At 41.3% G+C, this 72,089-nt stretch overlaps 2 protein-coding genes across 2 annotated transcripts; one reads left to right on the top strand and one right to left on the bottom strand.

Moving 5' to 3' along the window:
* Positions 1-4,460: 4,460 nt before the first annotated feature.
* GPR148 (G protein-coupled receptor 148) lies at positions 4,461-5,519 on the bottom strand. Its single transcript, XM_009505561.2, has one exon. The coding sequence runs from the start codon at positions 5,517-5,519 to the stop codon at positions 4,461-4,463; it is 1,059 nt and encodes a 352-aa protein (XP_009503856.1).
* Positions 5,520-26,527: 21,008 nt separating this feature from the next.
* On the top strand, positions 26,528-70,754 carry AMER3 (APC membrane recruitment protein 3). Its single transcript, XM_064457277.1, has 3 exons — positions 26,528-26,621; positions 33,550-36,606; positions 65,666-70,754. Exon 2 carries the CDS (start codon positions 33,571-33,573, stop codon positions 36,586-36,588), a length of 3,018 nt encoding a protein of 1,005 aa, XP_064313347.1. The 5' UTR covers positions 26,528-26,621; positions 33,550-33,570; the 3' UTR covers positions 36,589-36,606; positions 65,666-70,754.
* The last annotated feature ends 1,335 nt before the right edge of the window (positions 70,755-72,089 follow it).

Genomic DNA, 72,089 nt, shown 5'->3' with positions numbered 1-72,089 from the left:
AAAGAGTTGTTTTTATTTGTCTCCCTTCTCTTTGTGCCTTTCAGATTCATGTTGCAATCTGAAGGATTACAAGCGTATTGAAAAACAAAAACATTCAGGATCAGTAGTTTTATGAAGATGCCAAAAAATCATGAGGCTTATGAAAAAATGGCAAGAACTAGCAGTGCTGTGCCCTCAGTTACGAGCAGCGAGGTGGGGGTGGAGACAGGAGACAACAGAAATCAAATTTCAAGGAAACTTGTAATTTCCTTTTCCTATCATGGGTTCTTTCTCGATCTGTCATACATTCCTACCTCCCACAGGGAATGGCCACAATCACAGTTTCTGTCCAAAGGATACCGTACCTCGGTGTACAAAAAAAGCAAAGAGCAGACGACTCCCTGCAGGAGCTGCGTGACCCGTCTCAGGGGCAGCTGGAGCTGTTCCCCAGCACTTGGATGCAGCCCTGGGGTTTTTGGGGGTGCCTCAACTGTAACCAGGCAAATGCCAGTTTCCTTCTGACCTCATACTATATTTAACTTCCCTTAGAAAATGACACAGCCAACTGATGGAGCAGCAGTAGACATTCTAATATTAATTACTAAGACTGCAGGAGGTTAATTAGTTTGTCTGAATAATTACTCAAATCTTTGCAAGTGAACTAAACCCCAAATCCAAAGCTGTATGCTTGTTTACCTGCCTGGAGATTCTCCGTATCTCGTGACACTGAAACGGATCTCCAGTGCTACATGGCACAGGCACAGCCCATGGAATGAGGTCTGACTCCCTTCAGTCTGCGGGTTACAGACAGCAGTCAACTGCACCGTAAATCCAACTGAGAGGGAAGAGAGCAGTGGTAAGCGAAGTGACAATGTTGGCATAAGAAAAGAGGGGAAAAACTGACTAGGAATATATTTAGGCTATAAATTAGAATACCTTTAGTGATTCATGCTGTTGCAATTTATTAAAGGATTACTGCCCCCAGCTGCCAAATCACATGTTAAAGTCAACTGCTCTCCATTACACTTTAAATTAGAATGCTGGGCAGGCACAGTGACATCCAAGAAGTTCACTTATGTGACCTCGGAGAGGTCGATAACTGGGCTGTGGTAAATAGTGTCAGTCTGAATTTCCAGAGCTTATCTGGAGACATCCTTACAAGGTTGCTAATCACTACAGCCATGAGGTTCTGGCAAATAAAGAAACCTAATGATCTTTAAGACGAAACTCAAGACATTTATGAAAAGAATTATAGGAACCTAGTGCTTGTGACGTTGCACTGCTGACTCCTTTGGTCCTATTCGGATAGATTGGGGAAATCCCCAAAGGCAAATGATTCAGGTGTATAGTGTGTTTCTTCTATGCATGCTGTAACATACTGCTTTTGTATCAAACAGCACAATAATATTCCATGGTAAGAAGTTGTCTACAAGCAGTCACTTAAGAAAAACTTACCTATCTAGTGTTAAACCACCTTAAATCATCAACACGCCATGCAGATGACTTTTTTTAGAATTACATTCAACTTAACTAATTTCAGTTCAGCTAAAACCATTCTTAGGCAAACGCCCATTTTAGGGAACAATCTCAAGAACATGAATAAGATTATTTTATTTATCTTTCTTAGAAGGTCATTTCCACAAAGCAGTGTTTTGTTTGCTTGGTCCTTATGATATCACTGTAGACAGATTTCATACATACATGAACTTGCCATGATCACCATCCACTTGCTCCTCCTTTCAGTGTCCTTCTTTATGTAACCGAACTTCTAGCTGCCTCTAAATATATCCAGGGGATGTGTATGTAAGAAAAAGTTACAGAATTGGCAACATAATCTTACCCAAATCTGTCCTGGAGTTTAACTCCATAATTGACAAAGGTTAGCAGGAAGATCAAATGCTAGTAATCTGCAGCTATTCAAAGTCACCTATGGCTGTATATAGAACTACCTCACTCTATACTATTTATACAGTTTGCTACTTAGCATGAAAATTTACAATATAGTTAAACTTCAGGTAATAAAGCTTGAAAAAATTTTACATGGACAAAACAGCCTGTAAGTTATCAGCATCTTTGCCAACAGGCATTGGCATGAAGATTTGGCCCAGATTCAAGCAGCCTGGGTAGTCAAGATGCCTGGGCATCTTCCATTCTTGATTATACTGCATGCTAAAGGCATTTAGCACCTGATGCACCTGATGCCAGTATATAGCCATTTCCCCCATCCTTCCTAGTGTTATGGAAGAGCCCTGTTATAGGCTGAAACAAAAGTCTTTATACAAACAGAGCTTGTGTGCTAAGTGTCTACAGTACATTCGTCTTGGAGAAGAATAAAAGCAGCCACTAAAAAGCAACTTTTAGGTCCTAATTTTTTTTATGGAAAAGGGTTGAGAGAAATGTTTGTGTTGTGTTGTGGGATTATTTTTTGTTTGGTTTTGGTTTTTTTTTTCTGGAAAACAATGCCATTGCCCAGGAATTTAATGTTCCTTTGGGTCAAAAAGGGGAAGCGCAGAACCGCGGTTAAAGCAAATACACAATAATACAGTTTATTCACCTGCAACAACTTTACCTTAAAAATGCTTTTACACAAGAAGTGTCCCTTAGAAGCAAATCCTGTCCCTGTTCATTCCCATCTCTGAACTGGAATTTGTTACCCCCCTCAATAGTGCTTACACAGCTGTTGGCAGAACATGCTATAAAACAGATCACTGGGATAATCCTGGTTAAAATGAAAACACCGCCACTTCTCTCTGGAGGGATACTTTTAACCTGCAACCCCAGAAGCAGTTGTATCAGCAAACTGGAGAGAGCCGACACTACAGTGCGAAGAGAGTTAACAGTTTGGGTATGAGGAGAGAAGGAGATAATCAGGAACCTCTCAGACAGGCTTCATTGCCAAAAACCACTTTGTGCCACCAGACACCAATCTCCTTCTAGCTGACGCTTAGTGGAATTCTTCAGATTACCATGAAATACCAAAAAGCCATATTCAGCACTTTCTGTGTATAGCTTTAAGCAAACAATAAAGCGGGGAGTCTGCACACAAGCAAAATACTGTGTGAAATCAATGGCCTTTTTTTTTTCAAAGTCCAATGTATTTTTGCATATAAAGTAACAAATTCTAAAAATATTATCTTTAGAAATACAAAAGCTCTTTCTCAAGTTCAAGGAACAGCACCGCAATTTAAATTTCCCACACTGATACTTACGTCTAATGAAATTTTGGTTTCTTTAAAGATCAGAAATACATTTCACTCTTCTTCTGTAGGTAGGTTGCTGATCTGGAAAACCTAAAATACTTTTACAAGATATCATCTCTCTTTCCCCTGAGTATATCAACAGGCTCTGCAGCCTCTCCTGACCTTTCTACGGGTTTGGTGGCAGGTGCCCAACACCAGCTCTGGTATAGTGCAGCTATAACCTGGGATCAGGCTGCTGGAGAAGATATATGTGAGACAGACCTGGGAAATACTTCAGCAGGGACCCAGGAACAGTGTTTGTGCTTAGTCCCTCACCCCTGGTCATGTCTGAGCCATGCTATGGGTACACTTGTGCCCAGCTTTCCACCTCACTGCTCCTGCCCTGCTGCCTCAGCTGCTGGGCTTAGCCTTGGCCTGGTCACATCAGTATGGACCCAGCAGAGAATCAGGGCTCTGGGCTGACCCAGGCTCCCTGCGGCCACCCACTTGGCTCGCCCAGCACGGGCACAGCGGGACTGCACCCTGCAGGGAGGCACTGCCACCCACTGCTTCCATTTTCCCTCACTGAGCAGCCCATCTTTGTTACTCCCTGACAGCATCACATGCTGGGCTGCCCAACAGACACTTATCAAAGGTGACTTCCCATCAGACTGAGATGTTACAAAAATTCAGTGCTTTGCAGATTGTCAGGCAGGATCCATAAGGCAGTTAATATGCTGGCACACTGCACAAGATGAAGCACAGCATTTCACTGACTACAGCAGTTTCCAGAGGCACCTCTCAGTGTATGTTTTAAAGAATAAGTCATTGGCTACCAACTTGGCAAGAATACACCCTGAGTGAAAGAAACAGCTGTTGTGTTCACAGCACATTTGGTTAAGGATCCTCTCTGCTGTAGGTGACGTTGTCAAGAGACCTGTGGTTACCCCCTTTGCTTTGCACCATCTATTTTTCATTTTCAGTTTTCCAGAAAGGCATCTACCACAGGTGGGTGAAAGTGGCCTTGATTCAATATCTCGTCCAAAAGATACTGCCCTCCCACATCAGAACAAAACTTAGAACTTCTTCTAGAGTCACATTTGCTGTATTCTCAGCTGTGATGTGATGAAAGATCTGTGCCCTCCTGGCACCAAGGAGGCAATGACCAACCCATGTTTTCTCTAACATGGGTTGATCACTTCTTCAGATCACTACTTCTTCAGAAGCTGAGTGATTTCTGTCAGGCTTGCATGCTAACAAGGTAAGAACAACTCCTCTGCTGCGGCTGTGGTCTGCGTTGGCTCAGGATGGTGATGGAGCAGGTGACACCAGGTGAAGATGCTTCCTTCTGACCATGGATTTGAGAGATGCTGAGATCTCTCTGTATCGAAGTCCATACAGAAAAGGGAACAAAACCTTAGGCAGAATCATCAGGACATTGCAGACTGTCAGGGAGACCCAGATTCCCGTCTGCAGTCCGATGACAATGTTAACACACAAGAATGATTCTACAAAAAGTGCCAAGAGTGGAAAGAAGTAAAAAAATAACACAGTGTTGTGCATTAAGAATGTTACACTGGCTCTGGAGCAAATGCTCTCCCATATACCTGATTGTTTGGTTTTAAAATACAGAATAGCATAGCAACAAAATATCAGAGACAGACAGAGAAAAACAACTGTGGTAGAAAGCCAGAAACAGAGTTTCACAGCATCAGTCCCATTCAGAGTTAATATTAGTATTACCGGAACCGAGCACGTTTCCATGACACAGGGCACAAAGCTGTGAGTGCTCGATAGCACCAGGAAGAAAATCCCAGGGAAAGCCCCAGAATACATCCAGAGTAATACAATAATTTTTTTAGTTCGTGAAGGGGGCAAAATAGCAATGTAGCGCAGAGGAAACAAAATAGCTATGTATGTGTCCAAGACTATAGCAGCAGCTGTGAACAATCCTCCACAGTAAGCCACTGCCAGCAAAAATAATAGGAGGACACAAGCTTCCTTTGGGAGATGTACATGTGCTGCATTGAGAGCAGCTAACAGGGTGTAGAACAAAAGGTATATCAGATCAGAAAGCAGAGCATTTCCCAGCAGCATGTACCTTGTTTCCTGACGGATGCTAAACCTAGAGAAGATCACAAACAAGATGATAGGAATGATGAGGACACCTGCCACGAGGCAGACAACTGGAGGGATTAAAAACATCTTCATGTTTGTGCCTGATGAGTTGAGAGCCCATTCTTCCAGCAAATAGTACAAAGAAGTGTCATCCAAATTTGAGGAACTGTTGAACTCTGTCTTCCTTTGGTAATATGCAGTTGCATTTGCTCTTTTTACTAAAGCACAGCCAGAGAAGTCCATTTCCTTAGGATTTTGGGATGATTGTCTGACCTGAAGAAAGCAAAATCTTCTACCCTGAGTTCTTAGAAAGGCAAATGAACCAGAGGGTGCAAAAAGCCTGTGGAAGCAAAGTGATTCCTGTAGCAAATTCTACCAGCTCTTCTCAAGGACAGAAAGTTGAAACTTGTAAGTGAATTCTGTGGTTTCAAAAGATGTTTTTGCCTAAAGTGGAGATTTTCTTTTCTTTCTCCAAAATCTAACGTTTAGAAAAGAGAATGAATCCTTGTGTGCTTTAAAAAAAGTCTAAATCCCTCAGCTAGCTCTTTGATCAGAAATGAATGGGTTGATCATTTTCAGTAATTTGAGTTTGTTCTCATCACATTATCACTCCAATGAGGCAGATTAAATATTAGCTTGATTAAACAAATATGCAATGATACAGAACAACTTCCACGTGTACTGATGCAGGAGAGTCATAAATGTGATTGGGTGGTGTTTTGTACCAATTCGTGTGCAACAACACAATCCATTTGAAGTGATCAATAATAAAGGCTCTCAATCCTGTTGTAAAATTGTATCACAATGGCTCTGGTGAATGAAATAATCTTATTTATAGATGACAAACATTTTTGCTTCAGTGAATCAAATCATGTTATTTACAGATGATAAGCCTTCCACTGCCTTTTTAAAGGCATGACGTACAAATAACTGAATTCCCATCTATTGCAGACTTACAGTCAATTTGTGAATTTTCTGGGATAAGTGACATACCCTATAACATACCTGCATACCCTACAGCAGACTTGGCATTTCCAATGTCCATTTGGAGACCAAATCTTGGCTTGCTGACCAGCATACTGCTGCTGCACTGCACTGCTTTTACTATCAGATCTCAGTATCAGAGCTGGGGGGGCAATGACAGAACTGTGAAGAAGGAGCTCTTCAAATTCTTCCAGGCATGGTCTGATCAGAGGAAAAGCTGATTTTTTTAATAGGCCCAACACTGGCTAATAACACTTTAGTTTTAATCAGAAGGACTGTATTGATGCAGTTGTTCATCATCTGTGATGAAAAGTGGGCATGGCAGCACTATCATGTATTTCACGGCCTACCCTTCCTACAGTTGCTTACCCCTGAGTACGCCACACAAAGCAGTGCACCGCTGCTATGACATCACATTACTTCGCTGTTTACACAGGACATAAGCAGCAAAGGCAAGAGATGTGCAGAATATGCAGCTTTGTCAAGAGCTCTATGTTCTCTTCTCATCACGGATATCCTGGAGATTTTTAAGTAGTGCTAAACATCAAAGGATTACTCCCAGTATTTGAAAAATAGTGTGTGCATAAGCCAAAGGTCTAATAAAATAGTCAAAACAAGTAGTCAATGAAATCTGCTGGCTGCTCAGCTGTTTTCAAGTTATAATATATATTTAGGTGCCTAAAAATAAAAATGTCTAAATTGAGACAACCCTTTTGGTCCAGACAAGTCTACCAGGACCTCCCACATTCACCAGCATGGTCAAATCTTTGATTATTGTTTCAAGCATGATCTTCCATCTCTCAGGTAATACAGATTCCACTGCTGACACCACACGACCAGAGGGAATGCAGCTCCTTACTTAACATGGCATTATCATATTCATTATTTCCCCAGCACTACCAGCATGCTTGAACACTTCAACAGCGTCTAGCAATGCAGCATGCTTCCATCCATCGGAGACATTGCAGTCTCACCTCGAAGAAAGTCGTGCTGTGCCATGGACATGCTGAATCAGGGCATGCCAAGTAACAAAGCAGACAGCTTATGAAACTCAGCATCAGCCATCAAATCTTGTGCGCATTTAAATTCCTTACATACTGATAGCTGGCATCCATGAACCCGTATGTTAAGACAGTTTGACAGTCTGCACCATATGCAACAAAGGGATAGGAGGAAAAACCAATAATAATTTTAAGCACAGCATTTCAGTTGCTATAGTGATTGTTTTTACTCACTCAATCCTGCATCCACTGAAAAGTGTGTGAACAATATTGATGCAATTACACATTTGGCTTCAGGATCATGCCCTGCATCTGTCAGTGAGTCACAACATAGTTAATACCTTAAGTAGACAGTAGCACTCAAACACCCAAACTGTTGAATTATGCTATTATTGCAAAATGGAAGGGGAGCAATGAAAACTCAAGAATGTACAAATTGCCTCCTACTATAATTTCAGACCTCTTAATGGTGGAAGTGTTTGCTGCCTTCCAGCTCTTGGAATGCCAGGGATGTCCTATTAATGGGCAGATTCTCTCTTTTCCACATAAAATCACAACTCTATTTCCTACCAGCTGGTTAGAATAAAATGTGAACAAACAAAAGAGTTCATTGCCATCTCATCTGCAGAACTTTTGCTGATAGAAAAATAAATGCAAAAACAGTATACAATGATCTGCTGGCATTTATAGGTGTGCCTAATGCAGCCAAATATTTCAGAGTGATGTTATACAGCACTGTAACTCTGCAAAGATATATCATTTTTTATATATAGTTGCTTGATTAACAAATAGTTCTTATTTTCTCAGTCTAATTATTTTCCCCTGATGCCTGAAAACAACATCCTTATAGCAGAGCTTTTTCTTAATCTCCGATGAAAGAGCTAGTTATCATGGTCTAGAATTCCTAGCTGCACCTGGGAGGGTAACAAACACTGACAACCTCACTACTGAAAAAGTACAAAGCAAAAGTGGTAACTCTAGCAACCTTCAGCTGAACCACCTTTTAAAAATCCACTTTTATGGACATAAACGCCTAATTGTGAATAAAGTCAGGTAAAAAATGTGAAGGGTAAGCAAATGTATGAACTTGCCAATTGTTCTGCAGTAGCTGGCTGCAGGTTCACTCTCAGCTCAGAGATCCTCATGACAAATGCAAAGTAGCTCATGACTCATTTAGCCGTCATGCAGAGATCACCGCAGAGCCCATGAGACATCACAAGTTCACAGCCTTGCTCACCCTGAGATCAACTATTCATCTGCTACAGCCTATGGATGGAAGAGTAAGTCCTATGACATGAACTTATCCAGCTTTAACTGTGCTCTGTAAAGTCTTAGGAGTGCAGGCAGGCTTTAGTTTTACAAAAATGGAAAATAGCAAATAACTGAGAGACGGATACAACCCCATTAGACCTGGGAAAGTCCAGCCAAAGCCACTTTCCTCAGATTTCCACAGGGTCTTACAACTGTTCAATAAAGTTCTGCTAGATTTAAAAATGTAAAAGGTTGGTGTCTTGGCACACTGTTACACACCCAGAGTAGGTGGCTCTGGAAAATATCTGGCTGTTGTCTCTTTTCATTTTCTTGAGCTTAGGAGGCATTTCTACATCTGGACTGTTTGCAAGGGGATGGCAGCTCTGAAGACCATTCCTGAGGATGCTGAACTTAGCTCCTTGCCATTGTGTCTCAGTGGTCAATATTTTGTGGTGCCAACCTGAATGATTCTCCTGCAATTTCCTGTAAACCTGGCCTTAATGCTCGAGTTATTGATTTTTTTAAAATGTTCTCTGGTAAATTTATGTTAGGTGGTTGCACTTTTTACATATCTTGCTGATTCAGATCTACAGTATTAGCAGCACCCTCTTCTGGCTCTTATGCTGGCTCAATACTGCCTATTGATTTTCAAACTGAATCACACACTGTTAATTACTTTACTCATTTCTGCTTCAATCAACATGCCACTGAAAGCTTAGTTACCTTATCTGTTGGGTTTGGGAGATCTAAGAAAGCATGCACTTATCCATACTGAACACAGTAAATCCAGCAAAGACTGTACATTATATTCTGTTACTGACTATAAACAGATATTGTCAAATTGAACAGAAAAGGTCAGAAATATTGTCTTACAGTAGTTTGTATGGACTTAACCATGTACACACATAGGGAAGCTTCTTATTTCACGAAGAGTTTAGTCTAACCAATTCAACAAGTCAACAAGTACACTGCTGCCATGACAGGGAAGCACCACAGAAAAATGCTAAGATTTCCCCAGCCCTTTATCCCAAGAGACTGTGTTAGGAGGGGATACTCAGAGGAAGTGTGTGACTAAATTGCATACTCACATTCACTTCTGAGGTTCCCTGGGTGCCATCATGTCACTGTCTCAGTATGAGCATGGAGTCTTTGACGTGGCTGCCTGCTCCAACATCACTCACCAGGTCCTAGCCTAGAAAATGATACTGTGCTTTGGGTCTGCTCCAGAGACAGATCTGCCTGGCCAGGAGCCCAGGGAGAGCAGTGGAGAAAGGCTGCCTCAGAGTCCACCACAGCTCCTTGAACAGAAGTGTTTTGGATGAGACAGTTGGGTCCAACAAATCAACATTTTCACTGGAATGTTGTTTCATGGGAATATTTCCAGCCATGTTGTAGTAACAAAGCCTTGAGCTTAGGAGCCTTCATGTGCTATTGCAGTTTCTTCAACTTCCTTCCAAGAATGCCCCCCTTCTGGGTTTATCTAGGTCCAGAAGGCATCTCTCTTGCTGGTGAAGCTCTCTCAGCCATGAACAGCCAAGTGCCCATGAACAAGCCAGCTCCTCTCAGCAGGGCAGAGAACGAGCCATAAATATTTCCTGCCTGTATCCATATTCTCACTTTGGGGAAATGAGATGCTGTCAGTGAAAAAACAAGCAATCAGAACAGTTTAACTGTACTGTTCTTCTGGCTGAGCTTTCCCTTTTTATTCTCCTTTAAATAGAAAGTCAGTTAAAAGACAACTTTTTTTCTAAGCGTTTAGGATCCCCTCTAAACTTTTCTGTAAGCCTATTCAGGGTCAGGACCTGCAGGGGAGAGGTACAGCTTGACCGTCCTAGTCTTATTGCCCTAGTCTCCATGCCTCAGCGATCTGTCTCCGCTTGGCTCCAGAACTATTGTTCAGCACCTTGCTTGTTATTTGCTATAGATAAGAGACAGATGCATTGCTCTTGTAAATGTACAAAGTTCACAAATCAGGCACAGCAATTACTAAAGTTAAGGAAGTAAAGACATGGGTGTGAAAACTAAGCTCAGTTGACAATGATTTTAAAGGTCAAATGAAACCTGAAACAAAAGAAAACAGGTTAGAAAGTGCTGATTTGAAGATATTTTGATGAGGGTCCCAAACAAAAGAGAGGACATGGAGAGACTGGGAGTACTCAGACTTAAGTTTCTGCATCACTTTTTCTATTTCCAAATGCCATTAGGCCATGGTGATCACAAAGCCGAGGTAAATTTTGTACCAAATCTGCCTTGCAGGTGCAATATTGAGAATTAAGCTGGATGCCAAAAGAACAGAATTTTGGAATATTTGACAAATATTTCAACAAAAGGTTAGAGAATAACACAACCTGAGAAAAAGAAGTGCCTGTAAGTCCCAGACACCACCTGCTTTCCTGCAGGCCACTGCTTGGCCCTGACTGCTCTGAGCTGCAGCTAGGAGAACTCATCTGATTTCATTTTCTGAGCCTGGCAAAGCAAAACAGGACAGGTTTTCCTCTTCTGCCATAGTGCCTCTTTAGTGCTGAAAGGACCTAGATGATTCATCCACTAACATGTTTTCATGAGACAAGCTGCAGATATGACCAGGGATTTATGCCAAACCACTGCTAGTTTCACATGGTCGTTTATGGACAGATTCTTGAGACAGAGTCAAGAAATAGTCTGGGACTGTTTCTTAGCTTTAATTATCTCTCCTGCCTAACTACTTTTCATAACAATGCATTTGTGACACATGACAAATGGCCTACTAAATAAGGTCTATTTTTAAAATATCATCCTTCTTTCCTAAAACAGTTTAATTTGTGAGGAATCTTTCTAAAAGAATTTAAAACACTACACAACATTGGTGCTAACATAAGTTACCTGTAGAAATCTAAGGCCTTAGGTAAAGAACAATACCATATCCCTTTTATCTGAGGATTTAGCAACTATTAAAAGATATTAAATCCACATCCAATATTACTCAGAGTTATGAGCAGAACCAGAAATACACATCTGAATCTGTGGCTCCTTGACTCGTCCTTTAAGTCAGGGAAGAAACTCTTCCTCCTGAGAGAAAGCTTCTCAAATGGGGAAGATACATATTTCTGCCAACCTCCCAAAAGCATCCTTCCATCTCAGGCTGTCTGTGTTTCTGGTTGTGTTTGGCACCAAAAATTTTCTGTCTCTGTCCTGTCTCATCAGCAATGATCTCCAACATCACCTAGAAAGGACCACTGTAGGCAGACAGAAGCAGAAGTTGTCTGGCTCTGTCCCTGTCTTAACATGTTTGGGCTCATACAAAAGGCGAGGAGAGGTTTAGCATGGTATTTCCTTGAAGGATGATTTGATGAGAAGGGAGACAGATGGCTGGAGAGTGTAAAGTGCAAGATAAAATGAAATATCAGAAGAGCGATGGAAGGAAAAAAGTGTAGAAGAGACAGGTTGGCATATGCAGGCAGACAAGCAGGGACTTTAACGGTGATGCAGCAGACAGCAGGATCCCAGCCACAGCTGTACAGTGTCACAGTTCCTCCATGACAGCTGGGAAGCATTCGCCTGCACTGTACAAGCAAAGACAATATAGGAATCAAGATGGAAAGAAACATGCTAGAAGTGGAGAAGAAATAGAGAAAAGAGAGGAAAAAAACAGTGTGAAAGAAAATACATATCTCTTCCTATTCACACCTTTTAATGACAGACTGTGAATGAATGGATACAATCTGTACATGGCACGGACTAGCACAAGGCACAGCACCATCCTGAGGAGGAAGGAGCCTCACTGACAAAGTTAAGATGCTCCTTCCCAGCTCCCAGCACTGTACCTAGGGAGTGGCAGTCATTCCTGGGTGGCAAAGACGCTGAAGCAACATTGATTCTCTGAAATACCTCTGCCCACAGGGAGATGCTGACCTTATCTCACACTGATGAAGCAGGTGCCAGGCACAGCCGCCATATGGCAGAGAGATTAACTGCCAGCATGTGCTGAATAAGAGTCACAATCTCTTATTAGCCAAGTGGGGATATGATGTGGGTTGCATACACAGTGCCATTCACAAGCTCTGTTGTCCCTTCCCAGTAGCTCCTTTGTTACTTTCCCAGCACAGGTGCTTAAAAATTAGATTTTCTCCACATGAAGCCTTGCTCTGCCTTGTCCTCTAACAGCGTCTTTGTACTGCTCCCACTCATTTCCATAGCAATACCCTGTCCTCTCACATGGGAGATTCAGGCTTCATGGCAGGAAAGCAATGTTAGGGGGGAAGAGGAACACAAATATTGGAACACAAATGCTCCCAACTTGTAAAGAAGAGAGGGTTTGTTTTGTTTTGTTTTTTTCTTTTTTTTTAGGCAAGACTACCAGTGTTTGGGTTATATAAGCCCACATCAGTGTCACTCTCCTGGTGACCACCACAGGCATGAAGCAGAGGGCACATCACCCCCTGATATGCCCAGAACTTCTCACCAGACTGGCAGTTACAGCTCATGACAGGGAGAGATTGAGGCATGGAGAACACATTGCTGAAGGCAGCCAACAAGCTTGAGATCTTCACTAAACAGTCAATTTTATTTCTAGTTTAATTATTTGTTTCTTCTCCAATCCAAATTCCAGCTCATTAAAGGATGCATATGAGGAGCACCAGAGAAGATACGTCCTCTCTTTTCCTTTGCTATTGTCCTCAGCAGTGCCTAGAGCCAACAAAGGCTCTGTGAACAAAGGCACAATGGTACCTGATGAAGAACTGAAGCCAGATGCATTTTCAGCAATTTAACACAAATCATACTGAAAAGCAGTGGCAGAGCCAGAAATTAGAATTTCATCTCCTGAGTCTTGGTTCAGGGCCAACATATCATACTCCCTTTTCATTCTCTCTATGCTTTTGTAAGCATTGCTACCTACTAGCATGGTAGCCAGCTCCAGACTGCCTCCGGGTAGCTCAGATACAGCTCAGCTATCCACAGGCAAACGCCCACCCTGTAAGAATTCGTTATATTTACAGTTACTGAGGGCAACTAGAAAACAACTATTCTAACCCATTTTCAGCATTTTCCCAGGAATTCCTAGGTCATTTTAATCGAGCTGCTTTTCCCTCCCATGAAGCAGCAGTTTCTTGCTCCAAAGAAAACATTTCAGTGCCAGCCCAGCACAACGGATAGTAACTAAGATGAACATAAAGATGCACAAAACTGCTACAGATCACAAAAGCTGCAAGACAACATATACAGGAAGAAAATTTAAATGAGTTAGCAACCCATTTTAATGACCTGTGAGTTGAACCAGATCAGAACCGCACTGGTTCCCCCACTGAAGCCCCACAGTGATGCTCTGAGGCAGTTCAGGGGCACACCCCTCTGCGCAGCTCCCATTCCTGGAAGTGCTACCACCATCAGATATTCTGGTGGTCACCCCAATACTAGCTGCCTGATGACTCCTTCCCTTTTCAAACACTTGGCTTCCCTGGGAAGCCCACAGTATTCTCTTGGTTTTGGATACTGCCCAAGCTGTGTTCAAAACAGCGCTGTTACATCAGTGCCAGCTACAGCTCTAGCACAGCAGCTGTAGAATTGTGTGTGCCATCCCCCAGGCCACCACCTCAACCCCTGCCACTTGTGTCTTTTCATTTCCTGCCAAATATGATGCCAATTTCTCCCACATCATTTTCTGAGCTGAGACTGTCTCTTTACTTATTTCTCTCTCCTGCCTGCTATTGGAGATTGAAGTAATGATGAAAAAGAGATGCATAATGCCACTTTTCATCCTCAGCTATCTGCCCTGAAAGACTACTATACTGTCTATATTTGAACTACTTCAGCCCCTGTCAACACCCTCTGTGAGGCAGTTTCTCATACGCATCGCTGAGCCCCACTCTTAGTCAAAGCAAAAGTGTATCTGAGGCTGTTTCTGCTGTTGGCAGCCTGAGAAGCTGAGAACTCAGTCAAGGGGACACTCTTCTGCTCCCATAGCCTCTAATCTGCACCACCAGTAGTACAGGCTTTTCACATAAACCAAATGTTCTTGAACTCCTGCTGTCTGCTTGGGCTGACATAGCAGCTGCCTGCCACGTGGTCTATATTCAGTTTCACAGCAAGGATCTCACCTTGACACTTTGCTAAAAACGTTACAAAAGCAGTGACCTCAGCCCTGAAGTGAGAGAAATGGCATGTAAGGACAGACCAGGGGAAGGTAAGTGCCCTGGAGGCTACACCCCAAGCTGCTTACTGGCAAGATTCCCAGGTCCACCCATCCTGTTCCCAAAATAGAGAGAGGTCTGTCCCATGATTAGCCATCAATAAACACCAGCTTGGGGACTTTCCCCTCACCAAGCAAAGTCTTTCACCCTGCCAGAGAGCAGCTTGCAGTGTCTCTTTTTCTGACTCAAGATAGGGTCCAGAGACTCCCTCACAGAGTCTCTGCAGGGATACAGAATTATAAAAAGGTATTTGTTTTTGTAAATGAACTGGAGGAGGGTCAGCTCCTCCTACCCTCCCTACATACTGTCCTGTCTGGTTTTTAGTGTGCTATTCATCACCAGCTTCTTTGGCAATTTATGTGTAATCAGGACTGATTTCCAACAAAAGGCCCAACAAAAGCAGCTCTGAACTACTAAGTAATTCAGTATTTTTGTTTGCAGTTCATATAGTAGCCTAGGAACAAGAAGCCTGTGTTCTTTGTTTAGGCACAAGATCTCTAATCTGACAGAGCCAATCAGAGGTTAGTCTGCTGGAGAGTGGGAAGAAACATGTTTCTATACTCATGCATCTTATTTTTCTAAGGACCCCTCTTAATCTGGAAATTTTTCTCCATTTTCATCTGCTCTAGAATTTCCTTCTTCTGCCTCCAGACAATCCCTTTCCTCTTCTCAGGGAAATATCACACATGCCCTGAGCTTTTACTGGGTTGGGTTGAGTGGTTTGGTTTTTTTGTTTGTTTGTTTGCTTGTTTTTCCTGGGGTGGTGGGGGTAGAGGCTCTTCTGTGCAATTCTGTCCTAGTAGCTGATCAGCCCAGGCCTCCTCTATCTCCATGCAATCCCAGTGAAGACAGCAACATATGCAATAAGCCTATGTACAATGCCTCCAAATGAATGCAGAAATGAAGCTCAATATGAGAGGCTGTGCAGAGGAGAGATTATAGACATCTAATTCAGTGTTCTCTGGGCTCTTAGGCCAAATAGAGCATGGAAGACATCTTATCTACTTATATTTCTGCACTATGAACTTTTGTGGGAAGCAGGCATTAGGGGATTATGGCTGCTGCGAGCAGCACAGCAAAGCCACTAACGCTTCATCCCACGCTACATGTGTTTTTCCCCCCCTCTAGGCCAGAGCAGACAGGTTCTTGCTACTGGACACCAGCAGAGTTGTGACTGGCACCTCCAAGACTCACTTGGCTTGTTGAGGTACGCTTTGAACAACATCTGCCTTGTAACTTTGAAAAGGGTGGGCCAGCCTAGCTTGGAATGAGAATAGTTTGGCTCAGGATAACCGATCTGGTCTGGGCTTGGTTCTACTGCAGTATAAGCATAATTACTTTTATTGTGATGGGCCATGACTGTGTACAGGCACCCTTTTTCCCAGACTCTACTCCAATAATTAGAGAAAAGTTGGATTAATCCTAAAGCTTGCCTTTTCCTTCACAAATTCACACTGGTAGTGACTCTTAAAATTGTCTTATCTGCAATCCACATACCCACATCTCTCAGTAAGCAATCAAATCTCCCCATCTGTATTTTTACTATTTCCCTTGGCACCATGGTACGACTTCTTTATTTTAATTAACTTGAGCTGGATGCCTTGTCAAGACTTAGCTGCTCTGATTTCTCACTGTGTTATCATAATATCATTTAGCAACACCACCCTTCTCAGCAAGGAAAACTGATTCCAGCCCCTTGAAGCCAGCACAGTGAAACAAAGAGCACTCACCAGGGACCGCAGCAGTATTAGTTCACATTCTTATCAACCTGCATTTCCTTCCCAGTGAATGTACCTGTTCTTGCCTACTCACAGAAGCACATTTTCTTATTTTGTTTTTAATGGTCAAAATAACTTAATTTCAACTTTTTAACCCCTCTGTGCATTACTTGGTGAAAGCCCCCTACACATACCTTATTAGTGACAGTTTTAATTTACTTATTACCAGCACCAGTTGTTAGTGCCCTGCACCATTGTTTACTCTTTTCCTGTCAAGCAACTCATTACTTCAAATAGTCCTGAGCCTATTTCATATTTTGCAGCAGTTTAAAACCCTAGGTCCACAGGTCACTCACAAAATGAGAAGGAAGACTTTTGCTTTTGTTTAAGTACAGACATTTCCAAACCTGCCTAGCTGGGATACCATTATTAGCAGCAGCAACTCAGAGGACAGCAATAAAACCCAGCTCTGCAACAAGCTACATGTACTTCACTGAGGCAGGACACAAAACTCTTCTATCCCATCATTTTATTGCAGTCTCCAACCAATAAACCTAGCCCCAACCCCTTCCTTACCCCAGCCTAAAACACACCCAGGCTCAACACCACCTTACCATCAGTCTCACTCTATACCTTGGGCCTCTTTCCATCTCTTAAATCGTTGTGTGGTTCCTGCAGGTGCTGCCAGTTGCCATTTGTGCACAAAGCATCAAGTTGGCAACAGTGACCTGCTTCATGTTAACTCCTGGTCAGCTCCTTGTTGAAACTCTCTTCGCAAGCACCTGTGCACCAACAGAATTAGACACAGTCTCTGCTACATATCCACCATCAGGCTCATTTATAAAGCTCTGGAGTGGTTGTGTACCACTAATGGTGAGTTGTCCTCTGGGAATAACTAGCACTGGAAAGAGCTTTGTATGAAAGGAATTTGCCTACATGGAGCCCATGGCAGGAAGATGAGACTGCTATTTAACACTAGGCAGTATCAGCAAAGCATAAGAAGGACAAAAAGGTGTTATTTGGACAAACAGCAGTGACCTGGAGGAACAAATACAAGGAGTATTCTGTGCCACACTCCAAGGAAGAAACCTCCAAAAATGGCCTCCTGTTGGCTAGTCATAGGCAGAATATTTAGAGTAGATCTCTCTCAATTTTCCTTGGCCAAAGGCAAAACTGAGGTTGATTAATGCAAGTCTTTAAATTCTAATAGAGTAATGTCAGTTTACATCCTCTGAAAGTTTAGGTCTGTGTTTTTTCCCCACATGAAACCTTGCCAGATGTAAAAATTTTAAGCAGAACAGTGCAACAAGAGAAAGCACAAGGCTGTAATGTCAGTGCTTTCTCTTTTGTTCATGAACATGCGTGACAACCTCGCCACCTTAAGTCCCAGATCTCAATTTGTTATATGTGGATAAAAAGAACATTTAACAGCCACTTATATAGCTCTCATATACGAGAAGGAAGGATTTTAAGCATACATATTCTGAGTACAGGTTGACAGTAAAGTAAAGTAAAAAAAGACATGGTATTTTAATGTAGGTATTGGGTTGCAGGAACAGGGCTGCCCAGTGTCTGGAGAAGGCTTGAGTTTGGCCTATGTGAATCATGGGACAGAGATTGTTGACAAAGCTTAAAGTGAAATTCAAAGCCAAGAAATTTTTTCCATATTTACATGGAAACATATTCAATGTTTGATATGGAGGGCCATCTAGTGGAAAGTCTCGTTTGCAACAACAGCCCAAATAATAGGCAGTATTTTGCAACAGTCTGAACAAAGGCATCTTTGCCTGTAAACATCTCAGAAATGCATTTTATGATCTTTTGTTTTCAGATGGAAGGCTTCCAGGCTGAGACACTACAGCATCTACTTTGGAACAAGAAATCAAGCCTGTCTTGCTGCAGGATCCTTTGCAACAAAGTATGCATTTCCTAAAGTTAATTTCCTTTGACTAAGGACTTCAGAAAGCTTTCCTCAAGAAAAAGGAACACCACCCCCACAGTCCCCCTTGCAAAACACAGTTTCAGTTTTTGTTCTCATTAATACTAGTTCAAAAAAGGCTCCACGACACTACCAGGCAGCATACAGTGATGGTGCATAAGGGCATTAGTATATACGTAACACTGTCTCTGGTATTTGACTGAATTAATCAGATAGGTGTGCTGGCTGACAGTATTTTTTTTTTCACAGAAATATCGAGTGTTCTGAGTGAGATTCTCTGGTCAGACGACTGTGATAACCCAGAAAATACTGGAGTCTTTTCAGAGATGTTCAGACTAATTTACCCAGCTACCCATCTGTGCAGTGAGGAGGGCAAGAAGTAGGTTTTACGGCAGTTATAGGGCTACCTATAAATCCCACTGTGAATCTAGAAAACAACTACAATTTTCAAAAGCATGGAATAATCTCTCATATTTAGGTTTTTACCTTTTTCTCATATTTTATTTACTACTGCATTAAAACTTACAAAAATTGCTGCTTAACAGAGGGGGTGTTTCCCCATTGGTTTACATACAAAGTAAATAGTTCAAGCACTGGACCAAAGCCTATTTTTCTAGGGCCTTGTAATCTGTCACTGATTAACTGCTTTTGGTCTACCTGCCTGCAATGCTGCTTTTTTGATTTCTAATAAAAACTGAGTTTGTTTTCCGGCCTTTTTCCAGTGGAGGTACTTACATGGTCCCTCTCTGCCAGCTTGCCACCTAGTTTCCTGAAACCTTTAAAAAAAGGCAGTATTTTCTGAGAGCTCTCTTACTATCTCGAGTGAGGATAAACCTGGCTAATAGGTGTAGAAGTTATTCAAAGGCACAGACAAGTAGGCGGGTACAAACAACAAGATTTCATAAATCTTGCTGATCTGGAAATTAAGCTATAAAGAAGTTACAATATTGTTATAAATTTTCCTGTTAAAAATGCTTTAAGAGTGTGCAACCAATTACTTAATTCCATGAAAGCTGACTTCGGATATTTTAAATATACATAATTATTAAATATAATTTGGTTATAATATTATTAATATTATAATATCATATATTAGCATTTTATTATGAAGCAAATTAAAACACAGTTATATTTAAAAAGAACATGCAGTGTCTGAGAGTGTAGTTTGGACTGCTATCTAACCAACGAGCATCTCTCTTATAAGCACAGTACTTAACATATTAATACAAATTATGCCTAATTCAGCAAAAAGAAAAAGCCCAAAGAATTCATGGGAACAATAAATCCTCACATTTTTTTTCTGTCTAGAAAAATTTCAAACGTTTATTAAACAAGAGCTATTTTTTCTAGCTTCTTTTAACTCCACTTCCCTTTTATTGCATGAGTGCACTGTATACACACTGCCCACAAACCAGGGAGAAAACAAAAGAGACCCTAGAGCTGCTTTATGGCCTTTTGCAGCTCTCTTGCTGCAGCACCAACCGCAGGCAGCTCCCGCACATCACAGAGGCCCCAGCTGTAGATGCAGCAGCTTTGCTCCCCTTCCCTTGCCTCCTGTCCTTGGCCATGCCACTGCACAGCCAGTCTGTCACCAGTACGCTACCCACAGCTCTGAATGGGGGTGCTGGAGCACAGATGATAATCTATTGCTGGGGAGCTAAAAAGCAGTGTCATTATGCCTGTTTGCTTCAGCAGTGGATCTGGCCTCCCTCTCCTCACAGAATGTGCTGATGATTGCCATGGTCTGACAGGCATATCGTCTCCACGGAAGGCTTTTGTCCTCCTACGAACAGCTGAAGATGAGAACTCTGAAATAAAACATGTTGCTGATCCGCTCATCCCACACCCTTGAGCAGGCTAGCACCGTAATAATCAGAAATACATCAGGCATTTCAGGTGGAAACAGCAGCACACATCAGGTAGATCACGCAACAAAATTCACAACTTCAAATACCTGTTTAGGTGCTGAAGAAAGATCTATATGGGACATGGAAAATAATATTATCAGAGGATCTAGGAGCCCTGACCAGGGTGCCTTGCGAGCACTGTGCCATGCACTGGGCACACACACTCACCTGGGAGATGCTGCTGGGAAAACAGGCAATTCCTGCCCACTGGCTGCCCACTCCCCCACTCACCACTGCGGGCAGTAGCACTTGCGGGAAGAGGACCACACCGGTTAAGAGCTAGCCTCCGCCCTGACTCATGTTTCTCTGCATATTACCTGGGCCCTTCCACTACCTAGGTATTGCAGCACCTTGTTATTTTGGGTAATTTCTAATTACTGGGGCAATGATTCCCAATCTGGAGCACACTAACCTGATTTTCATCCATGCTGGCATTAGGGAAAACATCTGTAACAGGAAACAGCCAAAGGCAGAGAAATCTGCCTCCTCCAGCTCCAACCAGCAGTACTAGCACTCCTGTGACCAATTTGCAGGGTGTCCACCACAGATCCCCTGCCCTACACAGTGCGAGGAGATGCAGCAACATTTCTTGAACAGAAAACTTCATGCTAAAGCAACAAATGAGGAAATCAAGGTCCCCATCCCTCTGTCATTCTCATGCCGTTTCTGTGACAACACACGTACCTACATGTGAATCCAGACTTCATTCTTGACTGGGCAATTCATCTAATGAGCTGAGGAAGAAGTTAACTCATTTTGTGGCTGGCTTCTGTCCATTTTGGGATACCACTCTCAGCTCTGAATGGATCAGGCTTTTTGAAACACTGCCAAGCTTCAAATGACTATGTAGCAATGACCATGCAGTCAGCAGCACTCCCCACTTCATATTCTTTCATAATTTCATTTAATTCCACTCAAGCTCTGTGAACTCAGCAGTCTCCTGGTGGGTTTTTTCACAGTAAAATCATAACACATAAAGGGCTTTGAAGCACCTTAAGGTGGCTGATTTTCAAGAAGAGTTGGACTCCCTGTAAGGTGTTTCAAACCAGGTGACTAGAAACGGAGGTATTTAAAAAAGTATCTGCAGGGCAAGAAATTACCATCTCTGTATCAAAAATCAAGAATAACTTCTGAATTGCTTTTCCCAAATGAAGGCATCTTATTTCACAAGTTTACCACCCCCCTCAACACACAGCAACTAAGAACAGAGTATCCACCCTACTGTAAGATAGCGCCACTTGCATGGCCCCAGCTGAGCTCAGCTCCCAGATTTCTGTCCTCAAACACACTGTTCCTCTGTCTCCCAGCCACCATACCACCCTGGCTTGCACTGGCACTTGGCTATTGGTTGGAAAATGGCTACTGCACATTCATAAGAGAAATACGTAACAGGTTAATGTGCTTGAATACTGTCTAGGCATATCGGCTCGCTTAGAAATGTTAATAATCCCACTGTAAAAAAATCAAACAGCTGGGAGAGATTGTTTTGTTGCAGAGGTATAGTAAAAGCCAAAGCCACGAAAGGATAAAGCCCAAAGAATTGTGCTCAGCAAATCACCCCTCTCTAAACAGCCTGCCAGCTAGAAGACCCATAAAATACCATTTTTTAAAACCTGCTGGTAATTAGTGTATCTGCAAACCAAATGATGACCTTGGCAGTGTCAATACTCATGATACATTAATGGATCACTTTGTCAGAAGCTGAGTTCTTTCAGTTTTACTGCTTTATTTACTCTAACTGCAAAAACATATTCACGGTCATATTTCACTACCATAAGAGCCTTGCTGGCACGCAGGAGGTAGGAAACAAGAGAAACACCACCAAACATTATCTCTAGGTCTGCTAGCAAGCTGCATTTAAAAGCCAGTATTTTATTCAATTCTAAGATGTACAACTTGCTGCTTTAAAATGAAACTTGGCTGTGACATTACCACCACCAAGATGAATCCAGCACACAGATTTGTTTCTAAAATATATGTTCAACTGAGTAAATCAACCGTAAGCATTTCTAACTGCATTTCTACCAGCTGCACTGCTGGTGATTTCAAAGGCTTCATTTTTCGTCCATCTTCCAAATGTTTTTTTCTTTGCCTGTTTTTAAATACCAACTGGCAGGTAAGTGGGATTTTACGTACAGTAAGGTGCTGCCTGTCAGAGTTAGCAAACTAGCTGTAATGCTTTTTTCCTTGAGGTCCCACCAACTATACACTCAGCCAAGAGGTTTCTTCCCTCAGAACAGGAGTTGTGATTTGGTTCACAGCCCCCATACCACCCATGAGGTGATAACATGATTAGTCCCATCTTGAAGGCACTCCACACTCCTTCCTGCCCTCAAGGACATCACTATAGGCACTCTGAGGGCTGCCTGGCAGGCAGAACAGCCAAGCTTTTTAATACCAGTACTGAAAGGGGGTCTTGCAACCCTACCTGCTCGACCTCATCCCCTTGGCAGCAAATATGGCAACAACAGCGCCTCACAGGGAAAACAGGCAGGAGATGTTGAGGTGGAATACCCTTACAGAAATCTGTGGATAAAAACCCCTTCTATTTCCTTTGCTAAGTACTGATGTTATTAACAGCAATTCACAATCCTAAATTTTGCAGCAGACACTAGTTCACCAAGTAACTGAGAAAAGAGTAGCAATTAACTTTATGTAAGTCCTGGGAAGTGGTCAGATAAGTAACAAAGGTTGTTCCCTTCAACCTAGGGCAGTCTTCTGCTAGCAATCTGGAGAGAAAGAGCTCCATATCCCATTACCAATTCCCTATGACATGCAAAACCAAGAAATACTGATAAGAATCCATGAATAATTAAATGTAAGCTGATGTTAGCAGAAAGCTCAACTGGATTGGGGATGTTAGGCTCGTCATTAGTTCACTGGCAGGAAATAGCCTTGGTCAAATTCACTCTGTAAGTAATTCCTTGGAAACAAATAGAACTATCTCAGCGAACAGCTTTGTTCTGAGTCTCAGGGTTAAAGAATCTGCTGCATTCTTCCATGACAGGAATTTTTAAAATAGTTTGCTTTTGTGAGTCGCTCATGCTAATAGTTGTCTTCAATCACTTGCTGCAAACATTTGCTACCCACACTGGGGAGACGTAGGCTTCCAAGTTCTGGAAGACTGGGCCTGCTTCATCTAAAAACTCCCTCTGTGTGTTTCCATACAGCCCCTTATGTGGATTTTTCTCCTCCTTTCCCCAGTCCTCCTCATTGGATACCAAGGATCCCTGCTGCCCTACTCTTGCCATGCCAGGGACTGTATGTTCCTTAGTCCATCTTCTCTCAAGGGCCCTCTTCTTACTCCCCATGACAAGGGCTGTGTGCTTCTGCTAAACAGATGGCAGCTGTTCTGTGTGCCCCTCATTTACAGTTTTCTGATTTGCCTTCCCTTTTATGCCCACTGATGCCAAAAACAATTCTGGACAGACTGAATTAATCAGAATTAATCAGAGAGGATTATTAGATTCTACAAGAGTCAACATTTTGAACCAAGGTGCTCAATGGCCACAGTGAAATAGCCTGAAATGAAGTGATAGAAGAAAAGACTAGTTTATGGAACTACTAGTTGAGAACTATATAGGAAGAAAAATAAAAGCTTTATTGCAATGCAAAAGGCTACCATGGTTCAGCTGCTATTCAGCATACCAGTGCATTTACCAGTGCATGTAATGAGATTGTGATTTAGGCCAATGCAGGCTATGCCTATGGATGGCTATGGCCATGGCCACAGATAGCTATGGATAGCTATCCTATGGCTGGCCAATGGATTTAGACCACTTCCTGTGACGAAGGGAAATAAAAGGCCCAGGAGATGGAAATGTTTGTCCATATGGACATCCTAAAGTAAACAGCCTAAAACCAGGTGTTCTCTCATCACAGGAGATGCTTTACCTGAGTCACCATGAACAGATTTGGGTATCTCATCCAGATCTAGAGTGACCTCCTCTAACTCCTCCAGCAAAGGGAAAACAACAAGTGCCATTTGTTAGAAACAGGGACATCTGTACGAGAGCTTTCCCAGCTCCTGAGGAGCAGCAGCAGACTGTCCTAGAGGCAGCAGGTATGGAAACTACCTGAAACACTACTGGAGCTAAGAGCTCCTCCCTTACCAGATTCTCTTCTCTAAATCTTTGAGGATGGCTTGCCTTATTGAGCTTGAGTTGAACATGAAGTAGGCTTCAAATGCAATTTTAAGTGCTCTCTGTTATTTATTTCTTTCTCTACGTGGCATAGTGCCTTTAACTTTAATGCCTACACTTTAGAGTTCAGAAACTCAGCTCAGAAATTGTGTGCATGAATAATTTTCCGATTAAAAAATCTAAACTCCTAGTTTTGCTAGGTTTGCTCAGACAATACCAACACCAGCCATCAGCCTTGAATCAGCACCAGAAGTGACATCTGACTGACTCTCGTGTCTATCAGCATTTCTAACAAGCCTTGGTGTTACTTTGAACAAAGAAGGACTACAAAGTTTTAAAGGCTGTCTCTTTCCAAAACAGAGTGCACAAAGTAGAGGCTGTCAAAAGCAACATCACTGCAGAGCAACAATGTACTACTGGAAAACTCGGTGGTTTCATATACCCATCATGAAGAAAGGCTTCCTCCTATATTAAAACAAATATTTCATGCAGAACAAAAAAACATCAAATCTATTTATAGTTAATGTATTTTCTCTCGTGGTTGGTCTTAATCTACTTGCCAGAGGTAGTAGGATTCACCCACAGCTTGTTCTTCCATCCTGCCGGTCTTTTGGTGTAGTCACACAAAGGCTTTCTACTTGTTGAAGGTTAGACTTAACCTGGGGTGTTTTCCAGGATATAACTCTCTAGTCTCTACCACTGGGGACACCTGAGTGTCTTACTGGCTGACACTCAGAGCAGGAGGATTCTGTTCTGCTTCCTTTAAGATTTACCTGTCTGATTTTTCAGCTTTAGAAGCTTAGACAGCACAAAAGTTTAAGCTCCTTCCCTCCCCCATCTCCAGGGTTCAGCTAAAGCACACTGTGAAAAGGAAGATGAGAACAGGGAGCACGTTAAGGCTTTTGTTCCCTTTCTGCTGTCATGTGGGGACAGAATAGATCAGCTCTCTGACTGATGCACCCGCTCCAGTTGTGAGGCAACACTTATCTTCAGTTCATACAAAGCTGGAGGATTTTCTAAATATGTGCACAGGTTGGACCTCTCTGAACTTGCTCTGTCTCAATCATCTGAGAGCTGCCTGTTCACTACCTTAGAGCAACGGTGATGTTAGCCCCTACATCGGAAGGGTAAACTGCCTGCAGATATGCCAGTCTGTACACAAACTACCGCATTATCCTAGAGTACAGCTCTAAACTGCAGCTTACAGGAGAACTACTGAAGTGGATTAAGCCACTGCTTCACGGCACACACTTCTGCTATTAAGAGGGTCCTACCATGCCCCCAATAAAGGTTTTCAACAAGGAGGAAGGAGAAGGCAGGGCAGTTGAGAGACTGATGTAAAGGACTCAGAGGAGAGTTAATGGGGAGGGACAATCAAGATATGATGAAGTTGGAAGCCCTTCACAGGGACAGGGCTGGGGCAAGGATGCCAGCTTCACACTCTTGTGAAATTAAAGCTCTGGTGTTTGTGATGGTAATAAACTCACCTATATAAAAAAGAATGATGTTGTAATATCAGATGTTGACTTCACTGCACACTCAAGCAGAAGTTAGACTTACTGCAAGGAGAATTCAGTAAATCATGTTTGATGAAGGTAATATGAGGCCAACATCAAGTACTCTAGCTTTGGGCAGCAGAAATATTAACTCTGCCACTTTGCTCCCACATGAAATCCTCTCTAACTTCAGAATTAACAAAAGCCCTACAAGGGGTGGTACAGTCCAATAATCTGCATATGATGCACAGTGAATCATCTCACTAACCTAAGAATATGTTACGACCACTTTTCCTGAACCCTAGCCAGAAACAAAAAAAAATGTGAGAAATTAAATTAATTTGGATGCGTTTCTCCCTATTTAATAAGCAGTCACATAGAGAGGAATCAAAATGCTGGCTCAGGACTCCCAAGCTTACCTTCTGGGCTTTTATTCCTTAGCAATGGAGGCATTTCCATGGCATCAAGCAGATGGCCGAAATAAGCGTCTTTCCTAAATCAAGCTACATGTGGAAGCCTAGAATCTATGTAAAGTACAAAAAAGCTACAAGCAGGAGGAATGAGGGGGTGGGAATGAAGGAAGAAGGAGGAGGAAAAGACAGGGGGTGGAGAGTAACACTGGAGAGCAGCAGTGGTCCAGCCCCTCAGAATCTGAAAAGCATCACAGGAGCCTCTGGATAAAGACCTGCCCCAGTAGCAAGGCTAGGAGACAGAGGATTCCTGCTCAGTGATAAAGCATGGTGAGTAGGATTTTTGTGATATGCCTTATTGTTTGCTCTGATGCAATGGCATTTCCTTTGCTCTGGTACTCACAGGAACTCTGACGGACTATTAATTTGGGATGACTGCTCATTTTTGAAGCATTTTTTTTTACTTATTTTTCCATACATCTGACAAGTATGTGCCTGTATTTATAAAATGTACAGCCTATCTCATTTTAAAGCAACAAATTACTGAAAACAGCCAAAGCTGACAGTATTAACACTTTGCTGTCTGGTACCAACAGACTGCTGGTCAGAGCAAGTGAAAAATGCCGTTTTCTCCTCAGGTACACAGCAGAAATCTGCTCAGCTGCCTTTTCCTTGTAATAGTGATGATTAAATAGCTCCCTGTGCAGGAGTTTATGCTGCCCTTTTACATGGTGGAATTGGAACATTTCAAGCAGTTACATTTCTTGCAGCTGCAGGTATAGAAGAAAACTGAGTGAGGGGTGCAGAGGTTTTGTCAGAGGCAGCCTCCTTTTGTCATGGTCTCAGCCTCCTTCCACCCTGCTGCCCGCCCCACACGGGGCTGGGGGAAGCGATGGGTGCCCCATGGGGATTCCTCCTGTCAGCACACAGCAGGACTATGTTGGGAGTAGAAACGTGGTTAATTTTACTACAAAAAATCCTGAGCTCCACGGAACAGTTGGCAGGGCTTAAAGGAAGGTTCAGGCTTCCCTATAGCACACTGCTAATAAGATTAAGCATTTAACCACACATCCTTCTAGTATTCTGCTGGAGGGTGTAAGATTTTACTTTGTGTGTTCATGAGAAAGCCATTGCCTGACCTAAATGTATATGCAAATAATTAGTCATCCTGGGTTACCCAAGAGAGAAAATTGATTAAGGGGAATGATAAGGTACAGCCACTAATGATGAGAGGAGTAGTCCTATCAAGAGGCATGATCTTAATGCAGGTTTGTGTGTCACACAGGCGTCTTAAAAAATAAACATTCTTCTGTTTCCAGAATCATGACTGTCCCTGATTACATCCTCCATCCTTTCTACCCTGTTCTTTTCTGTTTTCTAATGGAGATGAGATACTAGCAGAGTAATCAGTTTAAGTGAGCAGATGAGCCCTGCTTTAAAATCCTCTTTGGTTTTCACCATAAGAACTGTTATATTTCTTTGCTTACTAGAAACAGTATTAGAATAACTGCAGGCAGGATATCACTACCCTTTAGCAAGGAAACATTTTACTGCTTTGTAGTTAAAAATCAAATTAACAGAATGGAATATATGCCATGATTATTAGTATTTCCATTATTAACTTTTATCTTCTGAGACAGAGAGTTAAGGCTTTTGACTGTAAATAAAATCTTATTCCAAAAATAATCCCCTGCCCCAACTTTACTGAGAGCACCAGCTGTTCTTTATGCATAGCTAACTGATTAGATCCTAAACATTAAAAATTTGCATTGTCCAGTCCATTGACTTTAAAAGTAGCTGTGGCTCTGATCACCTCATGCTTGCTTGTCTTTACATTTTAGGACTTCCAACTGGTGCCCCACAGAAATCCTGCCAAGGTTAACAAGGCATAGGAAGAGAGAGCCTCCCAGAGCGCTCTGTTCTTTTTCCCTTTCCCATTATACAATTTCTAAAAAAATATTTTTAAAATAATTTAATCTTTAAGTGCATCCATTTTAAGCATAATACATGTCCAAATGCACAAACCAGATATAAGTTTCCAGGAAATTTAATTATGCTACCATTTTTGTTTGGAAAGGAGGGGTACCATTTTCAAAGGTAACTCTGATACTCAGGATCTTAAGCCTGATTGATATGAATCCACTTGTGGAGAAGGGATTTTAGACTCATTCCAAACTTGCATTCTAAAAAATAAAAGCAGTCTGAACAGAGTTGTTTGGTTTTTTTTTAATTTAAAAAAAAATCTAAAAGACTATGCAATGTTTATTAACTCTTTCATTTAATAAAAGGAAAACACTTGGAGGGAGGTGAAATAAAGACTCCAAATTGTATGCAGAATTCTGCTTAGCAAGAGACAGCAAGGTACCATCTCCACAACCTGCCAATTTTAAGAATGAACTAAATGTAAAGAAGCAGAAAACACTCCTATCTCCCCTGCAAAATGATGACTGTATTCTAAATTTTGCTTATTTTTGTCCCAAAGAGAGACAATTATATATAAATGACACATCAAACAAGCAAGTAAGAGTGTCCAAGACAGACAGCTGGTAAGATTTTGGAATAAATGAACATTAATTATATTTTTTCCTACTTAAGCAAAAGTAATTTTGAGCCAAACTTGCCACAGCCAGAGAGTTCATCTAATCTTCCTCTTCGCAATACTGTTATTTCTATCCACGCAACCTCACTGAAGCAGATACTTCTACTTTCCCAGTAGGATGATCTTCCTAGAGTTATGCTTAGGAGGACTGCTATTTTAGCTACTGGTACATTAAAGCACAATCTATTTTACCTTTTAGAAGATAACTTAAATAAACATTCCCACCATAGATAAGCTAGTAAGATATAGGATAATAACTTTGACACCAGCCCAAAACCCAAAGCAAATCTTCCCCAATTCCTCCAGAGAGTTAAAACTGTGAACAGCTCAGCCTGGCAGAAAGCTTTGGGGTCCATGGGCAGAGGCAAGTGACCCCTCTTTTCTCTGACCCACACATCAGAGGCAATATTTGAACAGTTTGAATCCTGCTTCCACCCATCTTCCTCCTGCTTCCTAATGAATGTCCAGTCCAGCTCCTGTGCACCCCTCTTTGGCCTCCTTGTCTGTTGACCTGGACTTAGGTAGAATTTAGGCCATCTGAATATGGCTCTTATTAACCAGAACAGTTACCTAACTCAGTCTTGTTCAGGTCCTCATAACCTAAGACTATAAGCAATTGCTGTGACTGTCCTAAAACTGTGTCTCCTCAGCCCACAGGAATGTGCTCACCTTCCCATTCTAAAACTTTCACTTACTTTTTGATGAATCCCAGACAAAATAAAACCTTCTGTGTTTATGAAAAGGCTGTCAGCCACCCTGCACAGATGGTACATGTTTGAACGTGAAGTATCTCTATATTTTATGAGCAATATTATCCAAATTAAAACCAAAACATTATTTCCATTATAAGCCCAAAATCCGGATCTAATTGCCTGCTTAGACACGTGTGAAATCTTAAAAGTGAGCAGCTGGCATGATCAGGACAGATAAAAGTACTGTTTGCTGTAGATGGGAAGTCTCAATGCTGCTGCACCTAAGATAATTTTAAATTACAATTAAACTGTACCCCAGTATAAGATTTGAGGATGTCTTCTATTTAAACATGTGTTCCATAAGTGATTTCACAGATATTAAAAAAAGAGGTCAAGTAACATTAATGAAGAAAATATCCAGAGCTTGTTGAAAACAGAACAAGCTAGCCTTTGTAGATGGACTGCTAGTTTCCACAGGTTTCTGTTCTTTACAGTGATTTTTAAATTTCAAAATATATTTTTTTTTTGCAAAGGTGGAAATCAGTCCCTCATATACTCTTTATCCCTGTGGAAGAAAAGATATACTGCAAGTTAAGTCCAAGAGGAGAATAATTAAAAAGGAGCAAAGACAGGCAATAGTGTAGCTGAGTGCAGGGGTCAAGAAATCCCAGAGAAGATGTACCATTTTTTAAATGCCTAAAATCATTTTTCACAGAATTTTGATTAGCTTTACATAACCACTGGAGGCTAACTTTCCCTTACAGCACTTTAATCTGTTTCTAACTTCACTGGTACATCTTCTGGGGTTAGACATATGACTTGTGTCCCTGCAGAGAGGGGAAAAAAGGTATCATGGTATAGCCCATTACAACCAAAACTGCTAAAAGTATTAATCAGTATAGAAAGAAAGTAGCATCACAAATATTTCTGTTCTGTATTTGGAAAGAAGCTCATTGATAATTTAGAGCATATGATGATATAAATATATGAGGAACTCATAGTATGGTAATTGACAAAACAGCATGTGAGACAAATTTTTAAAAATCTGCAGACTCTAGTAGTCTGCCCTTAAGAGCCCTTAAGAGTTGACTGAGGAGATCTTCCCTTTCCTGGTGTTAATTTTTAATAGCATTTTTAACAGGGAAGATTTCTGACGCGCCGCCAGTTTTCAAACAGGATAAGCAGGATGACACAATGAACTAGATACTAATTAGTCTGGCATGAATCCTGCAGAAAAAGGAGAAAAAGAATATATGGGATTAAACAGACACATTAAACAATTATAATACAAAGTTGGTTATTATATGCATAGTAGATCTTAAAAAACAAAAACAAACAAACAAAAAAAACAAAACCCCAAACCATCCTAACTTACATTTTTCCTTATCAGAGGAAACTGAAAAGGTAGCATAGGCTACCATCAGTGTGTCTTACGTTATTATACTACATATATTCTCAGTACAGATGTTATTCAGACTAGACTTTCAAGTTAAAACTGTTCATCTAATCTATAAAAAAAGACAGAAGATCAAGCCTTGAAGTTTCTAGACCCAGTTATCAAACTGGTAATCCATTGTTTTTCTTATCACGGAGATACAATTCACATCAAAGATTTCTTTATTCAAAAGATTAGATAATGATGCCCCGAATTCTTAGGTTTAATAAGTTTCATACCTGATAATAAAACCTCTAAAAGCCTTTTTAATGCATCTACAGAAAAATTTCCAAAGTATGCAATTTCCTATAAAAATGACCCTTGCTTAATACCTATAATGGACAGAAACAGCTGTAGACTTCAAGGAGTCCTACATAACATCGTTATAATGCTAGCATTTGCCATGTCACACACTTCTAAGGAGCTTCTCAGCAGCAGGACTTCCCGCAGGGACACAGTACCTACTTCTACAAATGCAAAGGACTGAGGTGTCAGACGCTTTACTTTTCAATATTAATAATTGGTCTTGCACCAGCTGTTTCTGATCATTTTCACAACTCTGCTGGAGTTCTGTGCACTGAATGTCTTCTCAATCACACTTTGCTTTTCAGAAAAGGAATGTAATCATATCCCAGTGACCTATTTCTAAATATGCAAAACAAGTTTCCTGTAGCATCAGTGAACTCCCGATACCTGACAGTGTAGTAAAATGTTTACTGGCTTTCATCAGGAATGCTCTGCAATACTCACATGCAGCCCCAAATGCAAATAAATGTGCCAGCATCTCAGTCATACTGATAGAAGTTCATCTATCACCACCCACCCCGTTTTCCACACAGCCATACTCTTGATGTCAAATACTCACACTTTACCCTTACATTTTCTACCGTTTGTCACTGACCTACATTTAGTTGTAAATATTGCTAATCACCTGCCAGTTTGCAGCTTCTATAAGGAACAGGCTGTCACTGATCCGCCTGCTGGAGAAGTGCTGCAGGCGACAGAACTCCCAGGTACGCAGCCCTGCATCCGGTGAGGTGTTGGTCAGAGTGTTGCTTTCCCAGCAAGCCCTGGCAACTGTAAAGGCTCTGGAGGCTACAGACAGCTATTACAGTTCAAGGTGACTAAAGACTGCTTTAAGTCGTACTTTAAGAGCATAGAAAGGCTAGGTTTGGTCCTGCATTTAAGATCTCTGCCTGTCTTTGTATTGGGTGCAGGTCTAGATCCAGGGATGTGATCTGAGTTTGTTCTCGAGGGAGTACTGGTAATTTTTCATTTCACCAGAGCTGTTACATACAGTTTGTCAAGGACTGCTGGAGATAGCACTGTGTTTTTTGTATGTGTTGCAGAGTTCAATGGCTCTAAGTGGTTTTAGATATGTCTACACTATTCAAAAAAAGATAAATTGTTAACTGAGGTCTCATTAAGTAAAGATCCAAGCACATTCTTTCAAGAACAGGACTTGGAGTTTTTGTCTTGCTTCCCATACAGTAAAAATCTAGCTTCTCTAATGGCTTTTAGGAAGTGCTTGCTTCTTCCCTCACCTCCCTTTATGTAAGTCAATTGACTTACTCAATATTTAAGTTGATATAAGGCAGGAAAGGATCAGATGTGTCCATGAAATAACTGATAGAAAGCTGAAAGTGTCATGGCTAAAATAATTAATGACTAATTAGATGTATGAAAACATAAAACAGATTCAATACTAAACCATCCAGGCAGAGACCAAAATTGGCATTGATACAGGTAACAGTATTTTTAGAAATAGCTAATCAATGCACAATGCAGATTCAATGTGGCAATGCCTGAGAGTACTACACTGGTCTTTGCACATTGGAAACGATGCTTCTGTCATAATTAGCAGTGATCTTCAATGTGACATTTTTGACTTTTTACAATCAAAGTAGTAGTGCAGAAAATTATACATTATGCTAAGGAGGAAGCAAAACTGGTAATTCAGTTTCAGCATGCTTCCCAGGGTAGTAGTGAGATTTGTGGATTTTCTGTTCGCAGGTAAGGATTATTTTAATATAAAGAGAGCATCATGTGTCAAGTGTTTGATCCATTTTCTCAGGAGATTTCCCATCTTGAGCTCTTTGTCCTCCTTAAAGGTACAAATTTATGAACTGCTGCCTCCCTCACGTTAAGGTTCCTCAGGAATTTCTTTTCATTGATGCCTCTTCTACATTTGGATCAGGACCTCTATCTTGTTAAAACCCATCCTGAAGTCATAATCTGAAATCCAAACCCCCTCATTTCTAACAGACAAAATGTTCTCTGAGTCTCAGCTACCAACCCATACTGTGTACAGTGTTCTCCTTGCTGGATCTTCCAGCCATTGCCAACGTACCTTCAGTTTCACTTGATCTGCTTCTCAGGCAATACCATGACCCAGTGATGGAAGTTTCTGGTGACAAACAAAACAATTATATAATGCTTAATATCCATCCCTTTGTTCTCCAGATGTTTTCAAAGTTTACAAGTGCTAGCCACCAACCTCGCAATATTTTTATTCTGCTGTTTTCTTTGCAGAAACAGATGTAAGGAAGCAGTATGGAGCTCAAGAGAGGAAAGACCTTCATAAAATCCAGTGTGCAACATGAGAAGGTGCCACCAGTGCCCACAATTCCTAACAACAAAGATGATACAGGGAAAGACAAAAAGGCAGCTCTGGAGGGAAACCAAAGTGTAGCTGAAGTCCAGCTGGCATGTTTGGCCACGCACAAGAACTACAGATTTTCCACCAGAGGAGCAAGGAATGGGTCTGGTGACAACTGCCTGGAAAAACCATCTGGGTCCTCTTACAAATTTGTAAGGAAGAGTAAAACCCATGACTGCGTTCCTGAGGCAGACAAAACAGAGCACTGTAGCCCCAGCAGCAGGGTTTGTGAAGAAGGTTTGTCTGGAAAGGGTAAGGGCCGACTTGTCAATAGCATCAGCTTTTCAGGGATGTCCAGCTCCAGCAGTAAGAAAGAGTATGTGGTCAGCCCCAGCCAGTCTGTATGCAGCAGTCAGATGATCGATTACAGAAACTTTGTGCCACAGATGCCTTTTGTACCAGCTGTCGCAAAAACCATTCCGAGGAAGAGGATTTCCCTCAAGAGATCTAAGAAAGGGCTCAGAGATATATTTCATATAAAAAAAAATAAACCAGAGAGCCTCACGTTCCTGGTTGAGAAGGACAAGAATCTGTCCTCTCCAGGCTGCAAAAGTGAGTTGTCTGGGCGTCTTGCAAAGTATCTTTTCAAAACCGGAGAAACATTTGCAGCTGATTGCTTGTCACAAGACTGCTCAGACAGCGAACTGCAGTCTGACTCTTCCTATGACTGCTGCAACACCCTGTGCGAAGATGTTGCCTCGCTGAAGAGTTTTGATTCTCTCACTGGCTGTGGGGAAATCTTTGCTGATGAGACCTCTGCTCACCTGGAGCTGGAGAACAACAAAGAGGTTCTGCTGAGACGAAGCAAGCACAAAGACAGCCCTGTCATGGGCTCTTTCCAAGGGGGTGTGGAGCAGTTGGCATCTCCTGGCCAGAATGAGACTGTTGAATTTGCAAAGTTTTGGGACAACATCAACAAATCAGTAAGGCTACATCAGAGTGCTCTGTTTGATAAGAAGTTACTGAAGATACCTGGTCCTGATGTGGAAAAGGCTAGAAGCCAGGCTGCTGCATCTGTGACAGACCCTCAAATGTCACCTGATAAAGACGGTGACAATTCCAAAGAGAACTCCACAGAAACAGGAACACCAAAAAGTGACAACCAGGAATCCACATCCACAAGTGATGAAGGCTACTATGATTCATTCTCTCCTGGACAAGATGATGAAGTGAAGGAAGCTCAGACCCCTGGGGTCCCAGGTAGATTTCCAAGAGACAGCTACAGCGGAGATGCCCTTTATGAGCTCTTCTATGACCCAAACGAAGTCAAAATAAACCCAGTCCTAGATGATGACTTGTGCACATCTGAGAGCATTTCAGAACAAGCTATTGAAATCCCTTTGTCCATTTACAGCTTTCATGTTGGAGCTGAGGAGAACATGGCTTCCCAACCAGCTCTAGACATTATCAGCCAGGGTTTCTTCCACAGCACATGGAAAGGCAAAGAATGTTTGCTAAAGCTCTGCGATACTGAGCTTTCACTTACCATGGGGATAATAAACTGGCTGCGAAAACACTCGGGACTAATTTCTTCCCCTGACTCTCTTCAAAGTCCTCAGTCACAGCCAGAAAAGTCTAATGATGCATCGATCCTGCCCAGCCCCAGTCCAGAGCAGAAAGTGAGCACAGAAGCTCAGCAGGACAAACCAAGCAAGGAAGAATGTAATACATTTAACCTATGCGTGTCTTTGGACGAAAGCAAACCTGCAACCCAGGCCTCTTCAGTAAAGGTTACTGAAAGAGACCACAGCCTGGATTCTTGCCCTAACACATCTGATTTGGATTTCCAAGGAAGGGAAGGGAGTCACTGTAAGGATTCATCTACAGCGCCTGGGACTGGGGAAACCACCAGAGCACAAAGTTATGCACCACAATCACAGGCTAACAGAGACAATCTGCAGACATCTTCAACTGAGAATGAGAAGGCAACAATTTCAGAAGGATGTGAGACATCGAGAGATAAAAACGCACTGCCAGCAAAGCTGAACAGAGAGAGTGGCTCCCAGAGCATTGAAAACCCTTCGTTAGATGATAATCATGAAGTAGAATCATGTTACTCCTACAAGACTGCTGCGACCTCACTCCTGGATCCCCTTGAGAGGGAGGACACAAATAAACCCATGTATCACTCTCTCTCTATTTCCTGTGACAAAACGCTGCAGCCTCTTACCCTCAGACGCTTCCAGAGCTACATTAGCTCCACACCAACAGAGAGCAGCACTAACATAGTGCAGCTCTTAGAGCGCTGTGTAACACAAGTGGCATCATTAAAAATCAGCTATGAAAACAAGCATCTGAAAGACAAATGCATTGGGAATGAAATGAACAATATCATTCATAAGATGTCTCAGTACAAAAACAAGTTATTGTTGCAAAATGAATGCAACTGCATTGCTCAAAATCCAGAATACTCCAGTATTCCTAGCCCAAACCAATACAATTATGAGACAAGTTTCCAGTCCAGTGGTCTGTATCATCTGAAGCAAAATGGGGAGCAAATTTGCTCTGAAGATCAGGAAAGTAGAGCAAAAATCCTCAATGAGGTTACCAGAAGCAAGGTAAATTTTGAATATGCCCAGCTAAATAATCAAGCCCTCTCCTACTTAAAAGACTTTACATTTGATCTCAGTCCAAATGACTCTGCCCCTGCTACAACTCTTAGTAGACCAACATTTTTACCTCTCTTTAACTCTGCCTGCTCAAACATACCTGCTACTTTTTCACAAGCTTCATACAGCACCACCATTTCTCTAGCTGACTCACTGCAGCCTCAGGAGGCCAAGCAGTGCAGCCCAGGGCTGTGGAGTTATTCAGAGACCCCCTGCAGGGGCCTGGATGGAGGGAGCGCTCTGTCCCCTCACGCAGAGGCAGCAACCTCGGACACGGCAGTGACAGGGAGGAACCACCAGTAACACACCTGTATTGAGAAGGTGAGTGTGCTTATGGGAAGTCTGAAATTAAATGTAAAATAAGTAACATCTGTTCCCTTTTCACAGAGGGCCACTTATGGCAGTGGAGTCTGATAAATACTCAGGGTTTCTTAGTTTCCAGTTGCATTGTTCTTAACTTTCACTTCAGCATGGTAGTTAAAAGTAATCAGAATTTAAATTACACAATTGCCCAAACCAGGGGCCATGTATAGCAGGTATCACATTCACTGAGTCTTACAAGTCCCACGCAAAGGTTGAAGCCCCATCTTCCACCCGGGGGTGGCAGTTCTCACACGAGCTGAAGCAGGGAAAATTTTTACTTCTCCCACTCCAGGACCTGCCACGTTTGGAACAACATGGTGGATATGGCTGCCTGGCCACAGACTGCCAGCAGCATTCAGCTCAGATTCCTCACTACTGGCTCATGAAATCCTCTTGCTACATAATGACAGCGTAAAATTTATGCCCTGCTTCTCCTCTGGAGTGATAACTGGATATTAGACAGAGCTCTCTACTGGAGTCCTGATGTTGTGAGCTGCTACACAGGGGGTCACACAAGAAAGCCAGAGATCTGCAATATTAAGTCACAGGGCGGGCAGACAGACATACCCTGTACTTCAGGAGAGGGATTATAGGGTCTGTGCTGCACCTCAATCTTTTTCAAATCCTTGAGCCATGTTTACATAGTATAGGGAGATACAGAAATCAGTCCCTGATTTAGGGTAAAAAACACCTCTGCTGTAAAACAGAAAAAAGCTGATCAAGTACACAGCCTTTGGCCTGGTTCAGATTTACCTGTCACACAAGGCTTTAGGTCAGAACAGATACTATCTGTACAGACTGCTCTAACTCAAGCCAGCTGAGAAATCCTCTGTCCTCCAGTTGCTGAGAAGAATCTATCATAGAAGTATACAACTTGTGTAAATTCTCTATCACGTGCCCTGCCAAATCTGACAGATTGGCTGGACTCTGCCCAGCCCTGGCACTCTCAGAAGGAGCCTTTGGAGGTGGTGGAAGAAGGAGAGGAGGCTGCAGGAAAAGCCAGGATAGAGAATTAAGGAACAGCTCATTATTGAACAGAGGGACCCAGAGAACACAACACTTCTCTGGCTCTTGTTGCTCAGAGCAGCGTGACTGCTAAAGGCTTCTCAAGCAGCACAAACTAAAAAGGACAGTGTTTCTCTCTGCATGAGGCAAAAACACCCTTATGTTCTCAAGTTTTGGAGATTCAGCCACCCACTTTGCTATTTACATCTTCGTGAAAGTGCCCTTCCCCACTAACAAGTCTCCCATTGCAGGGAGGGATATTTTCCAGTGGTCTGCATGAAGTTAAGGCTTAGAGACTGCCAGTTTTCAATACTCTTTACTAACACATTGTCTAGTTATAACCTGTCCATCAGTGAACTAGGTCTTCCTCTAGTGAAAGACGTGATTTTGTTTTTTTCATTTTTGTTGCTAACAATGCTGCAAAGAATGCTGACTAGCAAGCCACCTTCTTGTGTCACCAGATTTTTGGGCAGAACTTGCCATTCAAGGACACACCATAGTCCTTAGAACTACTTGCCTCTTTTAGATTATTTCTGAAATTTAAAATTCAGTACAGATAAGGAAAGGTTTGTGGTCACAGACAGTGTATTTAAGAAACTAGTGCTAGGCACAGATTTTAGGGTTAGAACAGCAGATCAATGTATGCATTGGCCTGATATTTTTAGTTTGTTGTGAATATTAATCCGCAGGGTACTGCTAAGAATATCCCTGCCTTCACAGGCTAGGAACGTAAAGGGATTCTAATTTTGAGGAGTCGCTTTCTGGTAGGAGCAGAGAAGGGAGTCATAGCTGTCATGACTGTCAGAAGTGGTAACAGACTGTATCTTTATACTGTACAAGATATATCTCAAGTAGACATTACTGGACTCAGGGCACTTTCTTCTGCACTGTATCAAATGGCAGCTGCTGTATGCCACCATGTGTCAGCACTGATAATACCTGCAATGTCAGAAATGCGATGCAGTTTACATTCTATCACCTCAGTCCCAGAGAGAAAAAATTCAAGTTTTTTCCAGAAGGGATCTGCTGATTTTTCACAGAGGTTTCTCTAACAGTAAAATGAATGGCATTTTAAAATATAGATGGGATTTGTGTATTCATCAAGTGACTTTGAGGAATGGTGTCATTTCAAGGAATCATTTCACTACAGGCTTGCTGTTTATTACAATTTCTTACAGAAAAAGAATTGAGACAATAATTAAAATGGCATTAACATAGTTAAAAGAAATGGCTGCAGTGTCAGATATAAATCCTGCCATGTGACTGAGTTTTCCTACCCAGTATCTTCTTGCCTACCCACATTAACAGATGGTCTACAGGTTTGCCGGAAATTTTAGATTTTTTTGGAGATGACTCAGGATCTTTGTCTTAATCATGGGGGTGGTAGCGTAGGAGAGGCAACATACAAACATGGTGCCACCTCTGAATCTGTGGAGACAGACATCATTGATAAACACTCCTGCACTGGACATGATTGTGCAAACCCCAAGAGCTTATACCTGAAGAATGCTCCAAGGTTCACTGTTTTATAAGGCCACACTCGGGGGCTGTGAGAGAAGTGACAGATCCAGAGACGGTTCCTGCTTTGTCCCTCAGAACAACTGCTGCATAAGCAGCTCCAATGCAGCCCTGGCCCCTGCCATGGACTCCCAAGCCTGACCTGGAAGAAGGTCAACTTTCTTGTCATTTACCATGGGGCAGAGGAAAAGCTGATATCAAAAGCCATTAAAATCTCCAGGTTTTGTCACCCCACCATCTCCACATGTCCCAGTACCCACAGTAACAAATGCCCCCATCCTCTCTGTTCCAACTAGTGTGCAGGATTCCCCTGAGCCATGCCTGGTCTCCAGGTCTTCTCTGCTCTGCTGAACACAGCTGCACAACTGTGATGCAGAATGGTACAAGAAGTGCCAGTCCCAACTCCTTCTCCATTTCTCTCTTCTCTGGCATTTCAGAGAGAAATTTGCAAATGCCTCATACCTGAGCTCACCAGGAATTTGAACCCTGATGGTAAAGGAACCCCAGTGGCAAATGGCATCCTCGCATGAGGATATAGAAGGGTTATGTAGAAGGTGGAAATTATCAGTAGAAAGTGCAATGAAAGGCATAATTTTCATTCTTCAGTATCAAAAGGCTAGGACTTAGAAAGTAAATGCAGACCATCCCCTGAATATGGGAAGGATTCCTAGATTGTGTATTCATGGACCATAGAAACCAAACTGCAGAAGTTTATGCTTTTTGACCAGATGTTGTCCGGATGAAAACTCTTGATCCTCAACAAGGGAACACTGTCCTAGAGCAGTTAGTTTGGCTGTCTTTTCCTGACTGTTAGATTCTCTGGAACTGACCAAACAGACAGAAAACACTGCATGTCATAGCAACTGGACACAGGTAGAACAAAGCACTCTCTGCAAACAACAGCATTTCAGACTACTGAGCCACTTCTACCACTTAACGTGGTTTGAACTGTCTTCTGTTAACTGGTAGATGTGGCAGAGCAACAAAAACCACACGTGCTCCCAACAATATGTGCTCACTTCATTCAAGTGCTGAACCATCACATTATGCACCAGTTGAAGCTTTAGGATATGTTTCAGTGATAGCATTAAAAGGAGTGCATTACAATAAGCTTGCCCTCAGGTCAGAAAAAAATAGATAACTGTCAATCAAAGCGGGATCGCCATAATAGATAGGGCAGCTGTAGATAAAAGGACACGGTATGGCATACGTGATTGCTGTTATCAAGGAACTGTGATTCAGAAGCAGATAAAATACAGCCTAGACACTGCAAAGTGTGTCTGATTCTCACCAACTGAAGGGCTACTTGCAGTATAGGCAATTTCTGTAATGCTTTTTATTCCCTCCTGATTCAGCTTTATTCCCTCTGTCTTAAATAAGGTTGCATTTCTCCCAGACTGGTATTTCTCTATCTGCCAGGCATAGGGAAGGCAGACTGCAGTATTTGGATTTGATAAAAAGGAAAAGCAGAATGGAGCCTCATCTGCATAATGGCAAGTGTCTGATAAACTATGGTATTATTTCTCAAAATGGTCAGAGAGATGCCTTAATAGGTGAAAAAATAAAGGCAGAATCCCTCTGCACATAGCAGGGAAAGAGTACCTTAACATGTTCAAAGCCTAGGGTGAGAAAACCATATATTTCCAAGTTCCCTCCATGGCATAGCAAAGAGGCCCTCTCTCAAGTCTCACATGATGAAATGTAAAAACAACAAAGTGCAGAGACAGCCAGCACATTCTCTGCATTGGAAATGCCTCTAGCTCTGAAACATACACCTTTATAATGTGAGTTGCCCAGATCATTTTGCACTAAACCAGATATTGAAATCTCATCTGACAGTCCACCAGCCACACACGCACACACACACAAGCACATACACACACGGTCCTGTCCAGACAAATGCATTACAAGTATAAATGTACTGTTTGTCACACGTAGTACCGCAGAAGGAAAGAGCAGGGAGACAGAGGTAACAGGCCACTGCCTCTGCTAATACATCTGAGTGTTAGTCACCATGTGCCCAGATACTTGGGCTAAATGCTAAATTAAACAATTTTCTCCTTCATTAAACACTGTTGCTTCCGGACTTGGCTCTGTCTCGCTGTAATGTCTTCATGGTACTTTGTCATCAGTGCTTACTCTACCCAAAATCAGAATCCTATCAGGAGGAAGAAATGTTCTTGCCAGCTTATTTACTAGAGAAGGGTTTTTCAACACAGTTATCAGCACAGATGATCTCTTAAATGGCAGATGCACTATAATGTTGTTACATGTGTTTAATTTTAAAACTGAAGAAATTGATTTGCTGCTTTACCCGCTATTGCAGTAGAATGGTTTCCATGGATACAGGATAGGGACTCTCGTTTTCCCCTATTGACAACAGTACAGAAAGCTAAATTCTCTTTTTCATTGCACCAGCATAAATTTGAAGCCAGAGGAACCAGATTTAACCCTGAGAGCAGAAGTTGGCTCCCAGTCCCCTTCAGCCTTGAATGTGAAATTTTCAGGGGGATGGCAATGGAGGGGGAAAAAGAAAAGGAAAATAGTTACTGTGGGCAGCAGCATGGGCTAAGTGACAGGACATATGAACAAACACAGTGCCTTTGTATGAGAAATGGGGAGAAGCCAAGGCAGAATGCAAACAAATTAACTGCTCATGCAGAGGCTTAGTGTCTTGCCTGACACTTAACTGCAAAAATACAAGTCAAGTTTTGGCTATAGAAGACCTTAAAATTATCTGCATGGGACTGAGCCAAACATCACCCCGTTTGTTTACACGAAGGGATGAATCAGTTGTTACCATTCTGAAGAAAACCTACTTTACTTCTGCTTTGCTGTGATGGCCAAGAAAGCATAAGGGTGGGAAAAGGGGGAAGCTTAGTATCCAGTTATGGAGCAGGCTTCTTCATTCAAACAGGAGAGAACCTTGCCCCATCTGGAGTACAGCCTTGGAGACATTGAATGCAAAGCAGATCCTCAGCTCAGGAATGCTCTGTACAGATCTGATGCCATTTCTACTCACCAGCCAGCAAGTAAAAAAGAGTAGGAGGAAGAGCTTGGTAGCCTCAGCTTTTTGGACCTCAAGTGTAAAACCTCGAGTTCTATTCCCCTCATCAGAACATGCAGAGAGGGGCAGAACCAGAGCCCTCCAAACAGCTCTGCATCCTACCTCTGCCAATGGACTGCAGTAGATGCTTGGAAAAGGAGTGTCAGAAACAGGGCAAATGGAGAATTTTGAAACCTGAAATAACCAACCTCCCATCTTCTGGCAACCAGCACACTCTGAGCTAGACAGTGGTTCCTCCTTGATTTCTGGGTTTAGTGCTCCCTTTTCCAAACTTACTTAAGCATATGAACTTCAAAGCCTTCCAATTTGTGTTATGAACCTTTAGTTTGTTTAGCATGCATCTTTCAAGCGCCTTTTAAAATCTGATGTCCATTGTGCTATATGTATCAATTTTGCTTTGTAAAACTTCCAAAATGTTCCTTTTGAATTTCCTCCTTCTCTGACATCTGTTTGTCCCCAGAACAGGCACTGTCCCTTTTGTGGACTGGCAAGAGTTGGGAGATGATGGACACTGTTGTGATTGTATGTTCAGGGCAGAAGCCATGCTTCAGTATGTAAGTCTGGGGTCTCTGTGTAAATAAAGACTGATAATTCATGGAGATAGAAAGCACAGAAATCCTCAGCACCAGTGGATTTCCTGCATTTTTCTCAAAAAGAAACAAAAGCAACCAAACCCCAAAACAACTAAACCAAAACATTTTAAAGCTGGCTAAAGTAAGAGCAAAAAATTTGACCATCACAGTGAAAGGCATGAAGCACTGTTGCATTGGGCCAGTGCTGATGAACAGTAGCACAGGGAGCCTGCACTCTTCCAAGGAAATGTCCAAAATGAACACGGTTCCCCATCAGGTCTGACAGAAGGCAAACTCTCCTTGTCAGTTCTTCAAGAACAGCTAGACTGTACACATCTGGTGTGGCAAATTTCTTATGCCATTTAAATCATGCATCTCATTTACAATGTTTGAAGGTGAGAAAGGTGTTCGCAGTTCTTGGACAGCAATACAGCTCAGGATAGAGAGAAGCAAAAAAGTACTGGATGCTAGATTTTCCCTGTGGAGTAAGGCATTAAATCTAGGCCTCTCTCTACGTGCATTGTGGCAGGCCTATTCAGGTAAAGCTTAAAAGATCTTGTGGCACTTAATGATAGTGGCAGCCAGTAATGAAAACTGCACAAGTGATACCGTGATATTGCAGCCAGCAAGTTTCTGTCTTCCCACAACCAGCTATCCCCTCCTTTGAGGTAATTATATAATCCAAAGGGAAACTGTCAGTCTGCAGGTCAAGATACATGGAAGATTACTGACAATTCAAGAAAAAGGAAGATTGTCTTTGTCCTTATTTCTGTTTGAAACGGACAACAAGGTAGGAAGATGCAGATTGTATTGCCCCATCTCCTCTCTACTAGTCTTCCGTAAGTGTGATATATGCTTTCCAAATATACCTCTTTTTCCCTTTATGACAACTTTCCTTCTAACTTGCCCCAAACAGGCTCAACTCTTTCCTCTCACATGCTGTACATTCCTTCTGCTCCCTCTTGGTGACTGAACCTTCTTCAAAAGTCCTTGCCCTTTCCCACCTGCCTGCCAAGCTGACACCTCCTCACAGCTTAGTACCCCTCCCAGAAAATTCTCCCCATCTCCTCCCCAGACTCATAAGATCCGTGCATCCCCGCCTCACTGGCTGAGACTGAAGCAGTGGGGAACAGCTGGGAAAGGAATTTAACGCAGAGGAAGCAAAGCCATAATTTAGAACTGGCCCTTTGCTATCATGGGCTTCTCTCCTCCTCCCTGTTCATTCTGAGAAGGAAATGTGCCAACTCTGCAGAAACTTAACCTGCAGCATGTTGTAAATGATTATGCACAAAATGAAATCTAGTGCTCATCACACTATGAGGACAGGCTTGCACAGCACCCACAGTGCCATGCCCATAAAAGCCAGTCAATCTCTGTTTAACTCCAACAGCAGCCACAGAACTGAGCCTTGGGTTCTGTGCTTTTGACACATTAATAGAGGTGCAGACAGTGGCTGAAGGGCACAGAGTTAGGAGAATCACAACCCAAGATTAGGTAGGATTAAGGACTTTTGTTCCCCCCCCCAACACCTTTGTTACGTTTTTCCATCTCACAGCCAACAAAGGGGAAAAAATCAAGCCAAGGTGGCTTCTGGGCTGTGATACCCAACCAAAGAGATGTTTGCAGAGAAATCAATGGGAAAACAAATTCCATCTGACTTCAGTAAGGATGGCAATGTTGCCTTATTTACAGCAGGAGACACTAATAAAAACAATGCATGAGAAATTTTCACAGCTCCAGCTTTTGAAGAGATTGTGCCCTCTGTTTTCAGCTGCATTTTTAGGAAATACTCAGCTGGGTGTTAGCCTAAATTAACCCTGGTGCAGCTGCATTTCTGAAATAAGGGAAGGTTTTATTTTACACAAACATCCAATGGGGCTTGTCAGCAGCAGGAAAAACACTGAGGAAAAGGAGCAGCTCTCCTGTCTGCATACTTTAAATAGAGGATGCTGCAATTTGTGGCTCTTGAAGAGATAGAAGCTCAATCTCCCTTCCTTATCCATTTTTTCTTCCCTCGAACATACAGGCAAGTTGGGTTTTGCTCTGAAAAAAGCACTAAGTAGACTGTTGCTATAGCAACCAACTCCCTGAAACCCATTTATAATTAAGATGGTAGTCTAACCACCTACAAAATACATATTGCAAAACCCACAAATTTACAGCTTCCCAAGTAAAAACTGAATGTTTTTACAGGAAGTCTATCTGGTCAGGGCAACGTTAGTTAGGTTAGTCTGCAAGAGTGATTAGGTATTTAGAAGTAGTTTGCTGCTAAGATAGCAAAAAGATGCCAGGAAACAGCAGGGTTGCAATTTAAATCCTTTTTCTTTTTTTTTTTTCTTTTTTTTTTTTGCCAGATCTCTTAAAGCTTCAATCAATAACAAGACAGTGCTTGAATAATCTCAGCTTTCGAAAGTACTCTTCAACTATAATCTGTAAAATTTCAGAACACCTAATGAATCATACTTACAAATCTAAAAATGCCCTTAGCATTTTTTTCACAATTCAAAAGCTGTTTTACTTAAAAATCTTGTAATAAAACTAATAAGTAATTTTTCTGTTACAGAAAGTTATGCTAGCTTTCCCTTCAGTGTTTATTAAAGGAGATGACAGCTAGACTGTATGATTGCAATCCCTGAAACCCAAATTAAGAATGAATAAGGTTTATTTTAAAATGACATTTATTGCTGACTGAAGGCTGTATGATGCTAATAATAGAAATGTGAAAGCTTTATGTTATTAGATTTTATAGAGACAAACTTATATACAGACACTTAAAAGGAAAAGTTGCCTCTATTGCTTCCTTGACCTCTGAACCTCACACATTTAATATTATTAAAGATAGTTTAATTATTATTAAAGATACTATAAAATTATAAAGATAATTTTATGTAAATTTAAATTAAATTAATTAAAATAATAAAAATTATTAAAAATTTAAAATTAAATATTAAAATAAAAAATAAATTAAATTTAAATTTAAATTAATTTAAAATAATAAAAATTATTATTAAAGATAGTAAAGATACTTATCAGTGTATATAGAAATTTTAATGCCCTTGACTCACAGTGGTTCAATCAAATAGCCATCAAACTATACAAACACAAAATGCTGGGGCAACTTATTGTTTCCCAGGCAAGACTAGTCTCCATTGCACAATGTTTCAGACTTACCTAATTAAAGGGCCATTTAGTCTTTGAAAAATTAAAAAAAAAATCCAAAGATGAAGCAGGTTTTTAAAAGAAATCCAGAGACCAGGCAACAGTCATTTAATTGAATAAAATTTAGTCTAAATATTGATTGCTCATACTTTACTTCCATTTTTTCTACTTTTTGTTTGTTTTCTTAGAAAAACATATGTTTTTCTCTTTATTTTCTCAAATTTTTGACTAGCCATGTTCTAATGTTTTATACACCAGTAGTAAAGCCAGCAACCCAAAACACAAACTGCTGCTCTGGAGTGTATTTCTGAGCCCTCCAAAAATTCTAGATTTCATGATCAGAGAAGGAAGGGTCCACCTTCCAATAAAAGCTTATTTCCAGCTTGGTTCTACCCCTTATCAGTCACCACTGTCTACCACTCCCATTCTGCTGTTCCTCTCTATGCCTTAATTGTGTTTTAGGGAAGCTGTATTTTTGCAAGCCCAAATCCTGTAGTTCATTTTCAGCCCTAACAACCAGTAAACACCATTAGGAATTTTGATTTATTTAAGCTGATAGGATACTGCTCTTAATACTTGTGGGATTTCCTCAGAAATCAATTTCACTAATCCCCATCATGTGTATGCTCATGTGAACCATGCTGCACTGAGCTGTGTTCTATCTCCCCGATGAGCAGAGTAGCATTCTTCCCTGAGCTGAAATATGACCTATGTCAGGAGGTATGCTATCTTCCTTTATTTGCTAAAGGAAAAAATGAAAGGTCTATAACTGCAGTAACTATTATTGGATACTATGATTGGCCTAACCCAGAGTGACCTCAGCTGTATTTTGACTTCTCTGCAGATAGGTGATTGAACGTCCGAGTTGCCCACACTGTCAGACAGTGCTGACAAAAAAAACCTAAAACAAACAACCCAACCAGTTACTCCATTTCTTTATCTAACATTATACCTTACAGTCTACCAGAAGGAATGGAAAATGAGGCAATTCACATGAATGTACATAAATCACCTGACTGGATATAGACCACAATTATGATTTTTCATCTAGCACATATAAAAAACTTTATGCTGAAAGCCAAGAGTGAATAAGTCATTACCTTTACCCTGGTTATATACTTCAAGGGTTAGAGATAAATTCTTGCAAAGTACAACCAGTCTCTTGTAGGAATGCCGTCTATGTACTTTACTACTGTCACCCAAAACAGGCCTGAGGGATAAGGGCAGGAGGCGACCATAACAGAACAGCTGAGTTACACTTTACCTGTACTGAGAACCAAGCAAGCCAGCAATGAGCAATCAACAAAGGGAGGAACACAATCCCCTGCAAGATAGCATCACTTGGCTTGGGCAGGATGGATGTTGTATACCAGATGGCCCTTTTGGCAATTCAAGAAGCCACTGATACGATTCCAAAATGGAGGTGGTGGCCAGACCTCCTGCACTGAGCTATAGTTACTGTGCTGAGTTGACAGTGAGGAAGGAAGTTAAAGGAATGTTGCAGCAGGTATAATCTTAAAAAGGGCAATGAAAATTTTTATGAAGTACTGGTATCTGGGAAACCTACAAGTGAAACATTGGCAACAAGCTAATCAGCACAATTTAGCTACCCTATAGGCACTTATTTTGTTATGCTTCTCAAGATCACATACCTCCTTCCTGCATATGTCCAGGATACACAAGCAGTATCGGTCCTCCCCAGTCAACACAACATCGCATTTTGTGTTCCTATGAGGCATAGGTTTCTTCAAGTGCTGACAACTCTCCTTTATTTCGGCTTTTCAGTGGGCTGGGAAGACCTGGATGGTGGAAAAAAACATAGATAATATGGGCTCTCAGAAGGACGCTGCAGGAGGATGGTGTGACTGGCTGGGTCGACGAAGGGAGAGCAGTGGATGTTTACCTTGACTTCAGTAAGGCATTCAACACTGTCTCACATAACATCCTCATAGACAAGCTAAGGAAGTGTGGGTTGGATGACTGGACAGTGAGGTGGACAGAACTGGCTGAAGGGCAGGGCTCAGAGGGTTGTGGTCAATGGGGCAGTCTGGTTGGAGGCCTGTAACTAGCAGTGTTCCCCAGGGGTCTCTACTGGGTCCAGTCCTGTTCAATATATTAATCAATGACCTGGACGAAGGGACAGAGTGTACCCTCAGCAGGTTCACTGATGATACCAAGCTGGGAGAAGTGGCTGATACACAGGAAGGCTGTGCTGCCATCCAACGAGACCTGGACAGGCTGGAGAGCTGGGCTGAGGGGAACCTCATGAAATCCAACAAGAGCAAGTGTATGGTCCTGCCCCTGGGGAGGAACAACCCCATGCACCAGTACAGACTGGGAGCTGACCTGCTGCAAAGTGGCTCTGTTGAGAAGGACCTGGGAGTGCTGGTGGGCAGCAGGCTGACCCTGAGCCAGCAATGTGCCCTTGTGGCTAAGAAGGCCAACAATATCCTGGGGTGCATTAAAAGGAATGTGGCCAGCAGGTCATGGGAGGTTATCCCCCACCTCTAGTCTGCCCTAGTGAGACCACACTTGGAGTACTGTGTCCAGTTCTGGGCCCCCCAGTTTAAGAAGGACAGAGAGCTGCTTGAGCAAGCCCAGTGAAGATCTACCAAGGTGATGAGGGGACTGGAGCATCTCCCTTATGAGGAAAGGCTGAGAAACTTGGGTTTGTTCAGCATGGACAAGAGAACACTGAAGGGGGATCTTATCAATGCTTATAAATATCTAAAGGGCAGGTGTCAAGAGGATGGGGCCAGACTCTTTTCACAGGTGTCCAATGACAGGACAAGGGGCAATGGGCACAAATTGGAACACAGGAAGTTCCACTTAAACATGAGAAGAAACTTCTTTACTATGAGGGTGACAGAGCAGTGGCACAGGCTGCCCAGGGAGGCTGTGGAGTCTCCTTCCCTGGAGACATTCAAAACCTGCCTGGATGTGTTCCTGTGCCCCCTGCTCTAGGTGTGCCTGCTCAAGCAGGGGTGCTGATGAGATGACCTCCAGAGGTCCCTTCCAACCCCTACCATTCTGTGATTCTGTGACCAAAAGTTTTTTGCATGGAACAGCTTCCATCTGGGCTGGCCTGCTATGGAAGCTAAGAAACCCAGAAAAACCTACATTCTGGGAGAGCACAATGTCAGATACAGTATGTTTCCACGTATTTATGTTGTGAGGCACCTAAGCTAGCCTTGTGTGTACAGTCTGCTTTATCCACAATCTGAGTAACTGCCCATGGATCATGGAACATTAACTGTAACTGCAAATCCCCTGGTCACCTCTGACTCCATGCAGTGATTTGCTGAAAAGCACTGTTCCCTGTGGTGCACAGGCCATGCACCATCCTTTTACATCCCCTTTCCACAATCTGCTTCACTGCCCAGCCATCTCATAGTTTCTTCATGGTAGCATGTCTGTGGGATAGAGTGGGCACAGACTTGGCCCAAGAATCACAGTGCTCAAATCAGCTGAATTGTTTAGTCTTTGAAGCTGGTTCTATTAACAAATGCAGTGTTAGTCGCTGTGATTTCTGATGGGATGCTATATGTGTTAAAAGAATGAATGCTTCATGTAGCTTCCAATTAGCTTGGAAATGTTTTCTGGTTCTTTGCCTAGAAGGACTCAGACAACAGTAGCATTGTTAGTAATGAACTGCCACCTCCTAATGTTGAGTTACAAGAATTAGTGGCTTAGTAAACTACCACTAACCTTCTTTTATTTTTTTTTTTAATTACTCATGAAGCTTTTGAAAAATGCTGTTAAAAGTTATTTTAAATTAACAAAAATTGGGATAGTATGTATTTAGAATAGATGAGTTTATTTGCAACTCTGTGGCACCAAACTATTGTTCGGGGAAAAATAAGACAGGATTCCTAAATATGTTTTAGACTGTCTTCCACACTGATCTGTAACAAATCAGTTCAGCAGAAATAGTCTTTTAAAAAAACCCTGCCTTTTAGCAATTGTAGACCCTGAGCACTCTCCATTAGGATGTGGTACCAAATTTTCTTACTTCTAATCATCAGACTCAACCTCTTCACAATTCTGTGCTACTGCCCTGCTTCTGCTGCCTCTTTCACCTTTCTTAGCACTGATTCCTTTCTGCAGGAGGGGAAGAGATGCAGGCCTGAAGATAACATTGCTAGAAGCAGCATTAACTTTATGTGCTGTCCCCAGGAAAGAGGTTGCAGAGAGAATAGCTCATTCTCCACCTCCCTCTGTCTATCTATGTATGTTGTTTGGACACAAAGCCACAAGACTCCCTGGAAGGTATCCAGGAAGGGACTTCCAGGCCATCTTCTGCTGCTACTGGTGCATCTGCACTCCTTGTAACTATATGTCTCTTTGCCTCAAAGCAGAGCGCACACCTCACCTTTAACCTGACCTGAAGGCACTGTGATGTTGCCTCAGTCCTTATTTTATTTATTCAGCTCAGGAAATTTATAGAAAGTATTCTGTTATCTAATAAGAACCTCGTATGGCAATCATCCACAGAATATAAATCAACAAACTTTCCCTAATAGCAATTTATCACTCATTGTATCATGCAGTTATCTACTTAGTGTTGTAATTAAAGGCATAAAAACCTAAAATGACCACAATACAGTGATGAATAATGGTCCAATAGAAAATATTTCATAGTGGAGAAAAAATCCTACCGTGAAGAGAGATTTCTCTAGCACTCAGGAAGAAAATCCTTAAGTTGATTAAGGGCCTAACTATTACCAAGTTAAGTGACATGTACATTGAAAGCCTTGCTTTAGTATGCTTTCTGACAGGACATTCCTGACTTTTTACAGGAAATAGTTATTTAGTTCCTTAGACATACATCTACGGTAACATAAATATCTAAAGCAGCATAATCAATTGAAAAAATGTCTACTAAGTTATAAACTGGCGCACACTATATTTCTTTGTGGTTTTGGGGAATACCTGAAAAAAGTATCTCAGTGACAACAAAAATATGTGTGTCATCAAAAAAATCAGGAACGTTCATTGCTGTAATTTTAATTTTTTTCTTCGCTTTTTCACTTATGCAGTTCCAATATTATAGTACTGGGAAGATAATAGGTAAAGTCTCGTTATTAGAATACTTTGCCAATTTTTCAGGTATGATTTCTAATTTCCCTTATATTAAGTAGCAAAACTATTAATTTCCCCAACTGCAACTGAAAATTAGAGATTTCTCAAGCGGCTTATTGGGCAGTGGTGTTACATCTGTTTCTTCAAGAAAACTCAGTTCTACTTTCCTGTGACTACTGTTTGATCTCTCTTCATGCAGGTTTCCACATTTAAAATTGTTACTGGTAATGGGCTGAACTCCCTTTTACTGAAGAATGCTAAAGATCAATCTGATGTTAGGGAAAATCATAAACCAAACAATGCTGGCTAGCAACGGATTTGATTTTGCTTAAAGGGCTCAGGCCTTTCTTTGAACACGGTCTCTGAAGATGGGAAGGGATCACTGGCAGGACTAATTTCCTTCTGTTTTGTACACCACTGTCAAATACCTTCCAAAGTGGCAACTCCAAACTCTCCAACAATTTATAACTTGGTATTATTTCTTAATCACTTTTCCATGAATACAAATACTTAAGAGTATAAAGTGAATTATGCCCTTCACTGATTTCTGGAAGCCTTGTGCTTTTTGTGCCATGAGAGTGAACTGAAAACGTTCACAAAATCTTTGTGGTTTTATCAAAATTGAAAATTTGAAAACTTCTGCTCATCTGATCAATGGTATCAATTTGGTTCACTTCGACAGGCTTTATAGAGTAGCAAGGCACGAAGGCTTAGACTCAATTTGTAATAAAATATTGTAAGAGAACTGACAAGATTCCAGAATTTTTTTGCAGTATTTCACAAGGCTGAATTTACACCTTCCATAATTCAAGAGTCTTCCTGAGGAATTCTGTTCTCATAAATGAGAGAGGAAGGGAGACAGAGACAGTTATGATACACAGACAGTTATGACAAAGAGAAATAGATTTTTAGGATGGATACTTTTATTAACAGATTTGATACTAAACAGTTGCATTTATGTGAATATCCAAAACATCCATATTTGAGCAGATGAAAGCCCTATTTACCTTCTCCCCAGTAGTGACCAGGAGAGAATGCTTATGGAAAAGAATGAAAATAGGGCAGTCAGTGGTATTAAGCTATCTAAACTAAGGGCAAACAATATTCATGCCATTGTATTTAATCAACTGAGCTATCTTCCATTACCTATTTAAACTCATTTTGAACCAATACATACTTTTGACCTCTATGAGATTCTGTGCTAGTGAATTCTACAGTTTAATTTTGCATTATATGGAAAAAAAATTTACATACTTTACATCTATGGCCTCAACAATATTCAGCAGCCTATTACTCCCTGTATTTTGTGAAATAATGAATCATTACCTTTTCACCAATTTTGGACCATTCATGGATTATGTTCACATTCCTAACAGTCATCCTTCTGAGGTAAATACATACCACATGAATATTGACTATTATCCTAGAAACTTACACAACTTACAGATGTATCTTAACATTTTTCATCAGATCATGAAAGCATAGCAATATGCTATGTACTAATAGGATCAAGGTGTCATATGATGTGTCATATGATATCACTTTCTCTTCTTTCTTCTCCAATTTTTTATTAGAAATTTTAGTCATAAAATATAGAAAACTTAATTCTGCTCACTGTGTCCTTCTAACTAAGTGACTTTCCAAAGCGGATGCAAATGGAAACTTGAAAATGTGACAAATTATTAATTTATGATGTCTAAGTAGCCACTTTTCATTTTTTGAATTAAACAGGATGTCCACGTAACTGTGTACATCTGCTGTTACAATGCAATGGCCTTTTATCAATTCATCTTCAAGAATACAAATGCTTACTAAACACAAATTATAACTCTGTATATTGTCTGCCTTTATCAAGGAGTGTTTCCCTTCCTCAGAAGGTAAGGAGCAAGAAGAATGCCATGTTCGGCTGATCGTGTTGCAGTTGGGCACCCTTACACTTAATTTCCCAGATACTCCAACCCATTCTACATTCACATCATTTAATGGACATGCAAGTTTACAATAGACTGTGTCCTAATTTTTGGACGCTGGGGGGAAGGGCAGCAAAAGAGTCTGTGGTGTGGTTATAAGATGAAAACAGGTCAGTGATTCAACGTTTTCTGACAAAGTACTGGGTGAGCAGCCTTAATGGGCAGTCAAGATGGTGGTAAATCATAGGACAGATTTTCAGGTTTGATTAAGAACTGTAAATTGAAGGGACCCTCTCTCCAAAGACTGCCTGTGTGGAAAGGGAATACCTTAAGGCTAAGAAAAAGCATTCAACAGTATTATGAAAAACTGGCAACATAGCTGGGTTTCACATTCATATTGGCCCTTCTCCAGTTGGCAGAGGAACTATATAGGATCTGAAACAACAGAGCATCAGAGCAACCTACATCAATGGCTGAAACAGAGGAATGGGAAGATGACACACAAATACTGTCTTCTCCATTCAGTGCAGTGCTGGGCACAGCTCAAGTGCTACTGCAGAAAACTTAGCTGCACTTGTGCTTCCATCTTTTCATTTACTTCTGGATTGAGCCTGCTTTTAGAGCAGGTCCACTAACACTAGGAGTACCTTGAGTGTTTTCCATCATCATGTAAGCAGATCTGCCTGGATTCAACATCTGCAGCTCACTCTACCAGGCTCCTGGTGATAACTGTTAACAGAAAGACCTGCCAGTCAGTCTTCACACAGAGATGGTGTGTTTAACATTTAGCGTTAGGAAAAAAGCATGGTGTCTGAAAAGAAGTATGTTAAGCCACAGAAGGGTCTGCAGGATTTCTAACTTCACATGAGCATTTCATCTAGCAGAAAAGCCAAGGATGGCTTAACTTCTTTAGCACTCTACAGGAGTCTGTGGGAGACACTCATTTCCCCTCAACAGGAAGGCAAATGAGCTCATCTCTCAACATAAAATCTGTTCCACAGTTCATAGCCCTTGTGATCTGTTATACCCCATCACTGGCAATGCAAGCCATTCAACCTGGCAGGCACTTAGATGTTACAAAGCCAAAAGGAAATACTTTGGGCATTTGCCCTTTTCCTACCCTGAGGTATTTATCAAGGTATGTCCTAGACTGACTCATTGTTTTTACTTCCTGTTTTTCTAAGAGGCTGCTATTAAGTTAAACCCATATAGCCATACAGTCAGTTCTAAATAATAGGGTCAAAAAACTTAAAGAACTTGCTGCAGTACAGACCAATTCCTGGTTTTACGTCATGAACACTGCTAAATATAGCACAGGAAGACTTCTTTCTCCCCTCCTCCCCACATCACTCATGGCTGACAGCTACGTTTATCAGATTCTCAACCCAGACAGTTAAAAAAAGAAGTTGGCTTCCAAAATTAAAATCACCTCCTTCAGCAATGTGAACAGTCTCTTTTACTAGTTAGGATGTAACTCTATATTAATCTCTCTAGTTACCTGCATGACATACTCTGAAACTAAAAGCCAGTTTTGAAAATAGATCTTTTTAAAATACACTAAAAAATTTAAATACTTAGAACAAAATCATAGTTTTATTAGGATCGCCATTTGTTTTTTAGCTTGCCAGAGGCAATTGAGTTTCTTTAGCAAAAACCCCCATGATCTATTGCTGGAGTTTGTCTAATAATATAAAAACCAAAATTACAATGCCAACACTTTAGAATCCTGCAGAAACTGTCTTTTAAAAAACGCCCTACCAAACTGAATCAGTTCTAAACTGCAAACTCAAAGTGCAAGACTTGAGCATCATCTGTGCTTTTCCTTATAGAACTTATCAGACCATGCAGACTAAAATTTAGTCTTGTGTGCCTAACTTTAGATTTTAAAAGCATATTCTGACTCAGCCTATAGCAAACTTCTGACTCAGCCTATATATTTCAGTTGTACATATTCTACTGGGTCTGAATATCAGGCTATAAAACAGGGAAATTCTAATTACATTAGTCCAGAAATGAAGGAATAGATTAAATGATCCTGCCACTGAACTAACTACAGGCAACAAGGAGGGCATTAAGTAGATCAGCTCATCAATAATGGAATATGGAGACTTTCAACACTAAGTAGGTCAGTGGTACATATTTTTATTTTACCCTTGGATAGTAACTCAGCAACCTACTCACAGTGAACTCAGACTGGAAACTTTCTCTTCTTACCAGACAGCCTTCAGCATCACAAAATTTACCAAATTCTCGCATCCCTTTAGGGAACTCATGATCTGAAAATGCATGGGCATTGAAGCTGGATAGTTGATGGCTGTCATCCAGGAAGGTTGCATTGAGAGGTGCATAGATATTGCTTACTCAGTAATAGCTAGGAGTGTGTAAGGAAACAAGCCTGTGTGGATGCTAAAAGGGACAATTCTGCATACATCTAATTGCAATTTGCTGTATTAAATGGAATGCCTCCCATCAACAGACTTTGCAGACACTGTTGCAATTCCAGAGAGATTTTTCCAGAGATTTGAGTGGGTTCTAAATCAATACCTATCATGACTGAAACATAACATTTTTAGATACTTCTATGAAGTTATACTGGTAGCTGTGTTACTTTGGGTTCTTTGGATAAGAAAATACCAACAGAAGAAATGAAATGCACTATTTTGGCAGTCCCACTTTTCCATAGAGGCTGTAATGAATTTGAATAATTTCAGTTAAAGCAAACTTGCTCTTTCTTCCTATTTTTCAAATTGTTGCCAAGGGATATAAGTAGAAAGCTACGCAGTCAGCTTACCAGATACTTGCTGAGTCTGTGCTGAAAAAATTTCAAAGCTGATAGAAAAGGAGCTATCCAGTTCAAAGTCAACATCATCCAGCCCTGCAGGAGAGTATCACAAGTGGAAATGCAAAAGCAACTGTCTATTCAAAATTCACGGCAATGATGACATCTAATACCTTCAGTAACAATGCTGTTGATTGACTAACAGAAATCTGCAACAAGATTCTTGCTGGGTACATTTATAACCAGCCAGGAGATCTGATAGCCAAAGGCAGTGTAGAAAGCCAAACAGATTATTAATCTCTGAAAAGATTTAATAGGCATTATTTTTACTGAACCCAAACTAAATAGGAAAGGCAAAATCAAACAAACTTCTTATTTCTCTAGGGCTACACAGATGGTGACAGCTCAGTGTGGCACATCATACATAGGAAGACTGAGGGATCCAATAACGTAATAATTATAAAGTCCAGATATGAGTCAATCTGGTAATAGCATCATAGTTACATTCAGAGAAAACCAAGTATAATCTTATCTTCTAAATTATACAAAACATTCCTTATTAGACCTGTTAAATCAAAACATTTATTGGAATATATGTCCAAAATGAATAAATACTCTAGAACATAAAAATTTTATGTCTAATATATTTGCCACCCCAGGGCACTTTTCATTTGTTCTCCTCACTCTTTTTAACTGAACAAGTCATTTACGTGAGTAATGAAAATAATCCTATTGTGCAGCTTTTAATCTATTATTCAATAGCTAAAAGTAAAGTAAAAATCACTCTTTCTATCAATAATTCAGCTTCAGCACTAATGCAGGCATTCAGCTGCCCCCCTCATCATGGTCTCATACATTTTTAATGCTTAGGCTCTTTGTTAGGAGGTCAAATGTGTGAATTGTGGTTAGAAACACAGTTACCAGGTGTGGTAAGGTCAACTAAAGAAAATATTCCTATTGCCAACAAACAAATTAGACTGGCAGGACTGTAAAGGAAAACTGCACTGTAGGGTCCTCAGTGCCTGACTTTGCTGAAGACCAGAAAGATAAAATCCAACGGCCAATGCTGCCCTCACAGCCCTGTCTGGTAAAGAACCTGGAGTTCTCGGCAGTCCAAGTTAAATGCCAAACACACTTCAGCCAGCTTTGTCTGAAGGTGCAATACAGTACGTGTCCTAGCTCAGCCTCTCCTGCAGTTACTGTTAGTCTATCTGAATCCAAATCCAGGTGCTCTCTCCAGAGCACTGTAGACAAAGGTCAAGGAGCTGATGACAGCAGTGTTTCTCTCACAGTAAAATTTTTACGGGTTTGGATGGATACCTGTCACCAAACTTCAAACCTGGACTGCTTGGACCAGATCTTGGCATCTAATGAATCTACCTGGTCTCTTTACCTTTACTTTCAGAGAGGCATTTTTAGACAATCGCCCTTCAAACACCACAACAGTTTTTAAAGCCCCAGAGGTACAGATGGCTTCCTCAGTCTACCTTGCCTGCAATGTGTGATTCAGGCACTTGCAAGAAAAACAAGAACTTTGTTAGTAAGGCTTTTTCACCTGCTAGTAACTCCCTTTGAGAGTGCAATTTTCTCTAATGGTACAGTTATCTTCTTCGGAAAAGATTAGTGTGTTGAAAAGTCTCTTCATGAGGGCTCCACAACCTCTGAGCTCAGAAAGGCACCGTCTCCCCTCAAGGCTAACACAGAAAACTCCTCTGAGTTGACACTAGAGACCTATGAACTTTTAGACATCTCCCATGAAGCAGTGTATGTGAGCCTGGCATCAAGGAGCTGCTATTATCTTTGCATGCCTTCCCATTCTGTCAGAGGGAGGAGTTCTGGTATAGAGATGGGAACCCTTTCCACAAGTTCCTGGAATAAAATATTCCTCCCTCAGTATGAAAGGCTGCCCCAGTCAGTCTCATTCCTCTGCTGAAGGGTTGACAAGTTAGCAGAAGTTCTGCACTGGAAATGATTCAATTTTATTTTTACCTCTCTAAAAACTCTACATGACCCAATACTTTATATGACAGAAAAAGTCAAGCATTTGTCTTATTTCATCATTGCTCAAAATGAATCCCATAAATTTGTATGTAACACTTGGCAATTGCTCTCTAGCTCTATATCTTGCTGTCTGGCCTTCCTCAATAAGAGGAAGTGAAATACATTTCTTCCTGAGAGAGTAAGCATTCATTTTAAATGCGGAATTGTTCCAGATGGAAAATTAGGCTTGTTCCTCTGTGTGTCACATCCCTGCTTCATGTAGATTTCCATTCTAGTGAAGCTTAGCAAAAACTTATATAGATCTATATGCTTACTACCAAAACAGTGTCACAACAATTGGCCTTAAAGGGATAAAAATGAGCAGGACTTTGTAAGCTATAGCATCAAGGTTACTTGACCATGGAGAATATCCAGGCAAGAGTAAATTTCAATTTCAGTTTTGAAAAATGAAAGAATAACTATCATGTAATCACTTCTGTTGCTGCCATGCCTGCATATTCCAGACCCAAATGCCTGACTTCCTTCCCCTTTACCCTCCATCTACCCTCATGGTAAGTGCTGCCTAAACAAAGACCAGTTTTTGGGTCTGTACTCCGAAAAGCTAGAAATGATGTCTAGAAATGACAATGCAAAGCAAACACCCACAGATGGATACAGGCAGATGGTACAGTACAAGGAAAAAATGAGAGGGTACCAGCCAGCCCATCAGAAACAGAAGTGTCATCTAGTATTATCATAGTTTCAGGGAGGGACTTTGGAACACCAGAAGCCCCCACAGGACAAAACATTAAATTTCTTCTTTGGAAACATAACAAGGAGACAATGCAGACTGGTATTGTTGACTAACCATAAACATGAATCAATATTTAGGTAGACTAGGATTGGCCTTCTGAAGCCTTGGAAGGGAGATCAACCACCAAATGATAGATGTGAATAGAGTAAGAGAAATGATGGGAAGCACGCAAAGTGACAGGTATTTGGGTTAGTATAAGCAGACAGAAAAATACCATCTTTGCAACAACATTCTGAGCGGATACAAACAGGCAAGACTATGCTTATCAAGGCCAGAAGAAAGAGAAATTTTGATACCTCGGAAGCAAAATGAACAGAACATGAATTAGAGCCTTAGTCATATGGATAAAAGGATTTTATGCACAGATAGACCAGGTGCAGACACAGTCTGGATGTGAGAACAGAGAGAATTTTGAGTCAAAGAGCACTGGAGCAGCTTGCAGGATAGTGGGCTGTACCCAGCAAAAGAAAAGGAGTTGGCTTAGGAAAAGTAATTGCAAACATACTTAGACCAGTTTGATACTTACTAATGATTACTAGGGTCTTGTGTGCTGACCCTAACTCTAGCTAATCAGCAAATTACCACAGATGTGCAACACAAAGATGACACAGGATTCACTGCAGCCCAGACTGACTGTACCCTGCAGACACAGCCAGCTTGTACTTCTCAATGAGACAGATGCAATTGTAACACTCCTAACTGCCTGTAAACAGTACCTTTTTTTAAAACTGAAGAATTTGAGAGACTGTATTGCATTCATTACCATTTCAATCAACAGCAGCACAATGCAGCACTGACAAGATTCAAATGACTACCCAATATAAATGATCTGAAAGGCTCATGATAGCTAGAGGAAGAGATTATTTACAGACTATTTTAATATAGGCTTCCTATTTGGCAAAGATTTTGCACATGTGAACTTGTCCCGTGCATCAGACATAGGGCTGTGCAGGCAGCATTTTCATAAACAGAGATAAGAAAAGAAATAAGGTTGAAGAAGGCATAACAGAGGGATGGAAAATTGATTTTCAAGCTGTCTGTGACCTTGACTCAGAGGTTGAACGTGAGCTGTGAAGCAGACAATGAGGAAGGGGACAAGTTGCAGACAGCAAAACTGCAAATTTTGGAATCAGAGATTTTAGACAAATTCTGACAGCCTGTAATCAAGTGCACTAAGCATGTGATGATATTTTAACTTGCAGGGACAGTTGAGTACTTATGAAAACACAATAGAGCTCAGACGCTATTTTTCCAGAGATAATGTTTTAGAAGGATGTTATTCAAGTCACTTGTGATGAAAAAAAGAAAAAGAAAAAGGAAGATAAATTTCTATACAATATATCAGTTATTTTATGACCTTGTGATAATCCCATTTGTTCACATGCTCACGAAATACTTCCACTAATTCATCTTCTGGTCTGAAATTTTTTAGGATGGGTCCGCAGACATGAAAAGATTCAAAGAAAGAATGTAGTTATGCAGGTAGAGGAAAACACCAGTCTCTGGTAAACTACATGGGATGCAGTTAAGAAAGGCAGGGCTGCCTAACATTTGCAGTTTGTCACTGAATTATGGGGACAGATACAAACTGATCTGAACAGTTTGTTCGGAACTGCAGAACTATCAGGGACCACATTACTAATACATGACTATGTTTCTTCAGCAAGAAAGAGTTCAAGAGGCTCTATCTTTTTTTTCTTCTTTCTGTGCCTTTTCTGTTGTGTAGCTTGCGGAAAGCAGGGGCTAGCAGGGTAGGCTGGGTCCACACTGAATGTGCTTTGTCAGCATGGGTATTATGTATTATAATATTATGCAGTATATTATGCTGGCACAGCATTCTAAGGCAGATACAGCTTATAAGAGCAAAAAAAGTTTTTACAGTATAACTTTTTGATTCTCTGGGAATGACCAGTCAGTTTTTTACACAGGTGGCTTCTAGCAACATTACTGTTTGTCAGGTCACACCCCATTGTGCTGATCTGTGCATCACTGTGTCATAGCAAAATCTGTAGTACAGTCCTGGCCTTTGAGCTATGGAGGAACCAACCTCTTCTCTACGTAGAAAACATTGCTTTGGCTTCTTAAGATCTCTAGAGTGGCATATAAAGGCTGGAGAAGGACAGGGAGTGTGCACTGGATTTCTTGCCTGTCTAAAGCTCATTCTGACTCCGGCTGAGAATCTGAGTACTGCAAGCAAGCAAAAATGCACAGTGTTCAGAGATATAATATTACATAAAGGACCAGTTTATAACACGAAGCTCCTTTGGCCCTTGCGCAGAGTTCCTCTTACCTCATGGGGCACCAGCACAGCTGCAGTCTTTTTATGTGGGTGGTCAGTCTTCAGCAGGACTGAAATCCAACCTAGTATTGCCAGTAGTATTGGGAGTTTCCTACAAAGTGTGCTTCTGAATAGAAATCATAGTACTGGTTTTTTTTTAGTGTGCAATAGTCCACTCAAGGCACTATTGAGAAATGATCCATGCCCGTAGAAACTGTAGTGGCTGGGAAATGAAAGCCCTTCCTGCAAAATATTTTATTTTTTAAAAAATTGGGCAATTCTTTTAAAACCATATTCTTCATGGAAAGGGAGTTTCTGAATATGTCCATGGCAGACCACTGAGATAGATTATCTGTTTTGTGCATGCTGCTTATGGTCAATTCTGTTTTACTAATTGGCAAATCTTCCAGGCAGTGAGGCATTTTTCTTATTTTCCGGGAAGAATCTTTTTGTTCCAGTAAAACTGAATTTTCACAAAGAATATTTGAACTTTTGAAATGTAGTGTATTCCCCATCTGAATATCATTCTGTCAGAAAATTCCCAGCTAACTTCTAATTTACGCAACCAGCTGGAGCAATTAGCTCTGTGTGATAATGCTAAAGCAGAGCTATTAAATAACCTTGACATCAAGGTTACAGCAATTCAATTGCCAGGCTAGACAAAGAATGCCTCAGGGCATTCCCTCATAGTAGAAACTGCTCCTGCAAAGAGTCTGCCTCAATTTCCCTTTCCCAGAGTCTACTTAAATTTATTATTTTTTTTGGGGGGGGGGAGGGGGAGAGGCGGGGGAGAGGGGTAGCTTTGGGGTCTCTACTGATCTCTTAACTGATGCTGTTATTAGGCTTCCAGTCCTGACTTCCTTGATTTAGAATCTCCTCCTCCTCCTGTTCCCCTTCAACTGCAATCAGCAGGCTTTTCTCCTAGGTTAGGCAGTCCTTCAGATACATGGTTAACTTCACTCATCTAATCACTCTCAGTTCTGGGGCTGATAACACAGACAAATCTTTGTCCTAGATGGGAGAAGCAGAAACCTTATAATGCCGTACTACAAGATTCTTCATCCCAGGCCCTTAAGGGACCAGTGGCCCTACATTCTAACTTGCCTCTGACATTAATAGCTCCCAAGACACTCTTCTCTCTAGCAAAGGCTGCATCAAATATTTTTAAACAGATTTCCTTAGGCACATGAGCAACCGATCTTGCAAAAACATCCCTTCTGGCCTTAAAGGGCCAGTGTTCTGCTGCAGTGAACAAAAGATTAGAATATGTTCCTCAGGTAACCTCTAGAAAACTGCATGATGCAAAAAGAAAAATAACATAAAAATTCAAAGCATGTACAACAATGCTTAGAAATTCAACTGATAAAAGAAAAATTGACACCAGAGACAAGAAAAATCTTCAAATGTGCTTGTAGGAGGAAGGAACTGAGAGTCAGGACACTACTAAGACTGTCCCACAGTCTTAATTTGCAGGTACAGCTGAGATGTCATGAAAACTGTATCATAAAAGGGGAGCTGCTAGAAGGAGTTGATAAATAATCCCAGTAAAGGCTGAGCTGATATTCGCCCATAAATTCTAGGGAATCTGCCGATGAAATGACTGAGCTGCCTAGGACATATTAAAAAGTCAGACAGCCTACCAGAGAACTGGATTTAGCAGTAAGGATGGCGACCTCAGAAATTACAGGCTGCAGAACCCTCCTGCGCTGCCGGGCACAGTCAGGACCTGAATAGCCAGCTACCAGACCTACCGCCCTGCTGCAATCCTTTCTTGTTCAACCGACTGGTACTCCTGCTCTGCTGTGCCACCTTGTGCTCACCAGCCGACAACACACTGCTTCATGAAAGCGGTTAACTGCACAAGCAATGTAATAAAGTCCTTCTGGCTTAAACTTTCTGAGACCATAAGCATGTACACGGCAGCCTATGCCACGTGACACAGCTACAAACAGGACACATGGATACTGGAATGCTGTACTATCAAAATCTTTTCTGTATTCCTGTGAAGGCCAAGATGCTCACAGTTGTTTTCAGATTTTTCAGTGATTACAGGCAGTTTTTTGAGTTCATAGCAATTCAGATCATCAGGTAAGATCTCATTTCTCACAGTTGCTACCAGAACAATTGTTATTGTCTCCAGCCCTGGTCTTCTGGGCTGTCAAAAACCATGTCCCAGGGCCCAGAGCACGGGACGCACATTAAGAACTTCCCTATCCCATTACCAACTCTGATGCTGACACGTAGGATTTTTGAATAAGCAAATCACCACCCTGACTCTTTTACTTACCTTATTTTAAAATGGATATGACATTTCTTTCACCAGGGTGACAGGGCATCAGTGTGATTTTTCACAGCAGATGGGACTTCAGAGATCTGCTGACTACATTACAAGCTGACAGAAGCACCTCTCTGAAGACGGGCACACTGGGAGCGTAGCAGAGTACATTCAACAGAAGGAGGTCACAGCAATCCAAACAGCTCAAGAAGGTCTTTGCACTTAGCAGCTGTTTGTAGAATTTTTCAAGGCACATGTTAAACCTCTTTGCTTTTTCAGGGACTGCCAACATTCAGGTTACATGGGGATTTTCAGGTGCCAAAAATCTCTCATTTTTGGCAAGCATCCTGAATGACTTCGGGCATGGCAAAGAAACTGTGCTTGTTAGCAAAAAACCTTAGGAACAACACAACTTGGGAGTCTACCTGATAAATTCCACACTGCAGTCGTCCTGGCCTCATCAATCATGGCATACAAAGCCCACCCACAGAAGTAAATCTATTATGTAAAAATATTGAAGCAAGGACCCCGCTGCCTAAGACTGCTACAGCAGAGACACGCAGAGGTGACGCACCCAGGGTCTGGAAGGCGGAGATCAGCCACTAGGTGTCAGAGCTGCACTGGCAGTCCTGCCGCTTGTCCTCCCGCGGGGAATCCTGCCTCGCCCCGCCGGGAACCTGACGCGCTCCGGCAGCTTCCAGGCTGTACTGCACGGTGCTAGAGGGGGCGAATTGGTTCATCAGTCACTTTTAACCCCTGGAAAAACTGTCTACAGACCAAGGAAAATAAACTGTAGTAAGCTTATGAATATCGCAAATTCCTGGGCTGGCCTGCCAAATACCACTGCAGTATTTGCGTTTGAGATTCTCAAAGGATTAGGCCTCCTCCCAGCTTGGGGAGCGTGCCTGGGTCAGGGGAGCAGGCAGGAATGCAGCTATTCCCAGCCACTTTAAACATGGGTACAAACTGGGGAGCCATTTATACTACTGCCTAGGGAAGCTGACAGTCTTGATTGTGTACAGGAGACCCTAAGCATGAGTTTCTGAGTAAGAATAACAAGTATTGAAAGAGTACAAAGGTGTCTTCCTTTTATATAAACTGAAATATAAATAAAGATAGTATGAGGGCAATAACTGTTTTTTACTTAAGAGCTTGCACTGAGAACATGTTAAGAGTGAGCTCCTCTGATACAGAGGTGACTTTGGTCCCCTCCTGGGAATGCCCTGCCCTGTTCATCAGGCAGGCTGCCCTCCTCTGCCTGCCTGTCACATTTCTGTTGCCTCCTCCTCACAGCTGGCAGAGGTTAGCAGCAGGCACAAGGGAACTGAAAGTGCAGCTGAATTACAGCTACAAGAGCTCGTAAGTCTCAATACACCAGAGAGGTCCATCCCAGCTGATTTGATATTATTTTTTAGGAGTACCTAAGGCAGTTTCTTAGCAAGAACTGTCTGGAGGGAAAGTAGGCATATACTTTCCTCTATTGCCTCATTCAACATCTAATCCTGGACTTCTTTAAATTAGTGCCTTCTAACCCACAAAGCAAGTAAGTCCCTTACATGAGCTCTGGAAAAGGACTCTTTTCCTTTTCCAGGCCAGGCCTGGAAGAGGACACATGAATGACACCAGAGAGGAATAGATTGATCTGTCCAAATCTATTTGCTCAGTTTTAGTGTCGCTGCTGTCTGAGCCAACAGCTGATGTCATGGGAAGGGAACATGAGATCGTCAAATAAAAGGAAGGCTGAGAGGTCTGGGCTGGGAAGGGGGGATGATGGGATAGCTGCAGTTGGTGGAGGAATACTGAAGCCAAACAGAAATGATCACAGATCACCACCACTCTGAAAAAAAGGCTGGGAAACCACTGAGCTGCATCACTAAGAATCATGAAAAAAGATATAACCACATTTTTATGAGTGGTGAAGGATCTGGGCAGGCAGTGCTTTATTTATTTCATGAAAATTCAGAAGCTTAATGACAAAATTCCTGCTAAAAAGACACTTCAGGTAGATGCAGATGGCATATGGTACAAAGTTGGCAAGTTACTCTGTACTTGTTTATCCTCACCAGCATGGAAGACCTATTTCCTACTCCACAAAGAGCACATAGCTTAGAGGTACACAGGGGCTTGTGACTTGACCTTTGAAAATGGGAAAAAATGAGAGTAAGACCTGGCATCTGGCTGGGAGGGGCCTCCTTTAATTTCTAGTGCCACAACTCAAGGCAATGACACCGTTCACAGCTTTTTCACCCTCTGCTCTGTAAGAGTATTCTCAATGTGTGTTATGGCAGTAGATACCTTGATACCCATTAAATAACAGATTTACTGGAGTTCCAGGAAGAGATGGATTTTAGTGCTAAGCGCTGCAGTATTCTGTGACTGAAACAGTGTTTACTCTGAATCAACAAAACAGGAAATTCTTATGTCATTGCTAATCTGGCCCTGGTTGCACTCTGGTGGAAGCCAGTTTCTGTTTCTGGTTTCAGTTATTTTCCTTTGTTCACTTTTTCAGCAATAGATTGTTAAGTAAAAACCTGAAATAATTATGTGAACACTTAAGATGTTTATGCTTATATTGCAGGTACAACGCTGAAGAATCCACTTGTAGATATGGATGCTGCCCCGCCATGTGTAATATAGCATGACATATTTCCATGACGTTGTATCGATGTCAGAATCAACAAGGATTTCTCTCTAGAGATCCCACTAGAGATGTTGTGGCAGAAAATCATGCTAGTCTAACTGATTAATATAGTTAGGAGTTCCTGACAACCACACCTCCCTGAAACTGTGTCTGCAGATGGGTGGTAACTAACAGTCTTTTTTGAGGAAAAAAAAAACAACAACAAAAAAACCTCAAAACCCAAACAAAAAACAACCCCAAAAAACCCTTCAGTGGGTTTGTGAAAAAATTCATGCCATGACAAGAAGGTTTAAGAAAAAAAGATGGCATGTTTCGATCACATCGGACCACACAACAGCTGAGAATACCACTATATTTTTAAAATGCAGGTATCTGCAGCATTCACTTGGGCAGTTGTTATAAAGTGATAAAATTGTTCTCCGTTGTGCTAATTTTTCTTGAATTTTACAGAAATACTTTATATATTTTATGGCAACTGTTTAACCATCTTAAAGAAACAAGGTTCTAGACTGCAGATTACATTAGTATGGCAAGATTTACTGCCTGTGGAAAGATATTTTGTAAACATACAAATGAAAATATCAGGAAGCATAATATAGTATGCCCTATATTGTCCAAAGACATGTATTTATCATGAGCAGAAATGGTGAATAGGATGAGGATGTGTACTTGAAAATCATAATCAAAAAGATAACTTCTTGGTTCTGTTTTAAAGGAGAGAAAACATGCTGTTTATATCCATGACAACAGCTGTACTTTATCTTATACAAAGCCTTCTTTTTCCAATTTAAAAACCAGTCTCAAAGTACTAGGTAGGATACATTGTTAACCCAGCTTTGTTTTTTTTTGTGGCAACCTTGGAGTCAGTTTAACAGAACAGTCATACCCCAGTTGGAATTTGGTCTTGGCTGCCTTACACTCTGAGAATAAACTGAAGAAAAACCAACTGTGCTTTGTAGATGGAACCAGATGATCAAGATTGATTGCCCTGAGCTTTGCTGTCTTGGGGAAAAGTGGAAGAAGGACCTATGAGGCTTGCACTGAAGCAAGGTTAAAATAATTGCTTCCTGGCTCAACAGTGAGCTCACACCTTGGTACAGAAGACGGCAACCTTATTCCTAAAATTCACTGAAGTGGCAAGGAATTAATCTCATTTAGCTTTATTCGCCAAGGTAACTGTCCATACTTTGTCTATAGTAAACAGAAGGCAACAAATAACTACAGAGGTTGATGAAAGACTCTCTGGAAATAATTCTCTCTATATATTTACAATATAAGGCTCCTGGACAAATACCTTCAATTAGATGCCTGAATTTTGACGTCTAAATTTAAGATGATTTCTACCTTAAATCTTTTATAATGGCAATAACATATATCCACAGCATTTAAATGATGTCTGCATTTTTAAAAACTGTATGCATCAAGACTATGATGCTATAAGATGAAACCACATCCCCTAGATACGATATGCACTTTCTCAGTATTACTCTACAATTACCAAGAAGAGAGAGGTTCTCTCTCCAACATCCCGAGACTGCTAATACAAGTCAACTTTCAGAATGCAGTCAATTTACCACCAGTACCTCCTTAAAATATAGATTATAGGTGCCCAAGACCCTCTTCCATGGCACAAAACTACATCTCTGAGGACTGCTAAAAATCTGCCATTTAAACTATAAAAGCCTGAAATGCCAAGTTCATCATATAGGCATTCTTTCCTGAAATGCTAAATGACACATTAGATTTGGGCTAATCAAATAACAATAAAAAACATAGGGCTTAACATTTCAGCAACAGACAGAGTCTGTACAAAAACTAGTTGTTCCTCATACAAGTGATCCCTTTCCTTTTGTAATTACTACGCTAGCCTCCTTCACTACCTTCGCTCACCAACTGTCTCTTGTAAAAGTGCACAGAGCCTCAATGGAACAGAGAGGCAGAACTTCCCAACTCTGTAACATACTGCTCATCTCTTCCCTGGATTGCAAGTTGAGTAACCAACATTATGGAGGAAAAGAAAGGCAACAGAAGGAGAAAATTCACTTTGCTGCCACAAAGCAAAGGAGACAATATTCCAAAGGAGACTATTATTCCTCCTGCCTTACAGGCACAGAGCAACAAACCATTTGTCTAACATTATTTATCTCCCAGTTTGGTGCCTTCTTTCTCCTTCTGCTGCTCTTCTCCCTGTAAGTCCTACTCACCTGTCAGAGCTACCCAGTCCCTGCTGCTGCTTATATTAAAAGTACCCCGATCTCCTCTCTTGTGCTCACTGCCCTTCACGCAGAGAGAAGCAAACAGCTTCCCTCTGTAGGCCACCTTCTGCTCTCCTCCCAGACTTTAAAGCTGGGCTTTGTGGCACTGTCTGTGCCTGGACAGTGGTTCCCTTATGATACAAACCATAGGGAATGAGTGCAGACAGGGACTTATGCAGGCCCAGCGTTGACACACATACCCCACAGTTCCACATGCACATACTTCTGTTGGGGAAGTAGGGAGGCATGTAGATTTATGAGCCACCTGCAGCCTTTGAGCTTATGGACACATCTAGTTCTAGCAATAAGTGTATTGTGCTCTGAGATTCAAACGTCCTGGGTTCAGCCCATGCTGCCAAGAGAACAACTGTGGATCTGCATTACACACCATGGAAAAAATGCCTGTGGGTAGTCTATTCTAGTTCTCCCCATGGAATTGCATGACTGCTAGTACAATGTTGGGGGAAGCTCAAAAATTTTCAGGGCTTAATCATTCTCCGTTTAAAGAACTAACAGAAAATCTACCTCCTCAGAATCATATTGAATAAGAGGTTTACCAAGATTGGCTGTAAACTAGTTTGGAGGAAAATCTTTAGATTAAACTTGTTATATTACATGAGAAACACCTCCTTAAGAAATGAGAACATGCTGGTGAAATTCACCCATATATTTGAATATTCAATTTCTCATGCAGTGTGTAGCTGTGGAGAACAAGTTCCTTCCACCTGTTTTCAGCCTAACATCCTGACATTCCCCTTCGGTGTTAGATGGCTTTTTAACTTTTAAATAGATAATACAAAAATTTAAGATAAATTTTTAAAAACTTTGCACAGACTTTTGTGGCTACAGAATTTCAGATCAGCTTCTGTGAAACTGCTCATCTATTTAATGTCTTGTTTTTACAAGAATAGAAGCAGTGACCAGTTGTGTCCACACAATCAGAATAATAATTAAAAAAACAATATCTTTGTGCTAAAGATAATCTCCAAAGAATAAAAAAGATTTTTTTCCCTTCTGATGGTTCACTGAAATGTAGAAAAATTCTTTTTAAAAAGTTATATTCTGCTAGAGACATCAATCCTTGACATTCCTTCTTTTAATGAAGTTTTCTAGAGTTTCAGAGGTGTTTTGGGAACTCCCAGGACATAGAACAGGTACCTGAATACCCTTAATAAAACCCCACTTCCTGCTTTGAATGGAGAGAGCATTCACCACTTTACAGAACTGGAGTGTTAATAATCTCATGCTAGTAAAAATGCCTGGAAAAAAAGTAGGAAGAAATATCAGAGCCACATGAACTGTCAGGTAAGTGTCCCTTCCAAAAGCAAAGTATTAAAATGGCATTCAGGTATTCCAGTCAAATATAAGTGATGTGAACTTAGCAACAAATAGTTGAGTAACATTTTGCTTCACTTACAGTATTTAATTGTTCAAAATAAGTTGGAGTGTTTGGTGGCAAGATATTGTAAATGCTTAGCTTTGCGGCAAATGCACAGGCTGCACAATGAAGTTGCAGGTAAATGGAGGGATATTTAAGAGCGAACAATGTCACATATTCCAGCTTCTACGTAATGAAAAGGACACAAACCAGTGATACTCTTGGACAATGTATGTGCATGGTACATATATATACACATGCATAATGAGGGTGTACATGCACATAAAAGAGGGGTAGTGCAAACTTGTTAAGTTCAAGAATAGGGAAGAAATCTGAAGCAGGTACCATTTAAAAATCTGAGTAGCACATTAATAAAATTTTCAATACATACATGATTTACTCTGTAACTAAGATACATGCATTTATATGCTGTTTAACATATTTTATTAACTATTTTTCATATGTCATATCTGATGTACATATGCTTTATGTATTATATTTTAGTTACCATATTCTATGTCACATACTAAAGTCACTTGGATTCTATGTTATGTTTGGTCTCTGATCAACACTGCTTTATTGCTTTACATGACGATAATGAATCACTATTTCCAGCACTGCAAATTTGTTTTTCAGAAAAAAAACCCTACTGCTTATGAAGAATTTTGTTTTCTTAAATCCCTCGCCTATATATGAGGCTTGAGGAACCAAAATTCACTATTCCTCTAATTCTCCTCTGTGTGGAAGAACCTGGCTTATCAATCAATCAGTACTGGGAGAATCAGAATACTGAGATCAAAATACTACCTACTGTAATCTTATTCTGAAGAAGTTAGTAGATTATCAAGTGTATGCCATTTGGAAAGTGGATAGTTTCTAAACATAGGCACTTCCTGCTTTGAGAAGTGCCATGTTTAAGAAGAAGGGAAGTTCCGGCTTCTCTGAAGAATTAGTCCTGATCTAACTGTTTAACAAAAGCTCATCTGTACCTTTTGCAGCATGCTTTATAAATCAGTTGGTCGACTCCTTGAAGAAAGTGCTAATTTCCAGGCACATCTTAAAGTGTCTCAACTTCGTAAGTCTTAACTGTCTGAGAAATAAAGAAAATAAATTAAGAGTTAAACCTGGCATAAGAGAGCACAGACTACAGTTTGAAGCTTAACACTAGTTAAGTATATATGCACATTATATTTGCCTTGTCTTTCTAACTGTGGGAAACCGTTTAAGTAAAAGGATATTTAGAAATTCTTCAAAACTTCAGCAAGATAAAGATGCATCATTTTTTAAGTTGATAAAACACACTTCTCAATTTAGTTTTCTGTAGCCATGTTTTAAATATATTTATAGCTTTATACTTTAATACAATGCAATAAGAGCTAGCGGAAAAGTTCCTTTGTTATCACAAATAAACTATTTAGAAGAAAACTGTTACACTACTATAAAATTATTGTTAATCCATATTCTACCATAGTTTCAGATTCATTTACATCCAGACATACAGTGCAGGTGCCACCTGAACTTCTATAGCATTATAGTATATTTTCTAACCTGAGAACTCCAAACTGACTCTGTGTGGTGCTGATCACCACAGCATTTCCACTCGAAAGTTGATGAGTACTCAAGATGCTAACCACGTCCCTGAATAGTAACTTCAGTCTTATATTGAGTATTTAAATGGATTCAGCCATAAGCATCTGTTACTCAATTACAAGGGCTTTTGAAAGCAACAACTTGCTTAATATTAATAGAATTGTATCCGTGCATTAATGCTCTTGAGAAGAAAATTGCAGGAAGGGAAGGAAAAAGGCAAATCATGCTGTGATGCAACACCAATATGCTAAAAGCTGGTACAACCTGAAATGCAATAGTAATCGGAGAAAGTACTAAACCACACATTCCTATCAGTGGGCCTTTAGCAGGAGCTGAGAACCCTCATCATCTTGAAAAATGAAGAAGGTAACGACAGGCATGATAACACAAATGAGAGGGCCACAATCCAGTTGACGATACAATAAAAAGGAGCACGTTTCTTAATACCATATGGAACAAAGAAAGGCATATTGCTGTGATTACAGAAATAAGCAGAACACCAGGAAACTTGTGTGTGGTGATGCACCAGGGATGTGCCAGATAACAACCCACAACAGTCTTATGTATATTCTGCGTGGCTATGGGTGTTGATGGCAGCAGGGCGCAGGCAGACCAGACTCTGAGCAGAAGCAGAGTGCTGATGTGCTCACCAGACAGCTGCAGGCACCTGCTCTGCTCGCTGATGTGCCAGCTCCTGGGGCTCCTCGCATGAGTTCAGCCCACGGAGCAGTCACCTGTGGGACACAAATGAGCTTCAATCCCTGACACACACCATTACAAACAAACAGCCTCGATTACTTTCAGATGAGCAGCTCGTTATGCCTCAGGTTTCAACTTTTATCGCTGCACCGATTAACTAGCAAGTGCTAGCAAACACATGCCTTGCCCTCACGTGGTTTAAACACAGCAACGTGAGGGGCTTTGCGTAGCTGTAGAGAACGACACCAACGCCAGAGAGTTTGCTACCCTGCTGCAGCCAGCTGCGCCGCAGGGATGTTCCCCTAAGGCACCCACCAGTTCCTAAGGTCTCTCAGCATCAGCCTTGCACCAAAAAACCGTGTCTTTACCACTCCTGTAATCGCCCACCCCTCACGTCGGTCATCCCACGGGCCCGCTGCTCCCGCCCGCCGGCGGCGGC

Source organism: Phalacrocorax carbo, chromosome 7, assembly GCF_963921805.1.
Source record: "Phalacrocorax carbo chromosome 7, bPhaCar2.1, whole genome shotgun sequence".
Taxonomy (NCBI): domain Eukaryota; kingdom Metazoa; phylum Chordata; class Aves; order Suliformes; family Phalacrocoracidae; genus Phalacrocorax; species Phalacrocorax carbo.
The sequence above is the reverse complement of the archived record's forward strand: the minus strand, read 5'-3'. Positions and strand labels throughout refer to the sequence as shown.

Bases quoted from the DNA above. Each gene is read 5' to 3' on its own strand.
- GPR148 (XM_009505561.2), bottom strand. From the start codon at position 5,519: ATGGACTTCTCTGGCTGTGCTTTAGTAAAAAGAGCAAATGCAACTGCA.
- AMER3 (XM_064457277.1), top strand. From the start codon at position 33,571: ATGGAGCTCAAGAGAGGAAAGACCTTCATAAAATCCAGTGTGCAACAT.